The 72089-nt window shown below is 31.7% G+C and overlaps 5 protein-coding genes and 1 pseudogene across 7 annotated transcripts; 4 read left to right on the plus strand and 2 right to left on the minus strand.

The window, feature by feature from the left end:
• Positions 1–27209: 27209 nt before the first annotated feature.
• LOC107432063 (uncharacterized) lies at positions 27210–30391 on the minus strand. Its single transcript, XM_016043120.4, has 2 exons — positions 28224–30391; positions 27210–27411 (listed from the first exon to the last, which is right to left on the minus strand). The coding sequence occupies exons 1-2, from the start codon at positions 29776–29778 to the stop codon at positions 27236–27238; spliced, it is 1731 nt and encodes a 576-aa protein (XP_015898606.3). The 5' UTR covers positions 29779–30391; the 3' UTR covers positions 27210–27235.
• Positions 30392–38238: 7847 nt separating this feature from the next.
• Positions 38239–40862, plus strand: LOC107432004 (succinate dehydrogenase [ubiquinone] iron-sulfur subunit 3, mitochondrial). The gene is made up of 4 exons (XM_048479592.2): positions 38239–38578; positions 38684–38922; positions 40045–40254; positions 40519–40862. Exons 1-4 carry the CDS (start codon positions 38312–38314, stop codon positions 40703–40705), a joined length of 903 nt encoding a protein of 300 aa, XP_048335549.2. The 5' UTR covers positions 38239–38311; the 3' UTR covers positions 40706–40862.
• A 2144-nt stretch (positions 40863–43006) lies between these two features.
• On the plus strand, positions 43007–48424 carry LOC107432023 (protein SCO1 homolog 2, mitochondrial). Of its 3 annotated transcripts, none has more exons than XM_048479900.2 (8): positions 43007–43266; positions 43748–43792; positions 43872–44007; positions 44205–44283; positions 47325–47525; positions 47677–47700; positions 47856–47988; positions 48074–48424. In XM_048479900.2, exons 1-8 carry the CDS (start codon positions 43196–43198, stop codon positions 48183–48185), a joined length of 801 nt encoding a protein of 266 aa, XP_048335857.2. In that variant the 5' UTR covers positions 43007–43195; the 3' UTR covers positions 48186–48424. The 3 variants fall into 3 exon arrangements, with proteins under 3 accessions (XP_048335857.2, XP_048335856.2, XP_015898562.3); XM_048479899.2 differs by having other exon boundaries at positions 43009–43266; positions 47611–47700; XM_016043076.4 differs by lacking the exon at positions 43748–43792 and having other exon boundaries at positions 43012–43266; positions 47611–47700.
• Positions 48425–59797: 11373 nt separating this feature from the next.
• On the plus strand, positions 59798–61179 carry LOC107432005 (protein SCO1 homolog 2, mitochondrial-like; annotated as a pseudogene).
• A 1425-nt stretch (positions 61180–62604) lies between these two features.
• LOC107432012 (PLAT domain-containing protein 3) lies at positions 62605–63724 on the minus strand. Its single transcript, XM_016043064.4, has 2 exons — positions 63568–63724; positions 62605–63446 (listed from the first exon to the last, which is right to left on the minus strand). Exons 1-2 carry the CDS (start codon positions 63637–63639, stop codon positions 62955–62957), a joined length of 564 nt encoding a protein of 187 aa, XP_015898550.1. The 5' UTR covers positions 63640–63724; the 3' UTR covers positions 62605–62954.
• A 6149-nt stretch (positions 63725–69873) lies between these two features.
• LOC107432006 (NDR1/HIN1-like protein 13) lies at positions 69874–70759 on the plus strand. The gene has a single exon (XM_016043058.2). It carries the CDS (start codon positions 69944–69946, stop codon positions 70757–70759), a length of 816 nt encoding a protein of 271 aa, XP_015898544.2. The 5' UTR covers positions 69874–69943.
• The last annotated feature ends 1330 nt before the right edge of the window (positions 70760–72089 follow it).

A 72089-nucleotide genomic window follows, 5' to 3' on the forward strand; every position in this document is an offset into this window, starting at 1 on the left:
TCCCTTTTAAAACCTTTTCACAAAACCCGATATTCGTACTTCCCGAAAACCAAGGGACCAAATAATTTAACAAACAACAAATAAATAAATAAATAAATACCCCAAATATATAATTAGAATATAATAAATTATAGTAAATAATTTTTGAACACCTTTGGGGTTTAAAACATTATCTGCAGTTTACATCGACGCACCACACCATATACCGGTGATGCCCTCCGATACCCAGCGTCCTGAGCACCGACTGGCCGGGGGGGTTAAAGAGAGAAACCTGCAACGGTCACTTCGGCGTCCCAACAGTACCGCTGCTAAAACCATCAACCCGGCCAAGGAGGGGGGCGGCTGTGCACAACAAACTTGCCTGCCCACGGTCCAATGGCAACTCACGGGTGAAGTAAAAACCAAGCGCTAAACCACATAATAACCGCGCGCTACCACGTGTCCATACACCATACACCAGAACACCAATACTGTATGAGTGCGTCTAAATATAAACAATATTAACCAACCGTACCGTTTTCCAAAATTTACCGTGAGAAATACATTAAATTATCACACTTACCATCCCACACATTTTTATTTAACCAAACCGGTACGAAACAGCGATAACAACAAACCACAACTTTCTCGAAATACAAGATACAACCATAAAAATACCGCGGGCATAATTTATAAATTCAAACAAATATTTTCATAAAATATTTAACCCAATTATGCCCGAAAAATATTACTTAAAACCAGGTACAATTAATACCAAAATCCACTTTGCTTATGCATAATAATAAATTAAACTACAATAAAACCATAACCAATTTGTACCATATGAGCATAAATTAAATATCAATTTAAATACCAATTAAACATAATTAATTGCCCAAAAATGATAAAAAATCCAGACGCAATTAATTACTGAAAATACTTGCTCACGTGTAATAAATATCATTTACTCACAATAAAATAATAATCGGGAATTTTCTAGTGACCCCAAAATTTCATTTAGCACCATTGGGTAAATATATATATAAAATAATATTTTTCCCGATTATATTTAAAACATGCCACATGAACACAAATTACAGATATCAAATTAATACCACATAAATACAATTAATTACCCCAAAAATATTTTTAAAGGTGGGTCACTCACCTGGAGCACGCAATTTACTCATGATCCACGACGGGATCAATTCTACGACTCACCGATACTCCTAGAACAAAATTCACAGACAGTCAAATAAATTAATATTTTAATCGGGTAAATAATACCTGGTACCCGGGGGGTCAAACACAAACGTTAACCAAAATGGTCGAATAATATACCGAATCAAAGCTCGTGGGATGAGGATCACAAATCCGGTCTCCATCGACCCCAATTCCACCGGAGGTGGCCGGAATTTGGTCGGGAAGCTTCGGCAGGTTTTGATCTTGAGGGATCTTTCAAACGGTGGGGATTTTGGACAATCTAACCCCGAAAATGGACTCAGAGGGGTCGAAAATAGTGGAATAGGGGTATGGGACGGGCTGGGTTGGTCGGAAACGGCGAGAATCACCGGAAAAATTTCACCTCGCCGCCGCGACTTCGCCGGCCCGATCTGGGCGCGTCCGGCGGCGGCTGGCCGAGAAATTTGGTGGCTGAGGTCGCGAGGTGGTGGGCTTGGACGGTGGCCGGCACGTGTACAGTATGGGTGGCCGGAAAAAGTGCAGCAAGGAGAGAGAGAGGGACGGCCGGTGCGAGAAAAAAACTGTGTTTTTTTTTTGTGTTTTGGTGCTCGGGGAAGAAGAAGAAGGAAAAAAAAAAAGGAAAAAAAGAAAAGAAAAAGAAAAAAAGAAATGGTGTTTTCCCACGTGGGGAAAAGAAAAGAAAAAGAAAAAGAAAAAGAAAAAGAAAAGGGAAAATAAAACAAATAAATTCAATTTAATTAAATAAAAAATATTATTATTTAAAATAATAATAAAAATAATTTGATTTTACACATGGTTGACATGTGGCTTCTCAACATGGTGACATATGGTCACCTTCATTAAGTCACACGTGGCACATCGTTATGCGTTTAAAAATAATATTAAAATAATACAGTATTTGAAAAACTTTACAGGTCCATAACTTTCAAACCACATGTCCAAATCGGACGTGCCGCTAGTCTACGGACTCGTATCGACGAGCACTTCACAACCATGCATGAGTCAATGCTCAACCTTGCATGAATAAAAAGTCAACTCCGGTACCCCTTGGACAGTTTGGACCTCAACTTGTTTTGCTCATAACTTTCAAACCATAGCTCTGTTTTCAACGTGCTACCAGTCTACAAACTCGTGCCAATGTGTACTTTGTAACGGTACCTCAGTCAATCTAGAATTCCAACCGGGTCAAAAAGTCAACTTTTGACCCCTTCGGTCAACGATCAACGGTCAACCTCGGTCAACGTGCAAAAATTTCCGACATGGTTTGGGACGGGGTGTTATAATTTTTGACACGTACCTTTCTTCCAATTTCCTCCACATATTTGCTACTGTCATTTCCTTCAACAATTCTCGTAACACTTTGCCTTATTCAATAATTCTTTCTTCTTGGTTGGACCCATAGTCTCCAATATCTCATTCTCACCATCTAAAGCCACCTGTAAACCAATATTGCCTTCATCTTCCAAATGATAAAAATAGTTAAAACTCATGAATTTCTCCTCTTCAAAATTGTTAGACATGGTTAATTTACTAGGGTACATAAGATTCCAACTTAGTATCTATCAAGGAACAACAAATTCCAACCATAAGCAACCAATTCACCAACTACACAAAATCCCTACTTCCAAACCCGAGGTTCAATCCCAATTTAAACTCTAATACCAATTTGTTGATAAATACTATATGTAGTTCAAGAATAAGAGAGAGAAAGTAAGAAACAAACACACCAAATTTAGGTGGTTTGATTAAGTTGATCTATGTTCATGGGCAAGCGAGAAAGGAAATTGTCATTAATATTAAAGAAATACAAGCTTGATTTTCATCCCACCAATGGCTTCCCACGAAAATAAAGGAAAACTCTCTTTCTCATTCCAAAAAGGATTTCTCTCACTAGCTTATTCCCTGAGCTCAAGTCCTAAGAAAAATATCACAATAAATGGGGCCAATATTGACATTTCAATCCACCTAGAGTCGTAGCGCTCTCCACACAACTGAGAGGGGCATCAACTGTCCAACATGGGCCAAGGTGTGCCCAATGCGCTGCCAGAAGTGTGCCTGCACTAGGACCTTGATGCACACACAATGGGCTGCTGAAAATTGCTACTTGAGCACCCTGCACTCCTCGCTCGTGCCCGGGAGCTAATACCTAGAAATGGCAGCACATGGCTACTACTTGCTGTCAACACTTGCCTAGCACCCAAAAAATCTCATGCCATTGTATGCTAACCTCTATTCTTCCTCTCCAACACCTTTGAAAATCAAGCATACACCATCAAACTTGTGTCCACGAATTTAGAATCACAAACAACAAATCTAATATTTTAGCGATTACTTTATTAGTTTTACATGCTTTATTTTAATATTGTTCATGTTTATAAATAATTTGGTTTATACTATACTTAATAATTTTTCTTTTTTGATAAAATACGAAGCATGTATATATAGTACCTAATAATTAAAAGTGACAATATATATAAGAATTAAATGTGACAATATATATATATATATATATATATATATATTTATATATATGTATAAAAATTACCATGGTAGTCTAGAAGATATAAAAATATAGACATATGTTATGGATGACACTTTAATTAATAATTAAAAATAAAAAATTTTAACTTGGAAAATTCCATGTGAAAGCCATGTGAAATGACTTTTCATGTCATAAAATACAAATAAAACTCTTTCTATAGCTCCAAAATGGGAATCATTTAACATATATATTAACCATTCTACATACTTTATCAAAAAAAAATTTGGTTAAACATAAGCAGAAATCTCGATCAGTTTGAAAAGTTTTCAACTTACATAGAATTTCATTTTTTGGTTTATTTACTTTCTTCGCAATTAACGAATGTGTAAAGAAGCTCTTGTTATAAACATTGATTGTCAAAGGTAAATTAGGTTTACAAGTTAATATTCCTATCCTGGTTTTTGGCATAGAAGAAAAGAGATCAGGATCAACCATTTGTGAGAGAACCTTTTGGTTTTTGACGTGGAAAACTATTTCATGTTTTTCTTTTTATCATTAAAATTATTTGGACCCTAGATTTCACATATGAAGGACATTACCGTTAAGCTATCTTGTAGGGATCATGTTTTTTTATTTTTTTTTCTTTTTTTTTGAAAAAAAAAAAAACTTTTCATGTAGATGTAGCATAAAATAATATGCAAAGGACCAACCAGCTTAATAGTTGAAAAAAACTATATATATCTTTTTTTCCTTAGTTGGAGATTTAACATATTTGAAAGTTGAAACTACAGCGTTCAACATCTTCCTAAAACCCAGTCTATCATGGTTTTTTTAACTTATTCTTTAAGTTTACTTGATGGTAAAATTATTTTGTGAAAAAGACAACTTTATAAGTCTATAAATGATTGCTAAGTTTTAATCTTGTATTATAAATCATACAAATTTTTAGACACTTGGAGAGAGCTTTGAGAGAAATTTTTTTGTGTATTAATTTAAAAAAAAAAATAATACATATTTTTTCTTCTCAATATTTTAATATTTTTTTATTTTTTGTGTTTTTCGTTGTCAAAAAATCACAATAGAAACTTGCTGGATCAACACGGTTTTCTATCACAAATCCATATGAAATATATATTTATATTTTCGAATTATCTTCCAAATTAGTTTGTAAAGAAAAATATAATTTAACATCAATGAAATCCATACTGATATGACTTTATTAAAGGCTTATTTGCACCAATGCCCCCATAAATTGTTGAGGTTGTTGCATTTTCCAATATCTCTTGAACCTTCAAAATATGGACCATAACCACAGATGACGAACACCGTTTTTATTTCACTCTTAGGTGCAATGTTAAAAGGGATAGCATCGTCATTTTTGATCAAATACTTGCATCAATGCCCATTTAACTATGCCCAAGTTGCAAATTGTCCCTTAAAACCATAGAAAATTTCGAGGAATATTATTTTTAAAAAAAAAAAAAAAAAACATTTTGTAGCCGTAAACGGATACGGGAAATCTGGGGAAATTTTTTCAAAGCCCTAGAAAAATTAAAGATGTCCCAAAAAAAATATTTAGAAATTCCATAAAAATTCAAACAGTTCCTAAAAAATTTTTAAAAGCACCTAAAAAATTATAAAAGATTCAAAATAATTTAACAAGCCTGGAAAAAATTTTGAGCCTCAAAAATACTCTAGAGGCTTTAGAAAAATTTAAGAAGTATCTCATAATATTTTTCGAAACCACAAAAATATTGCGAAGGGTGAAAAAAAAAAAAATTTGATAATGTACAACAATATTTTTTGTAGCACTATAGCACACTTTAAATTTTTTCTAAGATTTTTTAAATTTTTTCAGATCTTTAAAAAATTTGTGTAGGACCTCCAAAATTTTTGTGAGGCTTCATAGCTTTTTTATTGGGGCCTTTAGCTTTTTCAAGGCTTTGAAAAATATTTATGGAGCTTCAAAATAATATTTCAAGGCTTATTGAATTATTTTGAAGACTCCATAATTTTTCAAGACTCAAATAAATTATCTAGAACCTTTTTGAAATTGTAAAGAGCTTCAAAAAATTGTTATGAGACTCCCTAATTTTTTTGAAGCTAATAAAAAAATTTCTAGGGATTTTAGACTTTTTATAGAGATTGAATTTTTTTCTTCCTTTTTTTTTTTTTTTTACATTTTTAATATTTTATTGTTTTGACTTGAGGCAATTTGCAACTTTTGACATAATTAAAGAAGCCTTGTCAAAAATAAAAATAAAAATAAAAATAAAAAAAGTACTTAGAGGAGCATTGGTGCAATTTTTTTTTTTTTTTAATGATAATATTATCCATTTTCCCACTACATATGTGAGGGACGCATGGTGCTTAACAATCAAAATAAACGTATTAACTATTTATGGTTATGGTGTATATTTTTAAAAATTCAAAGGGTATTATTGTTAATTTAAAAGCTTAATGGACAAAATGCAGCAATCTCAATCATTCAAGGGACATCGATCCAAATAAGCTTTATTAAATGACAGCTTTAAAGGATTTACTTTTCTACATATATTTTATGATTTAAGCACATCAATATAGATTTCATTAAAGATGATTACCATTAGACAAATAGAACTACTTCTTATTTGATAGAATAATAGCGATACTCTTTTAGAAATGAGAAAAAATATAACTTTTTGTTTTCCAGCCAATAAGAAATAGATAATTTTGGTTCAAAAAATAAAAAACACAAGTTAACTCTAAAATACTCCATGATTCATGTGTCAGTAGTGGGTATATATTTCAAATGGTAAATTTTATTTAGATCCAATAACTTTTGCCATAATTACGCTTATCCTATTTTAAAAAATTATCACTAACCTCCTTTTTGTTTTTTATATATATCAAAACAGACTCATTTTATGTTCTACTTAGTTAGTTTAAACAATTCAACACCAAAAATATGTTAAAAATTAATATTTTATAATTGAATAGAATTGTGAAAATACAAGTATGATTTTTCATAAAAAAATGAGTCTGTATTGATCAAGGATTAAAATATCCATAATTTCTATTATATTTATCTAAATTTTTCACTTTTTTTTAAGATTGTTAGCTTCTAAAAAGAAAACAGCAAAAATTGTTATGATTTCCATCCAAATTTCTTATATTTCTCCCAAGCTTTGGTTAATATATATTTATATCAATTTTTTTATATTTTACTTAAAATTTCCATAATATTTATTAATATTTTTGAAATTTTTAAATTTTAAAATATCTATTAAGTTTAATTTTTTCTCAAAAAATTTTAGAAATGTTATTGATATTTAGTTAAGTTTAAGAAATAAAATATAGTATTTCAAGCTAAATTAATTACCAAAATATATAGTAATTTGATCATTACTTTTCATATTACATAACTGGAAATGAGAATGGGAAGAGATTGGTAGTTTTCAACCTTCAAGGAACTCTATGTGGGATTAAGTTTACATCATTTTTTACAAATTTTTATTGATATTAGATAACTTTTAATATTTCACAGATATTTTCATATTTTAAATATTCAATATTTCTGTCGATATCAATGTTTAAAACCTTGGTTTTAATAGATATAGATAACCAAAGTGAGATTTGTGATGATTTTTTAAAAATGTGAAATTTAAGTTTAATTAGGACAAAATTGAAAGATATAAATAAAATTATTCTTATTTTAAAATTAACATTGAAATAGTCTAATATAATATATATGAGTTTTACTATCTGTCACAATTATCAGATTATATGGTCAATTTTAATTGGATCATTCAATTTTATTATTTGTTATATTAAAATTAATAAATTTTTTAATAATAATTATTTAAATTGTCAAATTGTATGTAGGTAGTGGTAATAAATAGTATCTTTCTCAAAATTATTGAGCATCTATTAAAGTTAAAAACCTTTCATTCAGCCAAAAGAAGAGAAAACAAAAACAAAAGTTTAAAACCAGTCACGGAAAAATATATTAAAGACCGAACAATATATTAAAGCCCACAGCTATGCATTGACTTTTTATGTTCGTTCTTTTGCTGCATTGACTTTTGATCTTTGATGTTGAATGACTACCAAAAGCGAATAGTTAGAGGCATATAAGCATAGGCAAAAATTCATTGACAAAGTGAGAACAGATTGATAGAAAAGGAGTCCATGAAGAGTAAGAAGGTTTATTTGCTGATCTTGCTGGTGTCTATGGTGTTCCTTACCGATTTAATTGCTCCTGTGTTCTTCAACTGCTGCTGCTGCTGCCGGAACTGCAATGAGCTTCCCTTCGATGCTCGCAAAGCAACCATTGATATAACTTCCCTTTTCTCAAACAGAGTGTTTCAAAAATTCGATCAGTAGCAGATGACGATGATGACGATGATGATATCCATGCCAATAGCCAGATTGCCCTGGTCAATTTAGTTATTGCTTCCTAAATATTTCAGGAACTAGATCTTGTGCAACACAGCCAACACTATAAATTATCTATGCGTGTTAAATCGCATGACTTTTTTTTTTTTTTTCCTTTCTTTTTTCTTTGGTCATTGGCTTCCTTATGGAATTTTATGCATGAATAAATCGAGTGTCTGCTTTATGTAATATTGGTGTGAATAAATTCCATTGTGAAAACATGTGTCTCTATTTTGTGAGTTAAAATATTGCAATTATTTCTTTGGAAGAAAACAAAAAATATTGCAGTCTGGTACTTTGATTATAAGTTTTCGCAAGCGATCACATATCTGACATCCCACCTTCTTATGAGTGCATCTTATATTTGTTGGTCTTCACAGGGTAGTCCAACTCATTACAAATATATTTGCGCAACTATATGTTAGATGGAGATATTGCAGTCGGCAGTGTATAAGACTTTTTTAATTACCACAATCAACCCCCCAGTTTGTTTTATTTATATAGACTCACTGCATAGTCCTAAGATTTACCGAAGTTGCATGCATATGTATATGTATACGCCTTTGCTTGTATATTATCAAATTGATTTACAATAATTATATTATAGTTAATTGTTATTAAATCGAGTAAAGAGGTTTTTTTTTTTTCCGAATTTTGTAATTATATATAGATGAGTAATTGCACTGTAGAATTTTATATTGCAATTTAGATCGAGTGTTGCTATTTACACAACCAAAATCCCTCTTCCCACTGCACATTTTGCAAAATGACTAAAAAATCCTTTGGCTTCATTTCAATTTTTATTTTTCTTTAGTTTTTCTAATTGAATTTCTTTTTTGCTTGGGTTTTATTTTCTCTACAGAGCATCTGCATAGTATGATAGCCATGCTCTGTAGCCTTCCTAGGTTTTATTTCTTTTTATCCTTTAAAATATCTTGTTATTATTATTATTATTTTTTTTTTTGGGGAGAATTTTATTTTCTCCCCAAAAAAAGTTGGTTTCTCAAATGTCACCGTCTTGGTGGTGGTTACAGGGACGGTGTTGGTTGCCAAATTTTGAGTTTGGACGCAGAAAATCCTAAGATAAAAAGGAAAAATTGACTGAAAAATTTAAATGAAAAAAATAATGAAAATAGAAGGGGGTTTTAGTAATTTTACATTAAATTGCATGGCAATTTTGGCTGTGCTAAAAGAACGACCCTTTAAATCCTCAACTTTTATAATCCATCGCATTAAGTCCTCTATGTTTAATTTGGTACACATTGAATTTTATATGAATTTAATAGTTATGATTCTTAACCTCTAACGTAATTATGAAATATGGGCTGCAATTTTTACGAATTAAACTAAATGTTTTGCACTTCTGTTGATGGGTCTGATGATAATTAGATCAATGTTAAACTAAATGTTTTACACTTCTGTTGATGGGTTTGATAATAATTAGATCAATATGCACTTTATAAAATATTAAGAGCACAATACGATGGGTTTTAAAACCAAGTGTCTAGATTACAATATTCTGAAACTAAAAGGTAGAGTGAATTAGTCAAATGCAAAATTTAAACCAAGTTTGGAGTATGTGACGCTTTTTCTGCTGTGCAAATATCACTTCCACCCCAAATGAAATGGGCATTTTTTGTTTTATCTTGTCGTGAAATTTACATTTTCCCCCTTTTTGGTGGAAAAAGCATTCCTATGTAATGCAGGTTATGATAGTTTTTTTGTCAATCCATTTTTTTTTTTTTGGGACAATACAGGGAGCATTAGTTTGAATCTTCAAATTAATGCTCATAGTAGCATATATATTTTGATAGGCTCCGGTTCAAATATTTGCAAATTAATTTAAGTGCACAGTATTAAAAGTATGTCCATGTGCCTGAAGTATGGACGATAAACTTATTTGGTGTGGAAACCCGAATGGTTGCTTCTCAGTCAAGTCAGCTTTTCACATGGAAGTTTGGAAAAATTATCCAATCTCTCCTTGGTGGAAACATCTGTGGGCCTCTAAAATTCATGAAAGAATAAAATTTTTGTTATGGAAATTGGCCAACAAGGGTCTGCCCACTGCCTCCAATCTTTTAGACAGAAATATGTTGATCGAAAATCAAACGTGTGTGCATGGTTGTGGTTGTAGAGAGTCAGATAGTCATCTTTTCTTCCACTGCCAGGTCGCCAAGGCAATATGGTTTGCCTTAGCTTGCAGCATAAAGTGGGACTCTCTTGAAGATCAACTGCTAAAGCAGAAATTATTGATTCTAACAAACCCATCCACAGTGTTGCCAGTTCATGCAGATGACCACGAGGTATTTTTTTCTTTATGCCACTCTTATCTTGGATCAAATATGGAAAATAAGGAACAGCACTTTATTCGAAAACAAGATTTTTCTCTTTGGAAGATGTTATGAGCAGGCTGAAAATCAGATTTCAAGAAGCTCAAAATGCAGCCAAGAGTTGCCTGGGAAGTTTCAGTTTGATCCACTGCAGGCAAGCAAGAAGCAAACTTCAATGCATCAAAATTAATACGAACGCAGCAAATCAGGGACGGTTCCAGTTTGGTAGGGGTAGTGGCAAGAGACCAGCAGGGCAAAATGTTACGAATTAAGGCAGCCAGATGCCCTTCAGACATTCCGGAGGTTGCTGAAGCTTTTGGAGTGTTGCAGGAATTGATGCTAGCCAAAGAAGAAGGTTGGAACCAGATTTAGTGCGAATCAGATGCAAGAAGCATACTTTCACACCTCAACAATCCGGACTTGTAAACTGGACATTGGACAGCTGCAGGATACATTTTTGATATTTTGCACTTAAAGAAAGATCTCCAGGAAATTCATTTCTTATGGATACCAAGAGAGGAAAATATATTAGTCCATTTTATTAGTAACTGGTGCATTAAAAACTGTATTTTGTGGCTTTGGGCCTCCAACTTCCCTCCCTAAAAGCTTTTTTGACTTTGTAACCCAGGAGGAGAATGGCAAGTAGCCATCTCCTTGTGCTCTGATGTGTTTTTTGGGTTCTTTTGGTTTTTGTAAACCTTCTTGTTTCAGCCAAAAAAAAAAAAAAAGCAAAACATTTTATCCTATTTTTTAGGGATCAGCACAAATCGGTATGAACCAACTAAGCTTATATAACCGAATTGGTTCGGTTTAATTTACAGTGATTTTGACAAATTTTAATCCAAATCAAACAAAATTGAACTTAGTGTGGGCATATACATATATATATATATATATATATATATATTAATACTTTTATCATGATTAATTATATTTTAATAGATTTTTATATTTTTAAATTATTAAGTTTTAGATATTAATACTATTAAATTCAAATTATTAAAAAATATATATTTTTTAAAAATTAAAATAATAACAAGATGATCATGTATTGGAGCAAAGCCGAATTCGAATCGAACCTAATAACTCGATTTGATTAAAAGTAATTAAAAAATGAACTCAACCGAACTGCGTCCACTTTTTATTTTTTTATTTATTTTTGCCAATCGGCCAATTGATGGCGTTAGGAATGGACAATTTAACCAGTTTTGGGCAGATATAATTTCAAAACAAAAAATAATTGGGCCAAACACTAATCAATGCCTCGGTGGGAATGTAATTGTCTAATAAGCTAATCATTATTTTTTAAAATGACCTCTTTTCATTTTCATTAAGTGTAAAAATTAAATAACTTAGCTTTCCCAATATGATCGCGGCTATCAAGTAAATACATAATAAAATAAATAGTGGAAAGAGGAAATGATGGCTACATAGACTGATGATCCTGTTAAAAGCCCAGCACTCAAGCTATTCACTGTTGTTCAATTGGGCCGACTCAAATAATCGTATCCAAATCCTCATCAGGGGGAGGGGGGGGCCCCGGGGGGGGGGGGGGGGGGGGGGGGGGGGGGGGGGTGGTTTGGGGTGCGGTGGCGGGTGTGAGAGGACAACCAGGTCATCACCCGCTGAACATATTCTTTATTTTGAACTCCAATTCAGAAAAATCAACATTTTCACTTCCAATTTTGAGGATTTTGTTAATCTCATCTTTAAAACTTAATTCTCTTGAAAAATATCAAATATGTGATGATTAAGTCTTCCTATTAACAAAATTTGTCTAATCTTTAACAAAAAATTGTCATTTATTTATCTCATTATTTGATAAATTTTATTTATTTATCTCATATAAATTGAAAAATCATATTATTTTATGATCTTTAATCGGACTTTCTCATTATATTTTCATTAAAATTAAAAAAAATTAATAATATGGTCTCAATGAATAAAAATTATTCTATGAATAATATACTGATCTTTCCCAAAAGCTCACATCGACAAAATATGAATTGTATACTGAATTTTAATATACTGTAGAACAATATATTTTTGTTACTACGAGATATATTGGTCACTGCAGATCATTTGATTGGAATAAAATTCAAAATGGATACACTTGATGATATAAATCATTTAAAAAATAAACATATTCATTCCATAATGAATCTCTTACAAGATCAATTCAAATTAGACTTGATTCGTTTAAAAATTATTGTTAGAAAAATTATATATGGATCGATTAGGCACAAATTGATATCGACTCCTGATAACTTCAACTTCATTAACAATTACTTATGAATCTTTTTTCGATTTATATCCATTATCTTAAATTTTGGATCGAACTAATCCACTGACGCAAATAATTCATGTGAGAAAATTGAGTTATCTGGACTGGACAAGGAGGATTGACAGGGCGAACTGCTAAAATTGCAAAAGAAAAGTGAATGTTATATTTATAAAAGTTGAAAGAAAAGTTTTCTTCACAATCCAATTAGGATTGAACACGTTTAAGTAAAGAGTTGTGGGACACGGTTGAGAGAAGAGGCGGCCATCATAAGAAAATGTCAGTTTCCATCACGTCCGTACGGAGGGGGGATGATGTACAATCCAAGGGTCAGGGCCACGCGGATGTGGACCCCCACACTCGCTTAGCACACCATCATGACACGTTTCCTTCCTTTCACCTGTCATGGGTCCCAGAGGCCTTTGTTTTTTTAGACGTGTATTTTCCTTTTACCTGATCTTCAGGTTCGGACCCACCTACCGCTTTAGTTACGGCTACTGATGTAATCCTTAGTCATAGTTGACATCATCAATCATTTTCCTCTTTTTTTTTTTTTTTTAAAAAAGTTTCTGAAAAGTAAAATTGTTAATTAATTATTTATTCTTTTTTATTTTTTTATTTTTTTTGGTAATAAAACCTCTTCTTAATTAATTGATTCATAAAAATATGACTCGTAAAATTATATATGAACATTAAAAAATAAAAGCGCATTGATTTTTTGAATCAAAACAGCATCAAAATTTTATTTATGTTTTACTCTCACCGTTGATGTATATTTCTTGTAATATAATTATTCATTTGACCTGAAATAAAAAATGTTAAATAAATAGAAATTTTTACAGTATTAAGCTTATTCATATTCTCAGTAACTGTCCAACACCACTCAGAAAAATTCTTTCATGCATTTTAAAAAATAGAAACAAAACAACGGTTTTCTTTTTCTTTTTTTTTTTTTTTTTGGGAAAAGAAAATGTTTCATTGATGTGGAAAAAAGCAAATATCAGACCTGATGGTAGAAAGGACTAAGAAGCCAATTAAGAGAAGAATGTTGCTAATATTAGACAAATATTCATTACTATGTTGCTATTAGGAAGTTATATTTATTTATAATATTCTTTGTAGCTTAATTTAAAGTTAAAAAACTATGAACATAAAAAAACAATGTAATTTAGATTGTATAAACCCAACAGAAAAGAGCAGTTGATCAAACTCAAGATGTAGAATTGAGGAAATAGAGACACAGACACAATACATAGAAAAATTTACACTCAATATTTATTTCGGATCTTGTCTCAATTTAATAATTTTTTCTTAAAGCAATTTTCTTTTTCTTTTTTTTAATGAAATTCAGTAAAATGTCCAATTTGAGTAAGCTAAAATGGCCACGACAAATCACATGGCCCCATAGTACAAAGTATTTAAACAAATCTATGTGGGACCCATATGACGTAGCAGATTTTGTAATTAGGGACCTTGTAATTTCGAAACCATGAAATTTTTACTCATGGCTGTTTTTCTTACCGAAAGCCTCTACTCTATCCACGTTAAATGGGTCTTAGCTTTTAACCTTAACAAAGTACTCTAGTAGGAAATTTCAACAGTTTGCATCATTTGTCCTAAAACTTCTTTGTAAATTTCCATGCAATCATTACTTAGATGAATTAAATAACTAGCCCCAGTAAGTTGCCAAATTCTATAGAAATTTGATTTTTGGAAAAGTAATGAAGTATTTCGCTTTATGTGTTTGTTTCTAAAATAAAAAAACCAAACACATGTTTCAACAGTTTGCATCATTTGTCCTAAAACTTCTTTGTAAATTTCCTAGCAATTATTACTTAAATGAATTAAATAAACAACCCCAGTAACTATAGAAATTTGATTATTGGAAAAGTAATGTAGTATTTTCCTTTATGTGTTTGTTTCTAAAATAAAAAACCAAACACATGTACATCAATTCTTTATATAAGACATTTGACACTATTTTAGAAATTTCTACACTAGTTTTAACTTTGTTTAGTGATAGATAAAATAATAATAATAATAATAATAATAACTCTATTATATCATAGAAAAGGTCAACGAACTCCTCCATTAAAAAAATGCAAGTTGGAAAAAATACTGAAATTTCAATCTAAAAAAGTCAACCAAAGTTTTTCTTCATTGAGGCAAAATTAAAAGCTTCTGTTTTCCTAGAAAGTCCCACACCCAATAGAGGCTTTACAGGCCGTGGGACCATGGCCCACAATTTTTTTTTTCTCCTTTTGGGTAACCCATCTCTTTTGATTTTCTTCACCAGTAAACAAAGCATTTTTTTGGGTTTTTGGGGGGCAAATGGATCAAACTAGAGTATTAGCCTTTCAATGTAGCTGTGAATTTAATATAGCTTAAGAGGGAAAGAAGACCAAAACGAAACAAAAGGACCGAGACATGAACTTAACAAAGAATCTTAAAAACTAGAGGTTATAGAGGAATGCAATTGGTAATATAGTATAAATTAGACATTAAATAACATAAATTGTAAGATTTACAATTCACGTGGTAATTAAAAGTTATAAAAGATAATATAGCATAACTACTGTTACATAAAATACTTTTTTTTTTTTTTGCATTAATTTAGAAAGTACTTTGTCCCACTGATCAAGAACTTTGATCAACTTTATTACCCCAAAAAAAAAGAACTTTGTTCAACTTTTAGGAATGCTATTTATGTATATCGATGGTTAATCTTATAAAACAAATATTAAAAATAAAAAAAAATTATTCTGGCGACAAAGGAAGCCCACTTAGATCTTTGCGCCCTACAAAAAGACGAAGGATCGATTGAACAGAAAAATCTCATTAAAATAAGAATAGTTTGGTAGACTTGTATAGATTAAGTAATATAAAGTCATACATGTGAAATTGAAAAGTTGATAGGCTAGCTACGGTTGTTCAACAACAACGGACGTACATATATAATTTATTGTCTAGAATGTTGTATTTGACTTTCACCATTTAATCTTTGCATTTTGGATCCAAAACAAAAAGATGCTCACTTTTTTATTTTTGTCACTTGGCATCACTATTGAATTACAAGTCGAAATATGTACAAATAGTAATCAATATGGGATACGAAAACAAAAAAGTTTGCCTGACAATAATAATTTTGTTCATCTCAATTTCTCTAACAAGTGCAACTCGAACTTTTACCAATGTTTGATTGCTACATGTATTTACATATAAATTGCATGCCAAAAATGCTTAATTGATCATAACGAATTAAACTCTTTACAAAAATAAATAAATAAATAAATAATAATCATTAGCAAGAGTAATTAACGGATTATGGAAGATCATAAGAATTAAAAGGAGGCATAACATCAATTATAGATTCAATTAATAATTTTTTTAAAATAATAATATATGTGCTTGCACTATGTATCTTCACTCACACCTTTTGTGAGAGGAATGTGGGTCCTATTATGAATGTTGAATCTTTCATCTATAAAGAAGGGTCCCACTATCAAATCTTGGTATATGATCTACAAATGGACGGTTAGTTGATATATGCTGATCATGAAGGAGATGGGATTATGAGGGAGAGGGAGACACTATGCATGACATCAGTTAAACTATGCATTGTAGGTTGAGAAATGATGCTTTGTGTTCTATTTATATGTATTGGGAAGTGACTCGCCGAAAGTGTTTGCTTCCCTTCCATCTAATCACATCCTACTCAATTGCCCTCTTACATTCCAATCTTACAACAGATCTGTATGTTTTTTTTTTTTTTTTTTTTTCAAAGAAATATTCTCCTTTCCTCAATCATATTTGATTATGGTGAATTATTTTTTATTTTATAACAGACTATACGATAATATGATAAAATATTAAAAACTTTTAAAATTGTCTTATTATTAATCAAATTTTTAATTTTAAATTATTAATTAAAATCTTATTTATATAATTATGTTAATAATTATAAAACTAGTAGATATTTTATATGTAAACTATCTATAATTATATAACTAATTAATAATGTTTATTTATGTCAATAATAAAACTGAATTGTTTATTGACTTTTACAATAAAATTTTTGAACAAACACTCGCTATAAATTTCAGTTGAGCAATTGAACTGAATAATTTATTTATTCTGAAAATACAATTAGTTTATTTTCAGTTTCATTATTATTGTTTATTAATTACTTTGTGTATATATATAAATTAAGGAATTAGTCATAAATTAGCATACGATGCATACGCTATTAACAAGAGACTAAGATTTGAGACATCTACAGTGTCTAATTAATGTAAACTTGAGAAAGACAGATTAGAGAAAAGCATGCCCATTAAGTACTGCTCTTGTGTGTTCCTTGGTTAATGTTTTGTAAGGTAAATAATTCAAAGAATCACATGAATCAATGACAGCTATGTTAAAGGTTAATAATATAGAATTATAATTGTGTGTAGATTCTGAATTTAATAGCACTACTGTATTATTGTTCATTAATCTGCATGATTAATTATTTAATTGATTTATTGTGTGGTAGCACTAAAGAAAATGACACTACAAAAATGAAATGAACATTAGTGATATGGAATTTTTAACTATGATGAATTTTTATGATCAAAACCAGCTTAAACTGCAACAAACAATTTTTAACCATTATAATTTATTTTAGCTGCAAAAATAGTTGTGATTAAAAGCGCTTTTAACCATATCATATTGTATATTGCTAAAAGCTTTTAATCATAGAGTTATTGGCGACAGTATAATAAAAATATTTGATCACAAAAAATTATATTTTTAGTCCAATATTTATCATGGTTAATACCCTATTTTTTAATAGTGCAGAAAAATAGTTATAAGAAGACCAATGCTCATTAATTGATACGTTTTGCAATTTATTTGTTTTTGTGTTTACTATGCTTTCTCAATAACAACTCGTTCCAAGAATTAAAGCAAGCAACACTTGGTATAAATTCCAACTCCCCAGTTAGTTGTAAGAATGTTTCCGAATATTCAAGATTAAAAATACATTCAAAATGTCACAACACCTTTTGTTTACAAATTATTGGGCTATTTAAGTAACTTTCGACTTTACAAAGAGTTTTAGCCATTTGTTATTTTAGAGAGTGGTTTAATTTAGGACACACAAATTTTTAAAAAAATAAAAAAGATTGTGATTTACTTAAAAATAAGATGTGAAAATTTTTTGCAGTTATCTGATAGAATTACCTAAATAATTCCTTTAGCTTTTTTTTTTTTTTTTTTTTTTTTTTTTGGTTTTTGTTTTTGTTTGGGGCTTCCTTAAACAATTCCTTTAGTTTGGCTACTTCAGGCATGCAAAGGCAAAGGGATATAAGAGGGGCCCAAGAAAGTTGAAGTGGGTCCAGAGCTGAGTCAGCCGCCATGATTTCATGAATATTGGTGTGAGAGAGTAGGCATCATCATGATAGCGAGCAAAAATGATGAGATAAGGGACGGTGGCACTTGGAGATGGGCCCACACAAACCCTCCTCTCTTTGTCTGTTATTGGTCACACATTCTCAATGTCAATGGGCTTCCTCTGTATCGCTCTGAGCCTTACAAGGGAGACAAATCCAATCACTCATCACACACCCACCATTGTGCTTTTCTAACTTCACATGCAGGCAATTTATAAAGCCGTTTCTTTATAAAATCTTTACCTTTTCATTTCCTAAAGAGTTAATTAGTCAAGCCCATTTGCTGCATAAATTCTCAAGCTTTTAGGTCTCTAGAGGATTATATCATTATATGCTAATAATTTATTATTATTATTATTTTTTTCTTGGTAAATGTTTTTGTATGCGGTTATTTGAGAAATATGCCACATCGATCCTTTACATCTAATATTTTGTTAAAAAATAAAAAAAAATTATTGCTCTTGAGTATTGATGGTTAAATACTATTAATGGGTAAATGATTGTATGGAGTTCAAATCCGCTATTCTGGCTTTTTCTCTATCTAATTAATCTCTACTTGTATGTATATGGTGAAGTTGTTTTGTAAAGTGGGACAAAAGTTGAGGGCTTGATTAGATCATCTTCGGGATATGATTACAAGTTACTTAACAATATTAATTATTTCAGCAAGGATACCACAAATTAAAATAAATATCTGTATTTGTCATCAGTAATAATAATTATTAATGGAAACATTTTTTAATATGATGTATATAAATTAGCAATATTTAATTATATATTAATTCTTTATTTTAAAATTTTAATTTAAAAAAAATAAATATTTTTAGACAACCATTTAAATTATGAAATGATATATGAATTTCATTCGATTGTGACAAATAGTTTAAACAGAATTTGTGAGGTTGTAAGTGAAAAAATCCATATAAAGCAAAACCTTAGAACTGATCAGGTGGGTTAATTTTTTGGGTTGGAATTTTGATTGATTGTGTGAATGAGAGATAGATGGATGATGAGGAGGGACATGATGATTTTGATAAATAAGAAGAGTGGCAGACAATGTGGGGTAGATGAAAATAACTTGTGACCCACTTGGTTTAGACAGAAGATAATGTGAAGATGTAGTTTAAAAAATTCAAATAATAAGAACTTACAACTTTTTCACTTTCATTTCTGAATCCAATTGCGGTTCGGTTATGTTTTTTGAAAGGACTCATAAACATAAAGTTCTACTTGAGACAAATAATTTATTGCACCTTGTGAATGTGAGCAGAGAAAGAGAGAGAGAAATGCCCGTGACATCAAAGACGATAATTGTATATAAGTAATTTTTGTTATGAACAAGAGAAAAAGTTGTTTTAGTTAATCCAAGGAAATAAATAAATCTAAGATTATATAATATAAAATTAAATACAAGATTCTGCTTTTCTTTAATTTCTACTGTTGGAGGTGATATCTATCCTATTCGTTTCCTTAGGTATGAATATGATATCCTAACTTCTGCACTGCTTTACTGGGACAAAATCATATTATTGCGATCTTCCAAAACTTGCAATCAGAATAAAATTGATAAGAGTGTGTTAGTGTTTGTTTTCAAATGATTTATTGAATTGAAAGATAACGTTACAATAACGTGTTATTTGCAAATTAAACAATTTAATACGATTTCTACAAGATGATATTTCAATATTTTAGAAGAATAATGAGAAAAGTACTATATACTTTAAAACAAGAAAGGAAAAATGAATTCAGCAATTAATTTAATGGAAATAAAAAATAAACTAATAAGAGAATATATTCTTTTGTGGTCAACATGAATATCCCTTAAGGAACCTGAAAAAAATAGTGAATAAATTTGATGAAATGAAAAATAACTACTATATCTTTTTTTATGATTTCGATATATATATATATATATTAAAAGCTGCTTATTAATTAGCTGACTCGTTTTAAAAATTAATAAATTGAAACTAAAGCTTACATAATCCTGTAGAAATTAATGGTTGATCCAAATATTTTGATTTAAAAATAATAAAAAAAGCACTAATCACCAACCAATGGAGAGGGTGCAGTGTAACGTTGCTGCATCAGCAAGGAAAACTTATCAGCTTGTCCAGACGAATACCATGAAATATTATCAATAATAATCAGCAGTCAGTTTTTTATTTTTTTTGGGTAATAAATCAGTATTTAGTTTTGATTTTTTAAAAATAGCAAAAATAATAAATAATGAAGAAAAATAATTGGTATTCTCTATTCAGTACAGTAGTTTTCAGTAGATCTAGGTGTCCTTGGAGACGACTAGCAAGGGTACACTATATGCTAGGTCGGCACCATGAATCTTTTAAGGTTAAGGCCCATTCTCTATCAATAAATGCAACATGTCATGCTAATTAAAACTGGACCATAGACTTTATGAAATGTCATCGGCTTTACAGAAGCAAAACAAGCAATTTGGGATTTACCCCAAAAAAAAAAAAAAAAAAATGTTTGGGTTGTACTCTTGTACTTCCAAGTTCCAAATTCCAATCCACAATTATGTGTATGTATTTTTTGTTTTATATTTGATCCCTTTTTATTTGCTAATTATAGCTTTCAATTAAAAGAGGATGATTATTAGACATCAAATAATTATTATTTTTTTCTAGTTTCCTTAGATAAATTATAAGCAATATCTAGAATAATGAGTAGGGGGAAAAGATTTGATAGAGTGATGCCATATGAGAAGATACATATAATTTAGGCAACTTATAAGAACACCTTCTTACTGATTATTTTTTTTCTTTTTAATATACTTTTAAAAATTTTATATTTCTTATATTAACACACTTAATCCAATTTCGTCGGTCAAGATATTGAATTAGTGTGTACTTAAAATTTTTCAATAAAAGATAATTACCCTTTTATATATGCAACCAAAGAAATATTTGTGATCTATTTACAAATTATTTTGTTTCAACTCAAAACGTCATACATCAATAATGCACAAGATTTTCAAACATTAATAGGATAAATCAGTAATTAACTCAAAAAAAAAAAAAAAAAAAACAAAGGGAGATAGCAAATTATTGTCCATTTGTAAAATTAATGTTTTCTCGAGCAAATTTCTGATTTCAAATCCCTTCCAATCCATCTTTTTAAAAATAATAATAATAATAATTATTGCAAAACATGTACCATATTCGGGTGTTAATTTTATCCTACTTATTCCATTCACACTATTGATGGATTTGTTGAGAATCAAGCAACTTGTTACAAATAGATCCTTGAAAAATTAATATACATATATAAACATATATATATATATATATATATGCACGCATATATCCATGTGTCATGCATATTGCTCAAGTCCTTGTTAATCAACCCTATTGTTAATCCTTCAAAACAGGAAAAAAATAGTAGCAAGATTGCAACATTTCTAAGGTATTTTCTTTTGTCTTCATGCCACTTTCCGTGCTGACAGGAAAACCTCTCAACAAATTATAGCTTAGGAAATTAACCATATCGTAGACTTTATCTTCCTATTCTTGCTTTGTCACAGAAAAGAGTCCGACACTTGATATTTTGTTTGGTGATACTACACTAGCATAGCTAGTGAGTAAAACAAAGGGGGTATTAAAAAATAAAAGAATAATAATAATTAAAAAAAAACATTTACAAACTTACAAATTAACTCTCTTATTCAAGAAAGATAAGAGTGCGAATACCAGAAAAAATTAATGTTAAGATCTTTGTACAACAAAAAAATTATAGCTTTTAAAAGTTTTTTTTTAAAGAAAATAAAAAGAAGATAAAGGAGAATCTTTTAAAATTGTTAATTATAAATACAATTTTAAGAGTATATTTATATTCCTATTCTTTTTTTTGGTATATATCCTAATCATATTTTACCAAATCAATAAAATAACGGCTCTTACGAGCCCGTTTATACTTCTTTCAATTTTTTTTTTTTTTTGGGTAAAACTGTAAGAAAAATTAGGAAAAAAATAAAATAAATTTTAATAATAATTTTAGAATTTGTATAAAACTGAGTGAGTGATCCGGATTGATCCCAGATCTGTATGATACTACAGTATTTTTAAAATGAATTTCATGCCACCATGTAAATGATTTTGTGAGGATTATCTCCCACGGATGATTAGATTTTGGACATAACACCATCAGAATCTTTCACTGGGAACTTCAATATACATGAACTTTACCATACTATATACACAATGCAAGCTAATTCCTAAAAAACTTCTCTGTATCCAAAATAGAACACAAAAAGGGTGTGGTCTTCGTGGTTCTAGATGCAATATTTTTTCAAAGCCCATGCAGCCTAATTTCTTTCAAAGCAAAACTTTTTCGTTAGCAGCTTTTTGCCGTCAATGCCCATTAAAACCCATAAACACTCATTCAAGTTAAGAACGTTAAATTATTCAATTCTAAAATATTACAAAACGTTACAAAAACTTCTATACATCTTCCTTAGTGGAAGATTAGAAGTCTACAAGTCTTTACTAATTAATGACTCTCTTGGTCAAGTTCTTTCAGTAATTTTTTACTTGGTCAAGCAAGATCGGCCTGTTATAATCCCATAATCAACTGCAAAAATACAAAATTAAGATGGTTCATCTGTAATTCTTTATGGGTTTAATTTGTTGACACCTATTGAATAACCTTGGGCAATTAATGTCTTTCGCTTATGTCTTTACTTGAGTTTTTATTTTTTCCGGAGTAGAATTGTTGAATTTTTAACTCAAAACCCTTACATCATTGATTCTAACATCAAGTTGAATGGCCACTTTTCACAAGAACAATTTTAAGTTCTTCATCTAATTGCAAGAGACCTTGAGAAGCAGGGACATCCCTTTCTTTTCTTTTTAAGTTGTATCTGGTTGTTTCAAGATATTTCTTCTGCATCCTAAAATCATCACTTGGTTTATCCTATAGTTGTTAGAGTAACTCATACCTCATGTCATTAATGGGTCTTAATGAGCTTAAGCTATCAGAGGGTGAATTATCATTTTTTTATTATTATTTTTGTTTATCATTCTTTTTCAAACTATTAGAAAGTGAATTATCATTTCTTTTATTATTTTTTTTTAACATTTTTCTTTACATATAGATCTGCCTTTGAGTTTATATATATATATATATATATTTTTTTTAAGTAGAGTAGTTGAGTTTTGAAGTCAGTATGCTCAACAATTTAATTAATAGTTAAATGAATTGGTATGTCCCATTACACCTACACTAATTAGATTATGGGTTTGAGAAATACTCCAATTTAACTATTAAGAAAATTAAATAAAGAAGTTTCATTTTTATTTTTGTGTTTATGTGGGTGTTAACATTGGGAGTGTATAAATTTGAGTTCAAATTCATTATAAAAAAAGATAATAACTTTATTACCAAACTGTTCTGAAAAGACAATGAAAATGAATAATCATGAATATTGTAATTTTAATAGAATATTGTTTATCTTCTTGTTGCAATTAAATTAGGAATGGCAAAACAATCTACATTAATTCAATCTTCGTGGAAACCCACCCTAAGGGGGATAGGGATAAAGGTGGCAATCCAGGTTATGATATGGCGACACGACTCGAAAACGACACGGAATAAATGGATTTAGGTTTATCATAAATGGATTTGGATCATAATCGGATCAACTCATTTAACACGATTATTAGTCGTGTTATTTTCGGATTAACCCGTTTACTAGAAATTGACCTGTTATGACCCATTTAAATTTAATTTTAAATTATAATTTTAGCCATAATATATATTATAAATGAAAAAAACTTTATAAAAGTAATTTTTTTATTATTAATTTTTTAAAGATAAATTTTTAAAAGTAATTTTTATTATTAATAGGTTAATTTTCAAGAAATAGGTTAATTTTTAGGTTAACAGATCAATATTCAGGTTAATTTTTAGGTTAACAGATCAATATTCAGGTTAATAGATTAACAGATCAACACGACCTATTAAAGTAATCGTGTTAAACGGGTTGTGTCAGATTGACCTATTTATAAACAGATCTGGTTAGTGTTTTAGATATCTGATACGATTAATAAATGGATCTGATTAAGATTGAGTATTTTTGACATGAATATTAAACGGATCGACACGAACCTGACACATAAACACAAATTGCCACCCCTAGAGAGGGATTCTTGATTAACCAAGTACCAAGGCAAGCCTCCATGCTTTCAGTTGAAGACTATGTGAGGATTGGAATTGTGCTTCTCGCCCAGCTTCGATCCCGTTTATATATATATATATATATATATTTTTATTTATTTATTTAAATATATGATTTGTTCTTTTAGTCAAATATATATTTAACTTTTATATAATATTAATTATATTATGGCTTATATCATTTTTATATGATATAATTGTATAAATATATATATTTTTTATGTGAAATAAATGACAAATATTTAAGATTTGAATTTAAAAAAAAAAAATTATATAAACGAGGAAACTCATCCTATCTCAATTTTTCAATAGGAACCTTCGTCCCGCCCTATTCTGTTGCAGTCCCCAACCCAAATATAGATTTGATTTAAATGGATATATCACTTTTCCTCTGGGAAGTAGTGATTCATAAAAAACTAACTGATTAATTAGTACATATATATATATATATATGATTTTTTTAAAAACAAAATCACTAGTTTTTTTTTTTTTTCCGTCAAACAGAATAAAAAAAATGCTTTTAACTTTATTACAGCTTTTTTAGAATTTTAATTAGGAGACAGTCCCGCAACACAACAAACTCACAGAAAAGAGAAAAAAAAAAAAAAAAAAAGGAAAAGAGAAGGCAGTACTATAGAATAGAATTTAGTTATTATAGAAATATTATTCTGAATGAGAAAAATGAGAAAGTTTGTCTTGTTCTAGTGTTATGGCACTTGAATATATGCCTTTTATTTTCCCAAAAAAAAAAAAAAAAAAAAAGGTCAAGTGAGGGAATGGTTTGTAAGTGAAAGAGGGAATGGTACCTAGCCTTTTGTTGGGGATGCCAAAAGTTCAGTATCCCTTTTAAGTATTTAGGCTCAAAATTGTAGGCTATTTTTTAAAGAAACTCAGATGCCCTTATTACTGTTTCATCAGCCTTTGACATTACCCAGCCATGGGCTGCTAAAAAAACTGTGTCTGTGTGTGTGAGAGAGAGAGAGAGAGAGAGAGAGAGAGAGAGAGAGAGAGACAGTGAAGAGAAAACAGCCATCATTGCTAAGAGAGCAAAAGGCTTATTCACTGGCATGGGCCACATCATGCTCAAAAGAATGTGTCACACCCTCCCTTCTCAAAACCCCTCAATCTCATCTTTTCTCTGGCCCTTAAATCTCCCACAATCCCATGCCATCATTTCATTTTTATTTGTCATTTTTACAAAGATTTCCAATTTTTATTTCATTTTTTTCTGAAAATCTTATAATATGGTTTTGATGATTATGATATTGGAATAATATTTGCTTTTTTATCTTCTTTTTTAAGAATTTCAACCTTTTCAGGAGAGTTATTTGAGAATCAATATTTCACCAATTTTGATTAGATTTTTTTTTTGAATACTTTAAGTTTTTTCAAAAAATTGTCCAAATTTTTTTAAATATTAAAAAAAATTAATTTTTCACATTTCAAAAATTATGCAAAACAAGGTTTAATGTGATACTTTAGTAAAAAGAAAAAAAAATCCCCACAAAATTTTTAAAAAGCTTTCCCTCTCATCATTCCAAAATTTAAAACCAAAGAAGGTGAAAAGATCGATTTATAATTGAAGTGAAAAAAGATCATGATCTATCAATCAATGAAATGAAAAAGATGATCAACTTTTAGAGATATATCCCACCGTTTCATGCAAAGAAAGATTACCCACTTTTATAATGATAAAGTTTCAGAGGAGTGCTTGGACATGTTTTTAACTTTTTTGTTTTTTTTCTTTTCCATCCCAGTTTCAAATCTGATTTTTGAAAATTGAAAAACATTATGCTGTGGCTTGCTGGCTGTTATATGTGAGCACCCTTCGGCGGGAAAGCTAAGGAAAAAAAAAAAAAATCTTTTGTCACAATAATGTTTGGCAAAAAGTGAAATTTTACATTTTTCTTTCTTTTTTATTATGCTTTTTAATATTGTAAGATGTCCTTGAGCTAGGAAAAGTTCTTGGACAAACCATACTTAACAATATACTTTCTTTTTAAACTTTGTTAAGGTGTTTTATCATGTTGATGCTTTTTGTGCTTTTTTAGTGCCTACAAAGGACTAAATGTGGCTCTTTGCTCGATGCCAGCAGATTTAGGGGCTTTGGCCGGATTTAGAAAGCAAAAAAGTTTAAAAAATATATTAAAGTTGCAACTTGAGTGGTTTTTTTGTATGTATCTGCCTCCATATTAATTATATATATAATGGTTGTTAGGGGAAGTACTTCTTATATATATGCATGGGAATAAATAAGAAAAAAAATTAAAAGAAAAGCCTAGTCTTTCTCGGGATTATCTGCATAAAAACTTTTGCTAAACTCAACATCAACAAAGCACTTAAAATAACCCAAAATTCATTAGGTTTCAGATACCAATTTGACAAAAAGTTCACTAACATATCCTTTAGTATGCATGGAGATATGGAAGTTAATTTAATTTTTAATTGATCTCCACAGGGACGCAAATTAATCCTTTTTTTTCTAAATTTAAATTCTGCAAAGTGTAAGGACATTGCATGCTATTTTAAACTTATTTCCCCTAAATTATAAAATCTTGTAACCATGTTGTTCAGTTTTTGTTATTACTATTTTATAAATGTAATTATCGTCCAACATTATGAACCAGCAAATAAGTGAAAATAGAGGATATAAAAATCTAGTGATTTAGATTTGTCTCCTCAGTCAACGATTGGCAAAATATCAACCCGATTCAACAACTAAAACTATACATACATTGATTAAAGACCACATCTTTAATTTTTCGAGGTTGTACCTTAAAAGAAGTTTCAAACATTTTAGTTTTCGTCCAAAAAGTACAAACAAAAACACATAAAGCATATGCATGAAAAATATATACGTGAAAAATGTGAGCTTTAAAAAAAATAATGTGTTGTAATGCATTGATAATGCACTAGTCGAAATTTATATTTGGACCTGGCGTGAAACTACTGGCGGTTCATAAGCATCATATTTTATAAACAAATAAAAACAAATAAATGAAAAAGAATGAAACACGGACACATGGGAAGAGATAATAGAATGGTGTAATAAGAGATTGCGGCGGCTAACGATACCCCAAATCTCGCCACCAATCACTCCTACACATCATACAAAATATTCAACCAAATTATTTTTAAAACTAAATAAATAAATAAATAACCATTATTATATTCGAAGACGAAATGCTACATGTAAAAGAAAATTGTTAAGAGGTAGAGAATGATAAAAGCATACGGACAAAAACCCCAAAAAAAAATAAAAATAAAAAACTCCTTCCGGACTACCCTTGTCTTCTTAAATTTCAGTAATTAATATATATATATATATATATATATATTACCCTTGTCTTCTTAAATTTCAGTAATTAATATATATATATATATATACACACATCAGAGCAGGCAGACGATAAAAATGTACGAGGAATTAAAAGTTAAAAGATATAAATTCTACTTACACACACAATCACCGAAAAAAAAACAAAAAAAACGCGGAGAGATAAGAGTTTATTTTATTTTTTTTTTTTCCTCAAGAAACTAACAGCATTTTCAAAGAACAAGATAGTTTGTATATTATATGAAATGTGTAAAATATTTATAATGTAATGAAGATGATGACGATGAACAATAAAAAAAATAAAAATAAAAAGAAGAAAAGAAAAGAAAAGAAGCTATTATTTACATATAATTAAAGGGTAGTTAAAGAAAAGAAAAGAAAAGAAAAGTGTATGAATATATTTGGTGGTCATGGGTTTAGATGGAGGAGACAAAAGATTCTCTCTCATGCATCATCATAATCACCGTCCTTGCCTTCATACTACTGTGTGGTGAATTTTTTTTTTTTTGGGTTTTTTTTTTTTTAATAATATGCCTAAATTAATCTGAAGAACAAATCCATGATTCCACCATACCTTCACTTCTAGCAGCTGCTGTAGTAACATTCTCTGTCCCTTTATCGCCGCCATGAAAATCCGATGAAGAAGAAGCCGAGAAGTTCAATTTACCATTCGTAACCACCGGCCGTTCAGGATTATTACCGTAACTGCCACCATTTAAAGACCTCAGAAGACTTTGATCTTCATTATTGTTGCCGTTGTTGTTTGAAGATCCAACTCTACCACCACCACCACCTATACTCCAGTTGCCCATCGTCGTCGTCGGATTACTCTCACTGCTCCTCGACAATGCTCCGTTGGAAGACGACGAGAGTATGTTGCGGAAGCCACCACCGGTAAGCTGATGAGAGTTAACATTCCCATGGCTCAAACCAAACTCTTCAAGAACACCACCACCACCACCACCACCACCACCACCACCAACCATTTTGGAAGAAGAATTATGATGATCAGTTGCAGGATTAATGGAGGAAGTGGACGATGATAACGAAGCATATTTTTGTTGTTGGGTTTGAAGAAGGGATTGGAAATTGAGAAGTGGGTTTTGCATGCCTCCTCCAATGTTAAGAAGATTATTATTGGTGCTATTATTGTGGGGTTGTTGTTGTTGTTGGTAGTTAATTGAAGAGGTTGAATTAGAACCAATATTGGTAGTACTGGTTGAATTAGAGACTAAACCATCAAGTACCATTGAAGAAGAAAATGATGATGATGATGATGAAAATGGTGGTGGGGGTTGATTGATCTTGTGAGCGAATGGTCTGAGAAGATAAGGAGGAGGAGGTGAAGGGTCTAAATGTCCTGATCTAACGGAAGTACCCGAACCGAATAGATCCAATCGGGTCCTCGGGAAAGGTGAAGATGTGAATGGAGGAGCTGGGATCCCAGTGAATTCTTGAACCATGGCTCGGAAATTCGTGGTGTCTGTGGTCAGCACCGTGGTCGGTGCACGCCTTGAAGCTCTTGATCGCTTCTTCGGGTTCCGAACGACGACGTTGCTATTGCTGTTGTTTGTGTTGTTGTTGATGCTCTGCTCGTTCGGAGCACCTGAAACCGAACCTCTTGAAACATTCTCCGGAGAGATCTGAACGGCCGGAAAAGAAGAGCCGCCGTCTCTTGCTGCGCCACCGACGGCGGCGGCGGCGGCAGTGGTGTGTCCTAATTGGTTGTTGTTGTTGGTGGTGGTGGTGAAAAAAGGTTGGGTTGAAGAAGATGAAGGGATTAAACCACCAAGATCGATGGAATTCGGGTCGGATCGTAAGGATTTGGACCAAGGCATATCCAGATTGAGGAGTGAATTTGGGTTTGCGAGTGGAATTTGCCGCGACGATAATGGATCGAAGAAGTGGGAAAGAGGATCGAACATGGAGTTCGAAGCAGACTGATGATGATGGTGGTGGTGGTGGTGGGTCTGTGGTTGTGTTGGGTTAGCACCCATGGACGACCCAATATGATGATGATGATGAGTGGCCGCGTTACTCAACAGAGCTGAAATCGATTCGGCGCGTGAATCGTACTCTTCGTCTCCACCACTTGAAGATTGCATACTCCCACTGTTTCCCGAATCCATTTCCTTTTTTTTTCTTTTTTTTTCCCGAGAAACAAACAAAGAAATTGAAAGAAAAAAAAGGAAACAGATAGATATGGAAGAAAGAAAGTTTCTGCGAGAGAGATTTTGTTTTACAGAGAGAGACTCATTTATGACTAAGTTAAGAAAGAGAAAGGGTGGGTTTCTGGAAGAAAAAAGAGAAAGAGAGAGAGAGAGATTCAGAAAGTACCAAAACCCATGGGGTCTTTAAAGGTTTCACTGATCTACAACAACGGGGACAGTAGTGTTTGGATTGCTTTTGGATTTGTCTTTGAGTATGAAAGAGATGAGAATAAAAAACCCACGGATCATGAACTTCTTTGATGGGGTTTTGCAGAGATAGATAATTTAAAAGAAATGAAAGCTAAAAACCAAAACCCTCTTACGGGAGGGTTTTCTTTTTCCTTCCTTTTCTTTTACTATATCTGTGTATTAGGGTTTGTTTTTGTGGAAGAGAAGGTAGAGAAGAAAGTAAGAAAAAATTGAGAGAAATAGAAAAAAAAAAAAATGAAAAGAAAAGGGCATGGGTTGGTCGCTCAGTCTCTCTCTTTCTCTCTCTCTCTCTAGCCTTTTCTTTTTTGTTTCTCTTTCTACTTGCCGTTCGCACTCAAAAAGATCAGTGTGGGGTAGCCATTAGAGATAGAGTGTGGGGTAGCCATTAGAGATAGAGAGAGTGAGAGAGAGAAACAGAAAAGGTTTTAAGCGGTCAAAGTATGTAAGAGTTGTGGTTTTGATTCGCCAATCTGAAAGCAAAGAAATAAATAATAATAATATTATTAAGTGTTTCAAAAAATAATAATTATTATTAAGATAATATGGTTTTTCTCCTAAAAAAAAAAGAAAGAAAATTGGTTTTTCTCATTAAATGTACTGATTTAATTATGAACTTTTTTTTTTTTTTTTTTTTGTAAATTTTTGGACTGACGAGGTTGGCAAGCAACCAAATTAGGGGAAGATGGTTGTTGAATTGTATAAAGGAAAAAAGAAAACCACCATACCGCCATTAACTTTTCAAACTCATTGAGAAAAAATAATAATAATAAATTAATAAAACATTAAAAATTTTATTTTCAAAAAATAAAATTACATTTTTGTTTGGGATTTTGTTTCTCTCGTTTTCAGGGTTAGGTTTTTAATTATGACCACAGTAACTATCTTGTAATTTTCTGATTATTTTATTAAAAAATATAAATAAAATTTAAAAAAAAAAAACACGCAGTTTACCTATCAGGTTTGACCAAGTCACAAAACCCAGCAAAAAAAATAAAAATTAAATTAAAAGTCTAAGAGTCTGGGTTTAATTATTGAGGGGGAACCTCAGAGAATCTTTCAGTCTTCCTCTCTTAGAAAATGTGGATAAAAAAATCATGATATTTTTCTCTTTGTTATACTATACATTACCTGATATTTTCCTATTCACTTTCTTTTCCTTTTTCTTTAATCCCAAACAACTTTTTTTTTGGAGCAAACAAGAACAAAGTACTTCCAATATTTGTTTAGATAGATCAGTTCAACAACATCTAAGTTCGCTCCAACCATCCAAACTACAATAAAGAAACCAAATATAATTTTCTTTATTTTTTCACTAAAACATTAATTATAGATCCCAATTCTTGATATAAATATATATATTTATATTCTTCTTTTTTATTTCATATAGTTTTTTTATTTTTGTTTTTATTTTTTTTCCTCCCCTTCATTAGCTATACGGTCCCTGTTTCACCCTACAAAAACCAAACCAGTTACTTATATCCAAATTCCCACGTCTTCTATGTCTCCAAGAAATGTACTATTAAGTTAATTAATAGTTACTCTGTGTGTGTGTATTTTACCTTTCATAAATTTTTACAGTTGGTGACAGTTACTTTGACAGTTAGTTCAATTTTGGTTTTTTTTTTTTTTTGGGTATATACACACGTGGCATTAATTAGAAGGAAATCAATGACCTAATGATGTGTGAATTAAGTTACTTGAGGCAGTAAAACAGGTTTTGATGTTGTTTAATTTTAATTTGTAGGGACGTTATCTGAGCCAACTACAAAGATTTGTAAATATCAATAAAATTTTGGGATTGATGTGACCTTAAACATCATTTTCAATGAAGCTGTACCAAGGGATTCACTACACACATACACACACAATATTATTTGATTTGGACCGTTGGATTGATGGGAGTTTCCGTTGATGGATAGCTTGCTTAATTGTTCCCATTATTAATTTTCTGTTCAGAAAATAATAAATAAATAAATAAAAAGCCTACCCTCAGGCCTCAGAAAAGTTAAAAAGAGTAGGGAAATTAAGAGGGCCCCCTCATAATCTGATAGTGAGCTCTCATTATTACACACATCTCCGAGATGATCTGCTTTCCCACTGCACCAGTTTTTTCTCCGTGCTAAAAAAAAATATATATATATATATATAGATCGTTTATAATAAGTTCACCTACTGAAATGTATAGATCAATCGAGAAAAACTCTTTTTTTTCTCTTTTTTTTTTTTTTTTTTGTCAATAACAATTGAAAAAACTTTATATATATAAAAGAGTTTTAGGGTGCGGACGATCCATTAATATCCAAAATTAAAATTTTTTAAATAAAAATATTAATTTTGATATGTATAATATATAATAAAATTAATTTTTTTATTAAAAAATATTAATTTTGAATGTATCTATATGCAGACCATTTTACTGTAGAAAAACTATATATATATATATATTAACTAGTCTTTTATCAACTTTATGTTTTTAACACAATGCTCCATCAAATTTAATATTTTGTATTTTATCCTCTACAATATCGAATTAACATTAATATATACTGTGATTGTTTAGTTGTTAAAATGCAATGCACTATGAATAAGAAAATTTTCCTCCTTGAACGCAAATATAACCGGATTTACATTTTGTTTATAGTTAATATAATTTAGCAGTTAAAAACTTATAATATAACCATTTTGGATTGATGATGTATTACTTATAAATTTAAAAGGTTGTTGATGCTGAGTTGATATTACAGTCTAAAGAGAAATAAAGTATATTAATATTAAAAATGCACAAAGCATTGATGCCAAAAATCTTATACTTTTAATCATAGCGATTGAATATGCCTCGGTTTATTTAATTGAACTTGATAACCTTATCGTTAAAATTAAATTTAAAAGATTGATAAGATAAATACAATCAAGTTGACACTAATAGCAAACGACTGTATATATAAAATCTTGTCTTTTATCACCGATCAATATATGGGTATGTTGTTTTCACCCAAAAAAATTTATGGGTTTGTTTGATAAATTTAAATTGATTCAAAATAATCTGACTCATTTTGAATATGTAATTTCTTAATTGTTCAGTCAAAGACATATTTTTGCAGAAATAGAAATTGAATGGCATTGATTGGGAATATAATATGTTCAACATGGTCTATTTAAAAAAAAAAAAAATTAAAAGGCAACGTTTATTTTAAGGAATTTTATATGTGGACTTTTTACAAATGAGATTCACGTGTAGTTATATGGATCTCACAATTCTGTACCTTCCATATCCATAAATGTGTATTTTGAATTGGCCCAATAGCCAACACTTGCACCACCAAAGTCGCAACTTCTGAATAAAACGACTTCATTGCTCCATGCTCAGCAATTAAGCAACTACTAATTTAAGTACAATTTCATCAATATTGGCACTCATATATATATATATATATATATATATTCTTAGAAAAAAGATTATAAACTATATTTCTTGTATTTGAACTCATTTTCTTCCATTCCAAACAGAGGATTTGAGTGGGTATGTAATGTTGGAGCTTGCAATGTTGGACCAAAAATCCCTTTGGAATAATTAAGCCACCTAATTTTGAGGCTGTAATTAAAAGATCCTAATTCCTAAGACTATCTACAAGGTCTTCCCAAAAAACTTACTATGTTAACAGATCAACCAAACTTAGTCATAAAAGTAGGTTGGGGTGAAGTATTGGACCCCATATACCATGGTTGGGCTTTAGGGCAACCACAACTAGACCCTCCATTGGTCCCACTTTTCATCACAAACTTCAATCAATTTTGGTCCAAATTGTATTATACAATTATTAAATATGGTTATATTTGTTTTTACTCAAATAATGGGATTTAGATCACGGTGGTCTACACCTCATCATCATGCGTAGTGTAACATGGGAAAAAAAAAGAAAAAGAAAAATGAACGAAATAATAATTAAAAAATTGCATATAATCTTAGTTGACTCTTTTAAAGTAAATAGTATTATATAATTACTACTCTCTATTAATTAATAGTTGTTATCTAGAACGTGAGGTACTAGATGGTTAATGAAGAATTTTAGTTCTTTTTATACCAATTATTCCTCCATGAATATTAATTTAACATTTCAAATAAAAAAAAATGCATATATATATATATATGTATGTATATACTAATGTTACTTATGAATATAATTAAGAACTATAAGAATTTATTGATAATTCTGCATTATAAATACATAAAAAAAACCAAAGTCTTGCGCAATTTGGACATGAACAATGACTTGGAGGAGAAGGCCATATCTAATAACTAATAATTAATTAACTTCTTAATTAGAAACTATTTTCTAGAGTAGAAAAGTATATGAAAGCAAATAAACAGGGGTTTAAAAGCTATGTACAATGAGCCGCTATCTAAAAGAAGGGTTACTTCATATGAAGACCAGCACTCTTCTGTTGACCAAAAAATAAAATAAAATAGAATAACAAATATAATAAATGAAGATTACTCCTATGTGACTGAGACTATTCATGAACACCCAAATCATGAAGGGCCTAAAATGGCATCAATATTAATCTCATCCCATGGGCATAATTTTAATTATGTACCGGATTTGGTTCTGTACCCCACCTTATGATTTACCAGTTATGCTCTCGAATGATTTATCAGTTGATATGATCAATTTACTTTTTTAAAACAGCACATACATGTATGTATATAATTTTTGATAGGATGAGAATTCTATAAATATTAATTTTATACTTACAATAAATTTTCATTATTCGATATTTCTAAAAGTTGATTGGAATTTTTCTTTTTATGTGGCAGTTGATAAATTCATTCTGTAAGGTGTACATCGAATCTAGATTAGGAAGATATATGTTTTTTAAAATTAGGACTTTTATCATGGTTTCTAAATTCACTATATAATATTTTAAATAAAAGTATAACTTTTTTTTAAAAAAAAATTGCAAGCCTATATATATATGTATATATATAAAGTATTGTCTAAGATTCTCTTTTGTTATTTTGTTATTTTTTTAATTTATATAAAACCATATATATATATATATATATATGCAATATGTGTATAAATCAGGATGTCAATATAACATATAAGAAACAAAAAGTTAGGTTTTCTATAGGGCGAGGAGGCATGCTAGAGCTAATAAGAAACATACATATCATGCCTAACTTAATTATTTGTTTAACAAAAAAAAAAAGGTTAATATTTGTTAATCTAGGGAGCTAAATTATTGTCTTCTCTTTATTATATCAAACTATTTGAGGGTCCCAGCGATTATGACATTTTCCAATTGATGCATTTTTAGAAGTTGCCTGACTGGTATGATCACTTAACCTGATGAATATTACAGCTTATCTTTTTTAATAATTTTTTAAGAAGGAAAAAAAGAACAATTTTAGTTCATATTACATTTAATTATCCTAAAACTAAAAAAATAAAATTCTAATTTACCTTCTCCAAAAATATTCTCCAAATCAGAATTTCTTCAACACTACTCCAAAGAATATTTTCTTTTGTATTTTTCTTTTGTTTCCCTTCTTTATTTGGTGGTTTCCTCTCTGGTGTTATTCCATGCCACTCATCTAGAATCTAAACAACTAGAAAGAAAGATTATACGAATACAAGTTCAGCTATGTATGCCTGTATATCATGTTCCAACAAAAAATATAAATTTATAATTAAAAAAAAGAGGGGAAAAAAAAACAAGAAGGAAGAAAGAGAAGGAGATTGAACCAAGAAAATTTTATTTAGGAAGAAATTTTGGTCAAAGAAGTTATCATTAATTTTAATTTTATTTCTTTCCCCGAATGAAGTACGAACAAAATATATATAATTTTTCCTCAGTGATAGCTAAGCTTAATTTTGACATGGACCTAGCCCCACAAAACGTACAGAGGCCAAGTGATTGGCCAATTGCAACAATAATAATAATCTTATTATTGTTTTATTTATTTTAAGAATCTTCTCATAAATATTTAATTTCTTGTGGTAAAAACTTTATATATATGGTCTCTTTAGGAACATTAATATACATGTTTGGACGATTTGTGCCAAATTTTGGATACATCAAGTTGAATTTTCATTATCAAAGCTTTACCTAACGTCCCCCATCAGGAAATTTTAGTTTTCAATATAAATGTGCTTAGTACTTAACTGATTAGACACCACTAACTTCTCTCTGCTTTCTTATTTATTTATTTTTTTTCCCTTCCTCCTTTTGATTTGGACACAAAATTAACACCTATAATACCCTGAGTAGAGCGATTAGAGATTCAGGGTTTAGTTTATTAGCAAATTATTCACACCCATATATTCCATAGTTATCAATATCGATGCTGCTTTAAAACCAATCCATACATAGCTGCCATGGTGTTTAGGACCTGTTGGATAAGGATGGATGATCAAAAGACTTACATATATATATATAAAGGATAGAATCAATTCACAAAAAAATAAGACAAAAAAGAAAAGAAAAAGCTATTAACTTTTAGTTAATTCAAAACCAAATAAGGGTTTTACTTTTTTTGGGTCCGTAAGACTGATATACCAATTTTTGAGAGTTCTTTATTTGATAAAAAATGTTGAATATTGATTTTGGAAATATTAATTACATTTGCTACCTTAAAACAACTAATTTATCTACTATATGATATAGGTAAATGATTTTGATGTAATTCAATTGTAAGATTTGTTTTTCCCATCAAATTAATAGATTCATCTAAATAGTAGGCTAGCTACCAACTATATTATTTAGCAGCAAGAAGAGAGAGCAAAATACTACCAACAATACTTAGCGAACAACCCAAAAAAAAAAAAGAAAAAAAGAAAAGGGAAAAAGTTCTACGAGCTAAAAGCTACGAAATAGGCCAATTATATAGGTTAGACAAGCACATGCGCAAAGAATTCAATATAAAATCATATTGATGCGTCCTTATAAGTTCAGAAAAATAATATATATATATATATATATTTTTTCCAAGGAATAGACCTAGTTAAGGCGTACAATTGCCTACCCTTTTCCTTGGTTTGAGAGTCAAACTACCAGTGAATGCGACATGAGAGTGATGCATACATAGTGATAAACATAGTTTTCAAGATGTAAGATGAAAAAAATCTGCAAGTAGATGTTGATGTTAATCTACCATTTGGAATTGTTTTAATCCCACCTCAAAGTCTCAACATTCTTGAACTTTGAGATTATATATGTATATATATGTATGTATGTCTCTTATTGAATCCCACTCCACTCAGCCAGAGTGTTTATATATAAACTATGGCCAAGATATTGGTGCAAAAAACAACACAATTTCGTGTAGAAATCTTGGAGGAGAGTCTCAAAAAGGGATGAGATGTCTTTGGATTTGGGTCAAACCCATTAAAGAATAAAAAGGAAGAAAAAAGAAAAATAAAAAAAAGAAAAGTGTGAATCTAAGGAGAGGGAGAGAGGTGTGGTCCAGATGGTCCTAAAATTGTTGCAGAAGAAGATGTTTTGTGGGACATAAAAGCTTTCATAAGAACAAGTAGGAAGAATATGACGATTGACTTGTCTTGGGGATCTTCAAACATATATGATATCCAAACTTCTGACCATCCAGCAAAGTTTTGACAAACTGTGTGGGCATCACAAGACAGACTGCTACTTTGTCACCCACTCATTTTGGAAAAAAAATGTTTTCAGAGTATCCTTTTTTAGACCCAAAACAAAACCTTTTTTTATTTTATTTTTTCAAATTTTTTTAAATTATAATATATTCATCCCCCTTACTTCTATATGGAATTTGTTTCACATTCAACCTATTAGCTTCTCCATAGTACACATCTAGAGGAATTTCAGGTTTGACCCTTCTACATATGAATTTTATTCTTACACGACCAAACGATACTCAGTGCTAAAGCTACTAATTTTTTGGTAATGACATGGTCCGCAATTCAAATTTCCATTATAATGTTCCAATATTAATTTTTTTTTTTTTTTTTAAAAAAAACCCCTCTAATCGACGATTTAATTGTCCTACCCTTAAGTTAGATCCAAACCTCAAGCCCAGGCCCAAGCCCAAGAGTCATCATAATTCTATAATTCACCGTCACATAATTTTATGCAGTCGTTGCCACCTTAACAGGTGTCACATATATGCAAATACGTGTCTTGATACATGCAAAAGAACTCAAAAACGAGTAATGGGTATTTCAGAGACACAGCAAAACAGAGCAAAGACAGAGAAAGAGAGATGTCAAAGAGCTGGGTTCGCCATGGATATGAGAAGGTAGCTCGTATTCTGAAGAAAGGAAACCCAAAAAGGCATAATTTTCCCATTCTAAAAGGCCACCCTGCGGCCCAAGAACATGCAGAGGAAGCTGTTGAGACCCATGACACCATCAGAAATAAAAGCAAGGTGTTGAAGGAGTTCAAGATATATAGATGGAATCCTAACCATCCCAACAACAAACCTTACCTTCAATCCTATTTTCTAGACCTATCCAATTGTGGTCCTATGGTAATTAATTGATTTTTTTTTCGTTTTGATTTTTGTTTATTAGTCAATTAGTTAGATATATATATATATATATATATATTTATTTATTTTTTTTCTTGGTTGGAGGTTTTGGATGCACTACAGAAGATAAAGGCAGAGGAGGATTCAAGCTTGAGTTATAGGAGGTCATGCAGAGAAGGGATATGTGGGTCATGCTCTATGAATATTGATGGGACTAACACTGTGGCCTGTCTCAGGCCAATTGGGAAAGACACTTCCAAGCCCACTGTCATAACCCCTCTTCCTCACATGTTTGTCATCAAAGATTTGGTGGTTGACCTTACTAATTTCTACCAGCAGTATAAGTATGTTTCATCTCTCTTTTTTTTCACTCTTTTTTTCTCCATTGGAAAACTCAATTTTGGTTGTATAGTAAACTCCACTCTTCCACTTACTTAGTGATATATGGGACGAATTACTTGTTTTCTTTTTTGGTATTAAATATTCCACATGCCAATAGCTAATTAGAATATGTCACCATGTGGCAATGTACCTATTATGTACTATACTTTACTAGCCCTGATTGGACTTAGGGAGTTAACATTTTTTTTTTCAATTAATTTTGACTAAATTGCACATTGAATTTTTGAATTTAAAATGTTCTTTATTGAACCTTCAATTTACAATCTGTTTTTCATTAATTTAACTTCCAAATTAATTTCTAAATGAACTAATGAAAAGTTTAAATCTTAAGAAATCGATTAGTTTTCTAATTAATCAATTTCAATTCTTTTCTCATCTTATTTGTAAATTGAGAAAAATGGTTAATTTTTTCAATTTTTAAACTTTTTGTTAAATCAATCTCAATTTGATTAATGCGTAACAAATTGTAAAATAAGGATCTAATGCAAAATATTTTAAATCAAAGGATTCAATGTGCAATTTGATCAAAGTATATGGTACTAAGATGTAATAACTCTAACAATTTCCACCGTATAATTTTAATGCGTGTTTTGATTCCAAATTTACGATACCCCCAGTTTGTTATAATGGGATCTTTAAATTATGGGTTTCTTAGGTAATGATTAAAAAAACCCTATATGAATGATATTGCTTTGAAAATTATATGAATAAAGGGGGAAAAAAAGAAAAGAAGAAAAAAAAAAATAGTAATAGCTTAACGAAATTATAGTTTACCAAACTTTGGACACCAGATTAGTTCACCAACAGATTTTGAACCCACATGTAGTCTACCACATTTTTGGATACCAACCGAAGGCTATTTAGAAAAAAAAAAAAATAATAATAATAATAAAAAAAAAGAAAAAAGAAAAAAAACAGAATCCGATGCAAGTCAAAGGTAAAGATATGAGACTTTAAGCCAATAAAAACGTAACATTATTTTGATTCCCAAATTCAAAATCTACTAGATATAATGTAGCTGGGTAAGGTTTTCAATAGTGGGTTTATTAATACTTAATATACAGGTCGATAGAGCCGTGGCTGAAGACAAAAAAGCACCCAGAGGATGGGAGAGAGTACAGGCAATCACCAGAAGATAGGAAAAAGCTAGATGGTCTATATGAGTGTATACTCTGTGCTTGTTGCTCTACTTCATGCCCTTCCTACTGGTGGAATCCTGAAGAGTTCCCAGGACCAGCTGCACTACTTCATGCTTATAGATGGATCTCTGATAGGTATATAAATTAACATCCATAAACATATACATACAGTCTGATTAATTATACATGTAACTCACCGGCAATGTGGGTTACACGATCTCTCAATCCGATTACATGTAATTATACAATTGGTAGATCATATGCAATTGATTGGGCACACCTACCTTAATTTGGACGTGCACATGTATTGTAGCAAGATTATGTATATACCTTTTTTTTTAAATTTTTTTTAATCAAATTAATATTCTCAATTTGATGATGGTTTTGCACATTTTGTAGCCGGGATGAGTTTACAGAGGAGAGATTGCAGGCAGTGACAGAGGACCAGAGGAGACTATACAGATGCAGGACCATTCAGAATTGTACTGCTGCTTGTCCCAAAAGCCTTGACCCTGCCGGTGCCATTCATAAGATGAAGACCAAGCATTTGCTTTCTCAACCAATGGAATTGGCTGGAAGCCTCTGATTAACCGTGTTATCACTTTGATCACCTATCCTTTCATTCCCTCTATGTTCAAATTGCAGACCATACATATGTTTTGAGTCCATTACCATGTTCTATTAAGTTGTAGTTGCTGTTAAATCTATTTCAATTAATGACATATACTGTGATAAATTCTATACATGCGAACCAAAACACTATGTTGCTACTAGAAAACATGTTTCTTTATCAAAGAAAAAATAAATTAGGGCTGTGAGATTCTTGTTTATATGCAAATTTGGAATAAACAAAATTTTCCAAACGTTGATGTTATTACAATCACAAATATATAAATATTTAGTTTAACTATTTAGTAATGGATAATTTCATTGTTTTATTTTTTGGGTCACTCATACTATTTGTTAGGCCATCAAAACTATTTATTTGATAATACTAAGCGTTTGTGGTTAAATTTTAAGACTAAGTTGATACAAGTTTTCCTATTTAAGAAAGCTAAATAAATATAAAATATGAGCCTTATTATGATATAAAAGTATAGATTATTAATTTGATTTTTAAAAGGTTGGATTTTCTCAAAAAATTTATTAGGAGATTGAATTCCCTTAAAAATCTAATTCTATCTTTTATCACTTTTTTATTCTTATGTTTTTTAATTTATAAACATATGAGTTTCTAACAATTGAGGGTATTAAACTACTACAAATATCATTGTCCTTAAAAGCTTGTACAGGTTTGCAAAATCTTTTCGAACTTGTGATATGTGTACCATAATTGTGATATATATATATATATATATATATTTATTTTAACAGAGGGAACAAAAACGATGTTAGTGCGTTTGGAATTTAGAAGTTGAAAGGAAAATATACAATGCGGTTTGGCACCGAGACAGTGAACGAGGCGGCGTACGTATTATATTCATACTACTTTATACTTTGGCCCCACAAAGAAAAAAAATAAATAAATAAAAAATCATTATACGTGTAATAGAAACCGAATAAATAAACATAAACATACCTCTTGCCTTTAATGGAAATTGGATATTTAATTTTAAAGGTTGATTTAATTTGTATCCCTCAGAAATATTATTATTACTTTTAAAGACAATATCGTTAATAACCTTTATCTAGAAGCCTCTTGAAACTTTTAGTCATAGGATTTGTGGTGCATATAACTTTATTTTCTAGCCCCGTTAGCACAGGCCGTCTTAACCCTTATTGAGATTTTAGGCAAAACTAATAATAAATTTTTAAAATTATTTTTAATTTTTTTTGTCTAGCTATTTTTATTTTTTTTCATTTTAAAATGCAAAATTTTCAATTTAATTGTTTCATTCAATTTTTTATGATAACATTTTTTATAACTCATAAACAATTATGTAAGAATGCTAAAAAAGATTGATTAGTTGTATACCATGAACTTCCATTAAAGACAATAAGTTCTATACAATAAGTTATAACAAAATCTTGAGAATAAATAAACATGAATTCATACAAAAAAAAAATAATAATAATAAATAATAATAATAAAATAAAATAAGAATGAATAATGAATATAAAATAATTAGATAAATAAAAACAAATAAGATCATATTCCTTTGTGGTTTTTTAAATCAAAGTGTGTAAACTATATTACAAAATTTAACAATTTTTAGATGTGAAATATGATTAAAAGAAAACAAAAAAATTAAAAGGAGATGGAAAAACTTACTAAAATGGGGGTTCTTAACCTTTTTATTTTATTTTATTATTATTCTTTTATAGTTAAAGCTTGACACAAATATAATAAAATAGAGGATTTGATTTTTCTTCTTATAATAAAAATTTAGTAGTTGATTGGTGCTCTTTTTCAAAAATAAAAAATATTATAAAATAAAAATAATGAATTAAAATTAATGTTGAATTTGAAAAAATCAAAATTTTATGTTTACAACAATAAAAATAAAAAATTATTTCATTTAAGTTACGAAATGAGAAGTTCTAATATATATATATATATATATATATGAATGTATGTATGAAGTCATATATAGCAATTAGCCAACTTTTCATTAGAACAATTCAAATGGCAGTGACTATTTATGATAATCAAACAATAGCAACTGATATAGTTAAAGGTTGGATTTGGAAGAAATATCATTTGGGAATTATATATTTCATTTAACGAGATATAAAATAAATAAATAAATAAAAAGCTGAGAGTTGAAACATTAGAATGGACCATTAAAGAAGTAGGGCCTGTTTAGTAGAATGAAACTCAAACATCTTCTGGGCTTTTAGGTTTCTGGGCTCGCGTGGCTTGTTAAGTGGACGAAGGAGAGGGGCGTTGTTGATATATTGAGAAAGAAAGGAAGGTGGAGCAACTGAGCTTGGGCAGCAAGGCAATTTTCATTGTTGAGTGGGGAATCAAGCGCGTGCTTTTGGTCTCTGGAGACTTTGGTACCAAATTCGACATGGAATTTTGGTTGAAAGGAGCTATTTAGGAGAAACCCATGAAAGTATTTTCGTAGAAACCATGCCCATTTCTCGGTTTCTTCTCTCATGTTCTAGACGCCACTCAACTGAGGCTCTAAATTTACTTCGAAGGTAAGCTCCAAAATCCCTACACTCTCTTTAATTTCTTTACAGTTTCTTGTTTATTTAAGGTTTTTTAGATTGCTCTATCACTCTTTAGTTTTTATTTCGTGTATATTTTAACTTAATGGATATATGTTTGAAGATGAGGTTCTGTATGACTCGCTTACTATTTACTCTCTCTTTCTCTTGATTTTTTTTTGGTTATTTATCGTTTACTTTTTTATCTGGGTTCTTAAAATAATATTTAAAGGTGTAAAATATAAGTTGGATCTGTTTAGAAGATTTATATTGTTGGATGGAGTAGAGAAAGCACTGGCTTGTTACTCATTCTGACACATTGAAATTTGGCCTGATTTTGGTACTCATTCTGTATTGTAAATGGAAACATGAGCAAGATTTCTGAATTTGCTCTTTTGGGATTTTAAATTTATATACTGTATGATTGGTTTTTTGATACTGAGTGATCATGTTTTCGTTGTATGTGAAGCAGTGGCATTTGTCGGTTCTACCCTATTGGCAGGCCTAAAGAAATGCAGTTAAATGCTGCAGAGCTTTCTCTTTTTCTGGCTCTTGTAACATCTGAATGGATACTGAATAACTTATGTCTCCTGTAGGTCTGTTCCATCTAAGAGAATCCAGTTTCATAACTATTGCAAATCATCAAAAAAACCTAATGGGAGGTTAGGTAATGATCCAGTGATGGCTATAGAAACACAGACCACCCCTCGCTCATGGGGTACTTATGCCATTGTATGCTGCATTCCTCCTTTCGATCTAAGTTTCTTTTAATAATATTACTATCTGTGGCATCTTCTTTTCATACGAGCATTTTAGAATGTTATGAACCATGAACTTTTATTTTCATGTTTTGCTTGCATAGAGTTCTATTCTTTTAATAATAAATGTTTGGCTGGTTTATTGTTTTTATTTCTACAAATTTTCTGCAGCCAGCTGGTGCTATACTAGGTTTTGTTGGTCTAGCAACTTTCATTCATTATAACGATGAGAGAAGGGTAACTTTAAAAGGTATGTTTATCTAAACCATGTTATCATTCAGTAACATTTTCTCCCATGTCAGAAATTAGCTTATTAAACATTTTCATCATGAAGAGTTGTACCAATTTGGTTGGTACTTTGTCAGTTCAGTTTCTTCCTCTTGTTTTACTTCTTTATTCCTTAAATGTAGAAAAATTTGAGGATCAGTTTTTCCATTTTCATGTCAAATGTGAAACAGTTAACAAGATAATCTGTTTGTCCTATAGATCAGCATTCAAGTTGAGTTAATTCTTTGTCCATTGATTAGTTGACAAAACTGATCCTTACTACATATTTTGTAAATGCTCTTTAACTTGTAACTTTGTAGAGCTGTCCTTTTGGATATTTCGTAGATGAGATGAGCATTCCATTCTTCAAAATTAATATCCAAAGTCTCAAATTCCTAGAAAGTAAAGTTATTGAGCTGTATAAGTATGCTAATGGTTTATAATTTATGGCTTCCAATGCTAGAAATGGATGAAGTTTAAATCACAATATGGGAATTGATGGCAAGGTACCACTAAATTTTGACATGGTATGCTGTTTTTGAATATTAAAATTGATGGTTTTCCTTTTGGAGTTCAGCAACTACTTCATAAGTACTGTATGGCCACCCATAGGTTATGAATTTAGATCCCCTTTATATGTTTAAGAACTTTTCTATTACATGGTTCACACAGTTCAAAGAGTGTAATTTACATTGGTTGCGTAGGATGAGCTGGTGATGCTACCTTTTATTAGGGTTTGATCAGAAGAACTCGAGTGTTAGGAGTTCTATGCTGTTTTTGAATATTCAATTTGATGGTTTTCCTTTTGGAGTTCAGCAACTACTTCATAAGTACTGTATGGCCACCCATAGGTTATGAATTTAGATCCCCTTTATATGTTTAAGAACTTTTCTATTACATGGTTCACACAGTTCAAAGAGTGTAATTTACATTGGTTGCGTAGGATGAGCTGGTGATGCTACCTTTTATTAGGGTTTGATCAGAAGAACTCGAGTGTTAGGAGTTCTATGTTGTCGGAAAGAGGAGGGTGGGGGGGAACAAAGGAACAAAAATTCTTTCTTAAATGTACTTTAGGCGAAGAAAGAGAAGATAATATTGAAACCATCTGTGATTAAGTACTACAAATATATGCAAAACAATGTACTTTGTTTGGCCCTATAGAGTGTAGTTGATCCTTCGTAGATATAAAGATCAGAAAGCCATATTACGAAGAAAGACAATGTGAGAAGGTATTTTTGTTGTGGATATATAAAGATCAGAAAGCCATATTACGAAGAAAGACAATGTGAGAAGGTATTTTTGTTGTGGATATATAAAGATCAGAAAGCCATATTACGAAGAAAGACAATGTGAGAAGGTATTTTTGTTGTGGATATCAGTACCTTGAGAGCACAAATTTCAAAATGTATGAAATTTGGAAGAATAAGAGCATCAAGACTTAGCTTCTTTTGTCCATCCTCATAAGTCATAAGTACTGTATTCTGCATGAATAAACTTTAAAATTTCAAGTTGGCAGATGGAATAATAGCTGCAGAAAATACAATTTCCTAACTATATGGGCTTTCTAGATTTTAAGTTCTGAACTTCTTTGTCCTCTGATTATTATTATTTAGACTTTGCCATATGAATTTCCGTATGTTCTGCCTTGTAACATTGTTGGTAAAACATTACGGCTTTACAATATTAATCAACATAAAGTAAAGCTGAGATTCTACAGTAGAGGAGTGTGGTGTGTTTTATTTTTCTATGGGTTCATTTTAGAATGCCGTAAGAGAGTTCTTAGTTTCTTACACATTTGGAATGAAATTGAAGTTTTAACTAGTACTTCAGATTAATTCTTCCTTGCTTCTTACAACTGGAAGATGATACTCAAGGCAGCACAAAATCCAAAGGTCTTGATGACATAGAATCAAAACAGTACATTAAAATTGCAGGTTTAACTACTAAATATGGTTTAACATAGCAGTTTAATAAATAGTTGATGATTTTGACCAATTAAAGGCCATTTGGATGTGAAAAATGGAGAGAGGATATATATTTATATTTATATGTATAGAGTCAGTCCCAAATTAGCACGACATGATAGTTTTATATATCAGGTCTTCCTTTATTGGCCTTTGGATCACATTAGCAGTTAGGATTTAAAATTTAAAAATAATAAAATATGGATTTACTGACATACTAAAACCCTATTTAGGGCAAGTGAATCTTGTCGAAACCCAGTGATTAATAAATGTAATTTTAAATCTTAACCTTTAATGTGATTCAAGAGTTGAAAAGGGAAGTCCTGATGTTAATTATGATATTAAGAACCTGATTTGAGCTTGACTGTATATATATATATATATTAATACGTAGTGCTACTACTAGAGTTTTTGACCTCAATGTACGGAATAAGACATTAACAAAAATAAAAGCACATCTTTGTTATATATATAGTTGCCATTAATAGTGGGATATGCATATCTAGAATCTATCTGTAATCATGTATTGTAAACTCTCTGTGGTTTTATCTTTCTGAATAGTGATTACGTGGAATTGCATGTTACATGGATAAAATTACTAGTCATTTCTGATAGCTTTTGGGCCCTTTAGTATATTGTCTGAAAACAATTAAAATATTAAGCATTAAGCATTGCTCTCCTGTTGCCCAACACAACATGTATTAAATGAATTCAACCAAAATCTAAAAATACAAAATTACAAATAAAAACAAGTATTGCTATTTGCTAGATTATTATACCATTGGGCTTTGCAATCTAAATAAGGATTAAATAGGTAGATTGCAATGGTATTTATGAACGCACTTGCTTGAAGTGATTTATTAAATTAATTGCTGGATTAGTTTCTTACTAAACTCTTTATCTGCTGCGTGGGACATTTGAACTATGAGAACTGGCTTCAAGTACTAATGCAACGCCATGGTAATTTTATATGTTTCCAAGTTAGTTGATGAACAGAGGACCCTGTATTGTATAAGACCAAATGATTTGCCAATCTTACAGTCTCTCTTTACTGGATCAGGCCAGGGTACTAGCTCTAGTGGAAATATTGTCATGGGGCCAATAATTGGTGGTCCATTCACTTTAGTAGACACAGAGAATTGGGTAGTTACCGAAAAGAACCTTCTGGGAAACTGGGTTCTCCTTTGCTTTGGATATACTTCTTCTCCTGATGTTGGGCCAGAGCAACTTCAAATTATGGCCAAAGCTCTAGAAAAATTAGGTTTGAAACTTGATTTTGACATCATATTTCATGATTTACTTTTTGTTAATTTGCTTGCTTACTTTGTATTCTTAATTGGTACAAGACTCAAAATACAATGCTAGGGTTCTACCGGTTTTTGTTACAATTGATCCACAACGTGATACACCAGCTCAACTCCGTGCTTACCTTAAAGGTCAGGCTTTTCCCAAATGCTGAATTCGTGTATGCATGCTTTCTCTATAATTTTGCATGCATGTAATTCTTTATTCATCTATATGCGAAACACTTTGATTCAAATGGTGTGGCTCATACTTATTTTTTTGGTGTCGTCAACCTTTATGAATGCAGAATTCGACCCCAGGATTTTAGGGTTAACAGGAGCTGTTTCAGCTGTAAGGCAGATGGCGCAGGAATACCGAGTTTATTTTAAGAAGGTTGAAGAGGAAGGGGATGATTATCTTGTTGAATCTTCCCATATGATGTACGAAGAAGCCAAACCCTTTTACATTTTTGAAATCTTTTTTGGTTGAGCTGAATGTGGATGTAATCCATTTTAAAACAAGCAGGTATTTGATGAACCCAAACATGGAATTGGCGAGATGCTTTGGTGTGGAGTACAATGCCGATGAGCTATCAGAGGCAATACTAAAGGAACTCAAGCGAAACCCAATCCAGTGACCAGAAAGGTTTTGATACTTGTACCAATTTTTTTTTTTTTTTCCATCGCTTAACACAAATTTTGTGAACTTTATTCTAACAATCTCCTCATTCTTTTCTCGGTTCTATTCAAAGAAATTTAGTAGCAGTATGATCCTTAAAAGACTGTAAATATTTTTCAGTTTCTGATTGAAATTGTTAACTGGTAACCTATATAGGGTTTTGAATTTCAGAGTCAGATTCGGCCTATTGAAACGGTATATGCTTTTATTCTGAGATTATGCTTATTTGATCATTATGTTTTATGTATTTATATATGAACGATAATTGTTTTATATATTTTTTATCCCAAAAAAAAAAAAAAATTTGTTCTAAATAATAACCTTTTTTTTTTCTTTTTTTTTTTCCCCCTTGAAATAGCAACTTTCTTTGTGTTTGTCGCCAAATGCTGGTCATATATATTATAACCATATAGCACAATTCTAAATTTCATTAATCTTCTCATTCGGGACGAATAATCCACCCAACCCATGTTTTATTGTGAATTCTGTGTGAAGCACGTGGACGCCTGAAAAGTCCATGTGAAATATTAATATTTCCTTGATTTTTGTTTTTTCTTGGTAATATGTTAATTTAATTTTCTAGATTGGTTTCAATTTCACATGATTATTTGGACGAGTTGTTCATCAAACCCATTCCCTGATTATCCCCCCAACCAGTGGCACTGATTTTAAGATTTGATTTTAAAGTTTTATCCCTCATTTTAAATATAAAAGTAAGTCTTTGTTAGAATGTACGAATAGTGTAAACAAACAGTTTATTTAATTTGTGCATGCATTTTTCCCTCTTCCCTTTTAAATTCCTTATGATATGCATGTATACTAATCCTTTTTGCAAAATGCGTGAAATAAAATCTGAATAATTGAAGGAAAAAAAAAAAAAAAAGAAGAAGAATACACTCTGAATAAACTCAATGAAGATTGTAGAAGGCTAGGAGTCTGGAAAAAACTTCAAATACCTGGGATGCATACAACATGTCTCTCTTGCATCAGGTGTGGATTCTACACTTTATATAAGAAAGAATGTGTAAATATTAAATGGAGAGGATGTAAATACAGTACTGAAGAATCCTTCCAGGAGTCCCACCTTATTTTTCTCTTTCTCGAAAATGAATAAATTAATAAATAAATAAAATAATGGTAAAGGTAGGGGGACACTGGGGCCCAATAAATAAATAAATAAAATAATGGTGGTAGGAGGACACTGAGGCCCAGGCCCAAATGCATTCATTATGGTGAAGAAAAAGAAAATAAATGGTAAATTGAAAGCCGAAACCCTACAACGTTTAGGGTCTAAATCTTCACGTGGCGAGGATGCCCCTCCCAAATTGTAATGATAAAAGAAAGCATGTATAGATATGGTTAGTCGTTATCAGACACACGTCTTCATATAGTATCACCGAACATTTTTTTTTTAATTTTTTTTTATTTTAAAGATTTGACATTTGTGTAAAAAAAAAAAAAAAAAAAAAGATTCGACAAATTCTAGCATATAATAAGATAAACCGTCCGAGGAGCATGACCATCTAACTCCCATTGGTGGATATCAATTATTTCCAATTAATGCACCCATTCAAGTCTGCCACAACAAATTTTTCAGATATTATCTAAAATAATTTTTCAAATCTTGCCTGGGCTTATGCAAAATCATATTCACATGTAGTAAAATGTATATTGCCACATCAAACAAATAAAAATAGGCAATTTCGTTGCGCACTACAATAACCACGGCTTACAATAAACCCTATTTAGACTCGCACTCTCTTAACGTTAATAACTTACTATATTTCATGTGCTCTTACTCTGGATTGGAATTAAGCTAACTCAACATCGAAACACCACCCAAAACACCTATCATCATCATCATCGTTCTCAAATAGCAGATCTCAATTTCAAATGATGAGGCAAAGAAGAAGACGAAGAAGAAGACTTGATCTGGAGATTCTTATTGGCAAAATCGTAGGCACAGTTGTTCTTGATGCCGGTGAGCCGGTTCTGCGATGTATCAGTGGTGAGCCACTGCTCGACTGTGAAGAGCTACTGATTGCACTAGATGTGGGGCCCGGTGGTGGTAACGTCGACGTAGTTGTAGTACCAGCCGTGGTTGTCATTGCGAAAATATAATTGAATATATATGTAAATACATGTAGAAAAATTAATGCAAAATAAATAAAATTACATAAAATAATCAAATAAATTTTAGAACCTGTAGATCCTTGTTAATGGTCGTAAAATTGACCGAGACGTGTGTGATACCACAGTGTCCTTAAAACGTTTTCGTTCACCGGTGTCGGAGTTTTGTGACGAACATCTCCTAGATACAATGGTTGCAAAAGCTTTCAGATCTAACACCTCCAAAGCTCTCCTCTTCGAACTATCAATGTACCTTTATTTTACTATCGTCACTGTTTTTCTCTCTGTATTTTTTCACGTATTTTTTCAAAAGTTTTTTCTCTGTATTTTCTGAAAAAAATTGTAAAAACCGAAAAGAACTTTAAAAACAACGTGTTGCTTAAACCTCTCAACTCAGAGTTTTTATTTCCTTGAAACTCTCAACACACCTTTTTCAAAATAATATTTATTTATTTTATTTTAAACAAATCCCACGAAATACAAGTATTAGAAAAATACATCACAGGCCTAAAACTTTTAAAGACCCAAAATCATTCACAATTGGTTTTGGCCCAAAACTATAACAATCCCCCACATGAATGATTTGATTTCTAAATAGAACATGACTCTGATGGTAAAGCTCTGCAGTTGAAACCTGCATAGGGTAGGTAGATGTTACATATCTACTCTTTGTGTGAAGTCCCATATAGGTTGGAAAGGGAAACAAAGCATACCTTATAAGGGGCTGTGGATACCTTTCCCTCAAGACACGTTTTGACAAAACTGTACCGGCTGGGCCCAAAGCGGAAAATATCTCATGCGGGTGGTCTGGGCTGTTACAGTTGGTATCAGAGCCAGTACTCAGATCGGTGTGCCAGCGAGAAAGTTGGGCCCCAAAGGGGGCGGATTGTGAAGTCCCACATCGGTTGGAAAGGGGAACGAAGCATGCCTTATAATAGGGTGTGGATACTTTTCCTTTGAGACGCGTTCCCACGAAGGAAAGTAAAACCGTGTGGGCTGGGCCCAAAGCAGACAATATCTCATGCAGATGGTCTGTGAATTGTGAAGTCCCACATCGGTTGGAAAGGGGGAACAAAGCATGCCTTATAAGAGGATGTGGATACTCTTCCCTTGAGACACGTTCCCACGAGGGAAAGTAAAATCGTGCGTGTTGGGCCCAAAGTAGACAATATCTCATGCGGGTGGTCTGGGCTGTTACAGTTGGTATCAGAGCCAGTACCTGGATCAATATGCCAGCGAGGATACTGGGCCCCAAAGGGGGAGAATTGTGAAGTCCCACATCGGTTGGAAAGGAAAACAAAACACTCCTTATAAGTGGGTGTGAATACATTTTCCTTGCGCACGTTCCCATGGAGGAAAGTAAAACCGTGAGGGGTAGGATTGGACTCACCACTTAGCTTCCAAAGCGGACAATATCATGATTGGGCCTAGGAGGCCTGGGTTAGTGGGACTAGTAGGTGAAGGGGTGGGACCCCTAACCACTGCGACGGGTTTTGACAAAACCTTGAAGGTTGGATTGTAAGAGGATTCCCTAGGACCAAAGAGGACAATATCGCATGCGGGTGGTCTGGACTGTCACAGATGGTATCAGAGCCAGACCCAGATCGATGTACTAGCGAGGATGCTGTGCTCCAAAGGGGGTGGATTGTGAAGTCCCACATCGGTTGGAAATGGGAACGAAGCATGCCTTATAAGGGGCTGTGGATACCTTTCCCTTGAGGCGCGTTCCCTGAGGGAAAGTAAAACTGTTTGGGCTGGACCCAAAGCAGACAATATCTCATGCAGATAGTCTGGGCTGTTACACTTTGAACCTTCCCTTATGAGACTACATCTTCTTTACTGATTTATGGTAGAAGCGATATCTTTGAACCATTTCGTCGTTTGTGTAAATGTCAACATAATTCACACATGATTCTTTCCTGGTACACTTTAGTTCTCATTGTTGTGTTTATTTTGGCTCTGAACACCTCCCTGATTCTACGAGAGTTTCTAAAGAATGCGCCATTTACAATTCTCCTTTGAAGCGGCCACTCTTCTCTCTCACATAGGTGATTCCTATTCCCAAAGTAATCAACATAACTATGCTTATTAAAAGCATACTTTATGCTTAACATTTTCTATCACTGTTTTATCATAGGAATGGGCAGAGGATTAACCTCCACAGTGATCCATACCAATCTTTACAATTGCGTTGTCCCATTGAATCTAGATCTTGGGATCTCCAGTCAGCTAGGTTGGGTTTCCATTGTATTAACTTTATTCACGGGCTTCAATCTCATTCTCTTTGATGACTTCTCAACTAATTCTCTATTTAACCCTTTGGTTAGCGGATTCGCAATGTTATCTTTTGACTTTACATAGTCTATTGAGATAACTCAAGTTGAGATTAAGTGTCTAATGGAATTGTGTCTACGATAAATATGTCTAGACTTTCCATTATACATAATATTATGTGCCCTACCAATCGCAGATTGACTATCACAATGTAAACTTATTGTTGGCACAGGTTTAGGCCACCTAGGAATGTCCTCTAAAAATTGGCATAGCCATTCTGCCTCTTCACCACATTTATCTAATGCGATAAACTCAAATTCCATCGTGGATCGAGCTACTACAGTTTGTTTTGAGGATTCCCATGTCACGGCTGCACTCGCTAATGTAAATATATAACCACTAATGAATTTTGAATCCTTGATATTTGATATCCAATTATCATCACTGTATCCTTCTAATACAGTAGGATATCTTGTATAGTGCAGTCCATATTCACGAGTATATCGTAAGTACCTTAGTACTCAAACGATCTCTTTTCAATGATCTTCATTTGGATTACTCGTGTATCTACATAGTCTACTTATTAAGTAGGTTAAGTCTGGTCTGGTGCAACTCATCAAGTACATCAGACTTCCAATCACCCTAGCGTATTCCACTTTAGATACACTTTCCTTTTTATTTTTAGATAAGTGTAAACTCAAATTTATGGGTGTTCTGGCTATACTAGTATCATTATTACTAAATTTAGCCAGTATTTTATCTATATAATGAGTCTGATTAAAAATGATTCCATTCGAAGTCCTCGTGATTTTCATACCTAAAATCATATCAGCAAGCCTCATATCTTTCATGTCAAATTTGAAATTTAACATGAATTTTGTAGTTCGGACCATATTGTCGTCACTACCTACTATGAGTATGTCATCTACATACAAACATAGAATGACATATCCATTCACTGTATCTTTTACATAGATACATTTGTCACATTTATTTATTTTAAATCCATCTTTTAGCATGGCATTATCAAATTTTTGATGCCATTGCTTTGGAGCTTGTTTAAGTCCATATATGGACTTTACCAATCTACAGACTTTCTTTTCTTGTCCTGGAGTGGTGAAACCCTCAGCTTGTTCCATGTAAATCTCTTCATCTAGATTTTCATTCAGAAATGTTGTTCTCACATCCATTTGATATACTTTACAGATCCCGCAATGCAACGATCGCCAGTACCATTCTTATGGAATTTATCCTCGTTATTGGAGAATAAGTGTCAAAATAATCAAGGCCTTATTTTTGCTTGTATCCCTTAATTACAAGCCTTGCCTTGTATTTATCTATTGTTCTATCTGCTTTCATCTTCTTTTTAAAGATCCATTTGTAACCTAAAGATTTACAACCTGGAGGAAGGTCTACTAATTCCCAAGTGTGATTCTGCAAGATGGAATCAATCTTACTTTTTACAGCTTCTTTCCATAAATTCTTTTTAGGAGAATTTATAGCTTCTTGGAAGTTTTGAGGTTTACTTTTTAGCATATAAGTAAGAAAATCCGGACCGTAGAACTTTTCGGTTCTTACTCTTTTGCTACGTCTAATCTCACCTTCAGTCTCATTTTCATTCTCTTGTTCTCGATCACTATCATTATTATCATCACTGATAGTATCATAAGTTCATTTAGAGGAATTCGATCCTTCTCCCACTTTATACGGAAATTTATTCGAAAAATGATGCATTTCTCGATTCTATTATTGTGTTCTTGTGTATAGATCAGAAGGAATTTCTGACCTATACACAAGGAACCGATACGTACTACTATTCTGTACATATTCTATAAAGATGTAATCAATAGTTCTGGGACCTATCTTCACTTTCTTTGGTGTAGGTACCACTACTTTGGCTAGACACCCCCACACTCGTAAATATTTGTAGGAAGGTTGTCTTACCTTCCACAACTCATAGGATGTCTTTACTTGATCTTTCCGGGACATCTTATTTAAAAGGTCGTTTGCCGACAAAATGGCTTCCCCCCATAAGTTCTGAGGTAATTACATTCATCAATGCTTTCAAAGTTCTATTTTTCTGTTCAGCCACACCATTAGATTGTGGCGAATATGGTGGAGTAACTTCATTTATTATGCCATATTGAGCACAATACTCTCCAAATGGAGTCACATACTCCCTGCCACGATCACTTCTGATCACTTTAATTTTTCTGTTGAGTTGATTTTCAACTTCCGTTTATAGAGAATAAATTTCTCTATAGTCTCATCCTTGCTCCTAAGCAAGTATACATAGTAATATTTTGTGCTATCATCAATAAAGGTAATAAAATACTTATTACCACCTTTAGTTGGTGCGAATTTTAAATCACATACATCACTATGTATTAAATCCAAAGGTTCATTATTTCTATCAATTGTTTTATATGATGACCTCGGTGATTTTGTTTTTACACAAGTTTCACACTTACGATTGGAATCAATTTCAAATATAGGAATACGATTTAAGTTAATTAACCTGCGCAAAGAATTAAAATTAACATGTCCTTGTCTACCATGCCACAAAATGGAAGACTCAAGCAAGTAAACAGAAGAAGTACTAGCTTTATTCGTTTCTTTTAGCTTTACAATCATTACATTGAATTTAAATAAACCATTGACTACATAGCCCTTTCCCATGAACATCCCAAATTTGGACAAAATAACCTTATCTGACTTAAATATTAAGTGAAAATCATGTTTTCTCAGCAGCGATCCAGATACCAGATTCTTGCTAATGTCTAGAACATACAGTACATTATTCAGAGTCAGCTCTTTTTCTAATATCATCTTCAGGATTACTTTGCGCTCACCTTAGATTTCTGAGGTAGCGAAGTTACCCATGAACAACTTCTCCCGATTCTTCTTTGATTCGAAGGAAGTAAACATGCTCCTATCCAAACACACGTGGCGGGTCGCACCAATATCTACCCACCACTCTCTAGGATTAGATCCCATCAAGTTCACCTTAGATATCACAGCACTAAAGTCAATGTCATCTACATCACTCGAGTGATGTCCTTATCACCTGTGCCTAGTTCCTCTTTCTCTTTGGCAGCCTGCATCCCGTAGCTCTGTGACCTATCTTGTCACAGTTGAAGCACTCGCTTTGAAACTTGGCCTTCTTGGAGATTCCTCTTTTAGTCCCCAGCTTGGAAGCTTTTCCAGTTTTCTTCTTGTTCTTGGAGCTCTGACCATGCTTCACAACATGAGCTTTCAATATGGCCTTCGAAGCTCTCTTATCAGACTTTCTATTGTCATCTTCAATGTGAATCTTGCTAATAAGAGCTTCCATATCCATCTCCTTTCTTTTGTGCTTCAGATAATTTTTGAAGTCACTCCAACATGGAGGTAGCTTCTCAATCATACAAGCCACTTGTAAGGCTTCATTCATGATCATCCCTTCAGGAAGCATTTCTTAAATTAGCACTTGCAACTCATGTACTTGATTCATTAATGGCTTCGCATCCACCATCATGTAGTCTAAGAATAGGCCTGTAATAAACTTTCCTGAACCCGTATTCTCAGTCTTGTACTTCCGGTTCAGTGTTTCCTACGGCTCCTTAGCTGACTTCGTATCACAGTATACACTATATAGGGCATTAAACATACCATTTAGGATATAATTCTGACATAAGTAATCAGAATTATTTCATGCATCCATTACCATGAGTGTCTCCTTATCAATCTCTTCGTTACTGGGTGGTGTATCTTCAGTCAAGTACCGCACAAGTCCTAATGTGGTTAAGTAAAACAGCATCTTCTGCTGCCACCTCTTGAAGTTTGCTCCATTGAACTTCTCAGGTTTCTCTGCGTGACTAGTAGAAGGAGGCATCTGAATCCCAGAAGTTTGAATTGGCATAGTTCTATTGTCTCCACTTGCCATTTCTGTATAATCACAAAAACAGAAATCAATTTGTTATTATTATCTATCTCAACAAACTAATTAAAACCAATTTCCAAAAGGAAAACATACAAAAATGTGATTTTTAGTATTTCTATATATACCACAAAATTTTTATATACACCCACAAATTTACTGTTCATGCATAATTGTTTACCGACATGTGTCACTGTTCACTTCAACGTGGCACACTACCACATCATTATCATGCTGATGTGGCACCGCCACATGGCAAGCTCTAGCTGACGTGGCCCATGCCATGTCATCGCTCGTTGATGTGGCAGCCGTTGCTGACGTGGCAAGCAACATGTCCACGATTGATAGACACGTGTCACATGCATTAGGTCGACATGTGGCGTACCCAAAAGATGACACGTGGCTGACGTAGAAGATGGACACGTGTCACCATTCGCTGGGTGACATGTGGCTTCACGCCTAATCGGCATGTGGCCTCGCCACGTGTCGATTTCTCATCGCGACTCGTGGTGAGCCCATTTTCAATCGGGTCGTTTGTCTTGGGCCGGGGTCTTGGATTAAACAGTAGTATGTTCTAACCACGGGCTGGGCTTTGAATCTGGGCTAGACCCAACAGACTGTTCATGCATAATTGTTTACCGACATGTGTCACTGTTCACTTCAACGTGGCACACTACCACATCATTATCATGCTGATGTGGCACTGCCACATGGCAAGCTCTAGCTGACGTGGCCCATGCCATGTCATCGCTCGTTGATGTGGCAGTCGTTGCTGACGTGGCAAGCAACATGTCCACTATTGATAGACACGTGTCACCCATAGAAACCGACACGTGTCACATGCATTAGGTCGACATGTGGTGTACCCAAAAGATGACACGTGGCTGACGCAGAAGATGGACACGTGTCACCATTCGCTGGGTGACATGTGGCTTCACGCCACGTGTCGATTTCTCATCGCGACATGTGGTGAGCCCATTTTCAATCGGGTCGTTTCTCTTGGGCCAGGGTCTTGGATTAAACAGTAGTATGTTCTAACCATGGGCTGGGCTTTGAATCTGGGCTACCCCCCAACAGAATTTTAAAATTCAGGCCCACTGACTCAGAATCCTACCCAAACATGTTTTCCAACTTGTTAACCTGAATTTCAACCCATGTTCAACTTCTAGTTGGGTTTTCTTGACCTGTTTTCCTAGAAAATGGGTTTTTCCAATCCGGTTCGAATTGCTAGCCAAATTCCACTGTTATGGCAACCAAAAAATGCCGGAAATACACCAAAAAGTTTAGAAATTAATGGGCAATTCAGTTTTTGGAAAAAATTTTGATTTAAAACAAAATATAATAATTGCCCAAAAATTTTTAAACTTCACGGGTTTGATGCAATTTTTTTTCCCTTTTATTTCCACATTCAAATCAAACAAAACAATTATAAAATCACAGATCTAAAAGGAAATAATACAATCATGGACAAATAAAGTTTGAATTAACTAAAATTAACAAAATGCCCAAAGAAACATTCCCCTCACACTCACAGGTGAAAAGAAAAAAAATTTTTTTTTTTCCTTTCTTCATCAAAACTCGTAGCACACAGTTCACATAACCAAATATATATGTATATATATAAACATATATATGCATTATATACAACAACCAATCATAATAAATAAATAAAATCTTCACATATATATACATGTATAAAAATCAAGAAAACGTCTTAAGATTGTTGCGAAAATATAATTGAATATATATGTAAATACATATGGAAAAATTAATGCAAAATAAATAAAATTACATAAAATAATCAAATAAATTTTAGAACTTGTAGATCCTTGCTAATGGTCTGTTCTTCGTAGAATTAACCTAGGCCTGTGTGGTATCACAATGTCTTTAAGATGTTTTCGTCCACCGGTGCAGGAGTTTTGTGACAAACGTCTCCCAAGATACAATAGCTTCAAAAGCTTTCAGATCTAGCACCTCTGAAACTTTTCTCTTTGAACTATCAGCACATCTTTACTTTACCAATATCACTATTTTTCTCTCTGTGTTTTTTTCACGTATTTTTTTCAAAAGTTTTTTCTTTGTATTTTTTGAAAAAAATTATAAAAACTGAAAAGAACATTGAAAACAACGTGTGTGCTTAAACCTCTCAACTCATAGTTTTTGTTTCCTTGAAACTTTCAACACTCCTTTTTCAAAATAATATTTATTTATTTTATTTTAAACAAATCCCACGAAATACAACTGTTAGGAAAATACATCACAGGCCCAAAACTTTTAAAGGCCCAAAATCATTCACAATTGGTTTTGGCCCAAAACTATAACAGTTGTCACCAAAACCATCGATGGTGAGGTTGAGAACGCAGATGGGACCGTCGAGGCAAAGCCCGCACCTGCTGAAAATGTCGAGATTGCCCCTCTCGAAGTAGCTGTAGCCGGGCTCCATTATCCCTCCCCACGTCTTGAGATTTTTGAATTTGATGCCGTGGCCGTACTCATCATAGAGCATGACGTTGACGATGGAGTCCGTGCCTCCCTTGAAGATCGATCCCGTCCTCACGTAGATCGTGTACACACATTCATAAAGCTGCATTTTCCATTTCTAATTAACAAAAAAAATATATATAAATATATATACATACTAATTAATTTTCAGATTAATAAAAAAAATGAAAATAGAGATGAATATTCAGAAAAAATATTACAGAAGATTGAGTGAAGGCTAAGAAAGTGAGAGACAAAGCGAGAGAGAACAAGAGAATGTTGCTGAGGAGCCAATTAAGAACAATCAAAATATTCCCATCGATGAAAGGTTGCTTTTGGGCCCTTTAGTACATTGTCTGAAAGCAATCAAAATATTGAGCATTAAGCATTGCTCTCCTGTGGCCCAACACAACATGTATAATGAATTGAATCAAGATCCAAAAAATACAAATTTACAAATAAAAACAAGTATTGCTATTTGCTTGATTGTTATACCATTGGGCTTTGCAATCTGGATACGAATGAAATTTTGTAGATTGTAATAGTATTTACGAATGCACTTGCTTGAAGTGATTTATTAATTAATTGCTAGATTAGTTTCTTACTAAACTCTTTATCTGCTGCTTGCAACATTTGAACTATGAGAACTGGCTCAAGTACTAATGTAACTCCATGGCAATTTTAGATGTTTCCAAGTTAGTTGATGAACAGAGGACCTTGTATTGTGAAAGACCAAATGATTTGCCAATCTTACTCTTTCTCTCTTTTCTGGATCAGGCCAGGGAAGTAGCTCTAGTAGAAATATTGTCAAGGGGCCAATAATTGGTGGTCCATACCTTCTGGGAAACTGGGTTCTCCTTTACTTTGGATATACTTCTTCTCCTGATGTTGGGCCAGAGCAACTTCAAATTATGGACGAAGCTCTGGAAAAATTAGGTTTGACACTTGATTTTGACATCATATTTCATGATCTACTTTTTGTTAATTTGCTTGCTTACTTTGTATTCTTAATTGGTACAAGAGTCAAAATACAATGCTAAGGTTCTACCGGTTTTTGTTACAATTGATCCACAACGTGATACACCAGCTCAACTCCATGCTTACCTTGAAGGTCAGGCTTTTCCCAAAAGCTGAATTTGTGTATGCGTGCTTTCTCTATAATTTTGCATGCATGTGTTATTCATCTATATGCCAAACACTTGGATTCAAATGGTGTGGCTCATACTTCTATTTTTTGGTGCCCTCAACCTTTATGAATGCAGAATTCGATCCAAGGGTTTTAGGGTTAACAGGAGCTGTTTCAGCTGTAAGGCAGATGGCGCAGGAATACCAAGTTTAATTTAAGAAGGTTAAAGAGGAAGGGGATGATTATCTTGCTGAATCTTCGCACAACATGTATGAACAAGCCGAACCCTTATACATTTTCGAAATCCTTTCTGGTTGAGCTGAATGTGGATGTAATCCATCTTAAAACGAGCAGGTATTTGAGGAACCCTAACATGGAAGTTGAGAGATGCTTTGGTGTGGAGTACGATGCTGATGAACTATCCGAGGCAATACTAAAGGAACTCAAGAGTCAAGAGAAACCCAATCCAGTGACCAGAAAGGTTATGATACTTGTACCCATTTTTTTTTTTTTTAAATGGCTTAACACAAATTTTGTGAGCTTTATCCTAACGATCTCCTCAATTAATTATTTTTTCTGTGCTATTCAAAGAAATTTAGTGGCAGTATGATCCTTGAAAGACTGTAAATATATTTTAGTTTCTGATTGAAAATGTTAACTCGTAACCTATAGGGTTTTGAATTTCTGAGTCATATTCGGCCTACTGAAACGGTATATACTTTTTTTTTATTCTTGAGACTATGCTTATTTGATCAGTATGTTTTATGTATTTATATATGAACCATAATTGCTTTAAATAGTTTTTATCCCAAAAAGAAGATAATTGTTTTAAATAATTGTTTGAAATAATAACATTTTGTTTTATAGCAACTTTCTTTGGGTTTGTCGCCAAATGCTGGTCATATATATTATAAACATATATATGGCAGAATTCTAAGTTTCATTAACCTTCTCATTTGGGACGAATAATCCACCTAACCCATGTTTTATTGTGAATTCTGTGTGTAGCACGTGGACGCCTGAAAGGTCCATGTGAAATATTAATTTTCTTGATTTTTTTTTTTCAAGGTAATCTATTAATTTAATTTTCTAGATTGGTTTCAGTTTCATATGATTATTTAGAAGTTGTTCAGCGAACCCATTACCTTATTATCCCCCAACCAGTGGCACTGATTTTAAGCTTTTATACTTAGTTTTATCCCTCATTTTAAATATAAAAGTAGATCTTTGTTAGACTGTACGAATAGCGTAACCAAACAGTTTAAGTAATGTGCATGCATTTTTTCCTATTCCCTTTCAAATTCCTTATAATATGTATATATATTAATCCTTTTTGCAAAATGAGTGAAATACAATCTGAATAATTGAAGGATAAAAAAAAAAAAAAATCTGAATAAGCTCAATAAAGATGGAAAGAGGATAGGAGTCTGGAAAAAACCTCAATATTCCAGAAGCATACACCCTCTCTCTCACATCACATCGGTGTGAATTCTACACTTTATATGAGAAAGAGCATGTGAAAACATTGCATAGATAGGAATGTAAATACAGTGCAGAAGAATTTCTTCTCTTTCTCGAAAATGAATAGATAAATAAAAAAATAATGGTGGTATGGGGACCGTGGGGCCCAAATGCATTCATTATAGTGATGAAAAGTGTAAAAAAAAAGTGGTAAATTGAAAGCCAAAACCCTACAACTTTCTTCGTTCGTATACATCATGTAGTGGTGGTGTGGCATAGTACAAAAGGTTGAGTTAATTATTTATTTTCCCCCTGAATACTGTATATCTTTATATCACACCAAGACACTGTTCTTGTCGCTTAAAATTTTCACCCTTTTTCTGGCCCTTCTTCATAACATCAGCATTTATTAGAAATTGAAAATAAATAAAAACTAAAAAAGAAAGACTCAAATTAGCATGTCTAGCGCAATCAAAATTAGAATTTAAAAAATGCATATAATCATATTCATAGGTTTGATCTTGGTGATAATAAAAAGTATTGAGAATACAAACATATATAATGTTCAGGGTTTAAATCTTCACTTGACAAGGATGCTCCTCCCAAATTGTAATGATAAAAAATTAAAAATAAAAGCATATATGGATATGCTTAGTCATTATCAGACACACGTCTTTACATAATATCACCGAACTTTTCTTTAAAAAATAAAAAATAAAAAATAAAATTGACAAATTCTAGCATAGAATAAGATAAACCATCCGTGGATCATGACCACCTAACTCCCATTGGTGGATATCAGTTATTTCCAATTAATGCACCCATTCAAGACTGCCACGACAAAATTTTCAGATGTATATAAAAAAAATAAATTTTCAAATCTTGACTTGGTTTAAACAAAATCATATTCACATGTCGTAAAATGTATATTGCCACATCTTAGAAACCCCAATTAATATTTATTATTTAAAATAAAAGAGTCCGATGAATCCGAAAAGTGCCCTCCATTATTTTAAACTTTTTTTTTTTTTGAAGACCCAAATTAAGCAACTTTTACTTGGGCTTTTATACAAACACCACCCTCTAAAATTTTCTTTTCGGGTCTCCGAGGACACATCGCAATGCCTGATTTGGATAACCAAACCACCAAACAAAGAAAAACAGGCAATTTCACTGCTCAAAACAATAACCACGGATTACAATAAACCCTACTTAGACTCACACTCTCTTAACATTAATAACTTACTACATTTCATTTACTCTTACACTGGACAGGAATTAAACTAACCCAACATCCAAACACCACCCCAAAACACCTATCATCATCATCATCGCTCTCAAACAACAGATTTCAATTTTAAAGGACGAGACGAAGAAGCAGATGAAGAAGAAGACTTGATCTGGAGTTTCTTATCGGCGAAATCATAAGGACAGTCGTTCCTGATGGCGGTGAGCTCGTACGGCGACGTATCGGTGGCGAGCCACTGCTCGATTGTGAAGAGCTGCTGCTTGCACTGGATGTGGGGCCCGGTGGTGGTGACCTCCACGTAGTTGCAGTACCAGCCGTGGTGGTCACCGGAACCGTCGGAGGTGAGGTTGAGCGCGCAGACGGGAGCATCAAGGCAAGGTCCGCGGCCGCTGAAAATGTCGAGATTGCCCCTCTCGAAGTAGTTGTGGCCGGCCTCCATTATCCCTCCCCACGCCTCGAGATCTGTGATCTCGACACCGTAGCCGTTTTCGTCGTAGAGCCGGACGTTGATGATGGAGTCCGTACCTCCCTTGAAGATCGATCCCGTCCTCACGTAGATCGTGTAGACGCATTCATAATCCTGCATTTTCCATTTCCAATTAACAAAAAATATGAATACATATATATATATATATATATATATATATATATACTAATTAATTTCCAGATTAATAAAAAAAAAATAGAGATGAATATATTACAGAAGATTGAGCGACGGCCAAGAAAGTGAGAGACAAAGCGAGAGAGAGCATGACAGTGTTGCGGAGCTCCATTTTTGGAAGAGATAGTGATGAGTGAAGCTTCCTTTGGGTAATATTTATATATCTATTTTTTAGAAATTTCTATAAATATTCATACTTTCACACCGGAACAAAAAATTGGGGTAAAAAAAAAAAAAAAAAAAACAAAAAAACACGTTTGTTTTTTATTTTTTTATTTTTTAGGCCCACTGGTGGGGGAATTTCTAGTGCGTCTTGAATGACATAGATTGCCACGTTGCGGTCATCGGATGGTTGACAAATTCATATGGATGCAGATATGGTTGTCTTCTAGTCAATAAATAGTTTTACATGTATGGATTTATTTGCCACTGTTACAGATTCAATTTGCCTATCATCTTCTTTTTTTTTATTTTTTTATTTTTTTTATTTTTATTTTATATTTTTTTTATTTTTATTTTTAATTTTTGTTTTTTTAGAGATTTAATGATGCTGACATTTATCTTATTGACTAATGTCAAAATTTAATCGACATAATATATTTAATATTTCATAATATGTTCAAAAATAAAAAAGTATATATATATATAAATTATATTATTTTTTATATTAGTGGTCAATTTTATGATGAAGTAGATAATATAGTTGTAGAAATTTTTTATTTATGTTGAATCATGAGAAAGAAAGAGATTTTGGATAATTTATAAATTAAATAAATTACTAAAAAAATAATTAATTTTATAAAACTCTTTAAAATAACAAATAAATTGGGAAAAAATGGTTTTATATAAAAACAAATATTTTTACAAGAATATATATTATTAGAAAGTAATTTTATGAGGCTAGCCATATTTTGGTATGTACAGTGTGAAACAATCCAACAATATAAGTGAATTTTTAGTTAATACATAAATTTTAAATTATCTCCTTGCCTGACGATTAAATAAATTCAAATAGGAAAGCAAATAATTGAAACTAATTTGAAAACATATATATATATATATAAGTAATTGACTCAATTGCACTGTAAACTTTATAAAATTTTCTCATTTTGGTCCTTAAAACGTACTAATACTTTCAATCCCTATAACTTAAGTAAATTTTGCAGCTAAAGGACAATTAAATACAGTTATTAAAAAATTCAATGTAAATTCTAGTATTTGTTTAATATAAAAATCGCATTTAATTTAATTCAGAGACTAAAATGCCAAATTACCAAAAGAAAAAGGCCAAAAAAGCTAATGGATATAAGTGTCAATATTAGTATTCTCAATTTGTGCCACGTGTCTTATCGACGGTATTGCAGTTGTTCTCTCTCTCTCTCTCTCTCTTTTAATAATTAGTCGCAATATAACTTTTTTTTTTTCTTTTTAAGAAATGATTGCAATATAACTTTTTTGAGAAAATTAATTGTCACAATTTTTTTTTTTTTTTTTTGGGTTTAAAAAGGTAGCCAATGGCCCCAAGAAATGTCACAATTTATTTTACTCATGTCATGTTGATTAATACAGGGCGCCAAATTACCTTTCAAAAGAAAAATAAAAATAAAGCCGATCATGGCCATTTGATTATTTTCCCAGTTAGTGTTGCCACTCATAAAATTTGGAAAAACTAAACCAATTTCTAATTATGTTTTGTAAATTACATAGGTATTTTGCATTCCACAAAAACTATAAAACTTTAAATTATTTATTATATTATACTATACTCCATTATGTATATTTTCTATAAACTTAAAGGTAATTTAAAAAAAAAAAAGCGCAAAACTGAAAACATTACAGTAAAACAAGTTTTATTCAAACTATATATATATAAAAACTATAAAAATTTGGTAAACAAATAATATGAAAGAAATGTTGGCTAAAAATTTATGAAAGAAATGTGTGTCACGTTTGTAGGCTAAATAAATAATTGCAACGGTGCATCGGTGCGTCATTGATGTATTATAAAAAATGAGAGTACGTACCCAAAAGTCACGGTCAGATTACAGAATTAGCCCAGCTATCACGGTCTATCGCATAGCCACATGGCATGTGGGGTCCACTTTAACCTGTACAAATTGCAGCGAAAGGACGGTGAAGTGGTGAAGAGCAGTTTCGTTGTTTTGGCAATTACTCAAAACGTTTTCTTTTTTGGGGTTATATTGGAGAGAGAGATAGGTTTGGTTTGGGGGATAAGTTCGTCAATCTCTCAACGGAAAGCTCTGGAACTTTGTATTGCCCAAATTCGCATATTCTAATGGCATATATGATATATCCTACCTGCCACGTCATGCTCAGAAATTGGTGGCACAAAACTCGGATTTACATATTTATCCTCCAATCTTAGACCCTGGTCTGGGGACGTAATCGTCACAATACAAACAAATCAGCCTTGCTTTGTCTTGGCATTGGACCATCTTTTTTTTTTTTTTTTTTAAAATTGTTTTCAAATAGTCAGATGCCAATATTCAATTGCATATTGAATTTAGTCTTAAAGAGACAAAATGCTGTCAGAATCCATCATTTTTGAAAGTTAGATTTTAGATTTGGATCAAATGCAATCGCTTATTATTATTATTATTTTTTTAATAACCTAACAAAATTTTTTTGCATAGGTTTTAGATTTGGATCAAATGCAATCGCTTATTATTATTTTTTTTTCTAATAACCTATCAAAAAATTTTTGCATATCCAACAAAAACAGTTTTTTGGCACCCAAAAAAAAAAAAAAAAAGAATGAAAGAAAGAAAGTGGAAAAAATGACACCAGTTTATCTTTTGTCAATTTTGTTCATGCCTTGGTAGTTTTTTTTTTTTAATTTATTTTTAGTGTAATTTTTATTTAATAAACTCTGTTTTCTAAATAGGTAATTTATAACCTGCATTAACGATGAAAATCAAACATACCCTTCATAATTAAATTGAAAATCATTGGTTGCTCAGCTCATGAGTTACCCCTTTTACTACTCTCCCTATGAAGCAAACGACCAAGCTACACTCTACAGGTCTTGAACAAGCTTTAATATGTTTTATTATGTTTTCTGTTCATCTGATAAGTAGAGCTAGTTCTTTTCGAATAATCTGGATATCAATAACTTTTTATTATAACTTCTAGAGTATGTTTGGTATACAATAATGAACTGTAGTGATTTTGTTACATTCAATCGATATTTTACATTGTTTTGTGAAGGATGATGTTATATTATAATTTTTTTTTTATAAAAAATTAATTTGACAAAATAAAATTGATTTTTATTATATTCATATAAGTTTTTTAAATAATTATATTACTAAAAATATAAAAATTGGTCTTTTATCATTATTTACCTAATTTTTTAAAAAAATAATTATATTGTTCAAAATAGATTAAATTGATTCTTTTAATCCTTGTGGTTAATTTTTCAAAAAAATTACATAAGTTATAATATATTCAATTACGTTATTTTATTTTCATTTATGATAGTTTTTACATTTCTGAAGTCAAATTATATTAATTATTAGAATTATTGAAAAGTTTAACATTAAAAATAAAAAATATTTTGAATAAAGTTTTTATAGTTATTGCATGGATTTTATATTATATAAAGAAAGAAAAAGTAAAGATAAAAAAGAAAACAAAAACAAAAAAAAAAGTAGCATTTTTCTAAATAAAAAAAGGAAAAAAATTTGCATGCAAAAACCAACCCACTACTACCAACCCCCCCCCCCCCCCCCCCCCCCCCCCCCAAAAAAAAAAAAAAAAGAAGAAGCTTTTTGGCCCCAAAAAAACAGAAAAAAAAAAAAAGAAAAAAAAAAAGAGGAAAAATGGAACAAGAGAGACCCCACGACCCTTGGGTCAGATTGTGCGCCTGGTAAGGTATTAAAGGATGCCTCAAAAAGAGTTTCGCACACGTTGTGCACCACGTTTTGCTTGTCAAGTGCCAACCAAATGTACTACATGGTATTATTAGTGTAAGAAGTTTTTATGAATAGAAATTATAAATATTAATTATTTATTTGGTTATCAAAATTATTTAAAATATTTTTTAAAAAATAAAAAATTGATATTTTAGTGAAAAATATGATTTTAGAGTGGAAAGATTTTTATTAATGGAAAATAAATGACGTTTAATACTTTATATTTTTTGAAGTGTTGAATTTCTTTATAATAAGTGTCAACCTTTTTATAAATAATATTGATTTCTATAATTCAAAAATATAATATTATCTCTTTTCGTTTTATTCATTCATACATCCCACATTAACATAGAGAATGTTCACAAAAAATTATTCATTCATCCCACATTAACTTAGAAAATATTCATAAAAAATTCGTTATTTTTAAAAGATTTAAAATACTACTATTTTTAAAAAATAGTCATTGTAATTAGGGGGATATTCACCATCTGCTCTATCGTTTACCATGGGAGGGCGAAAATTGTCTTTAAGACCAAAGACTAAAAATTCTTTATCTTAACTAAATATCAACAGATTTTTCTATAATTCTCTTCTTATATATGTATTTGATGTTTATGTATCAAACAATTTTTTCTAAAATTTTCTTCTTATACGTGTATTTGATGTTTATATGTCTTTGCAGTATAATTTTCTATTATATGTATATTTGGCATTTATGTGTCTTTGCAGTAGAATTTTCTATTTATAACAATTATTGCAGTGAGGAGCTATTGTGCATCCTGCCAAACGAACCTAGATTCCAGGCTCTAGTACTGGAATTTCCCTTTTCAATTTACAAAATATAGGAATCACACTCTGATTCATATAGAAATAAATCTGTAAAACTACTCTATGTACTCCCACACTCTATCTAGGAGCAAAGTATTATTGCTTCTGGAAACACTGCTCTAACTTCCAACAAAAGGGTGGGATCTAGATGTAGCATCCATGTTTAGGAATATCCCACATATGCTTGCGACTATACGAATATCTATTGCCGAAAAGACTGTAGATTTTCTCCTAATTCACATACAAACCTTCTCAGGTTAATTAATTGCTATTTAATGCAAATCCGATGATGAGAGTTACAGGTAATTGAGGAAAAGGATCACAGCATGAAACGCTTGTCTAACCAAAATCAATCAGTGGTTAAGATTCTTGTAATTAATCTGATCAACGAAAAAGTCATCAAATTTATTCACCCAATTTTCAATAACAAAAGTAAGAATATATGTCACATTGTGTTATTGGGTTCACTTATATCTTTAGGCTATATTACCTGTGGACTACTAACATATGGTCCATTATTTGGTATCAAAATTTTTGATGGATGTAGAACTACTCTTATTTAGTTGCTAAGATTTTTAGCTTTTGTGTGACCAATCCAATGGTCATCGACCAAGCGATAATGTTGCGTTTCACCAACAATTTAGCTAATCAAATCATCGTCCAGAGAAGCATGTAGAACAAACACAAGAAAGGTGGGGGAAACCTGCAGCTCCTAAGGTTGACATTATATACACCATTTATATTGAAATAGAGAATATTCAAAACTTTATGTATTCTCTCTGTCTATATGGGTTTTTAAATCTTGAAAAATATCATTCTTATGAGGCTATGTTCGAGTTTATATTAGTGGATGGCATGGTAACATATATAATAAGCTTATAAAGCTAAAATCGTGGGTCGGAATGCGATAATTTTATATATTTATCATGTCATCATATCTTCCATTATAAATTGAAAAATAATTTACAGAAAATCAAATTTGTATATATATTTTATAATATTAAGACAATACTTAAAAACTTCTTGGATCTGGCTTTTCCTTGTGTAGCGCTGTAGACCAAACAAGGAAAGTAAGAAGCATGATCATTACAGGTTGTATTAATCAAAGAAAAGATATTGTTACATAGTAACAACATCCAGGAGAAATCTAACATATATGGTTGAAAACGAATCTCAGCATTACAAAATAAAAAGCACATTTAGACAATAAAGATTAAACAAAAACTTATTTTGATTTGAACCAAACGAACAGTTTTTGTTGATGAAAAAAACAGAAAAAAAAAAGTTTTATAACAAAGAAGAATAAACAGGTTGAAATTCAAGCTAGGATGATGCTATTCTGGGTTTTGTATTGACCTAGTAAATCATCCCAATTTAGTATAAACAATGTGGTTAGAAAAACCAGGCTAACTAACCTAAAGAGCTGCCCTAGCTAGCTAATTCTCATTAATCCTTCACTATTAAAAAAAAAAAAAAAAAAAAGAAAAACAAACAAACATAACAACAAACAAAACAAAAATTACCAAATTTTAAATCCTCTCCTACTCTACCTCTCTAACCCTAATTTTTCAATCTCCATGCAATTATCTTCTCCATTACTAATTAACTATCCCCATTACACTTTCTTTGTAAACCACCGCACTCCATTTTCCAATGGAGGGGCGGGTCCGCCCTGACATTGGCGAAGAACCTTCAGGTGACGATCCTCCCTTACTATCATCGCCGCCAGAGCCACCTACACTGCCGCTGCCACTACCACCACACTCCGACGGTGCCAGACGTTCAAGTGAGACCTACGTCATCCAAATACCCAAAGACCAAGTTTACAGGGTCCCACCGCCGGAGAACGCCCAAATCGCCGAACGCTTTCGCAACAACCTGCCGGAGACTAAAGGGAAGAAATCCCGTCTGTCTCGGCCGATGACGGTTGTGATAATCGTCGTCATTGTCTGCCTTGTACTTGGAATGACCGGCTTGATAACATACCTTATTTTAAGACCCGAAGGGCCTTCATTTTCTGTCTTCAAGGTCTCCCTTGTCAGCAACACCGCGAAAAAGAAACACCCGGAATATGAGATTTCTTTGAAAGCAAGCAACCCGAATAAAAGACTCGGCATTGACTACCAAACCAACGAGAATGTTACACTTTTGTTTGGAGGAAAATACATTGCTGGTGGAAGATTTCCACAACTATACCAAGAGAAAAACCACTCCATAACGGTGAAACTTGTGTTGGTTGGGAAAGAAGGAGTTTTGCCTCGTGAGATCGAGAAGAGCTTGAAGGAAACTACAGATGAGTCCAAAGAACCTATAACATTGTGTTTGGAAATGAATGTGAATATGAAGATGGATTTGGGGTTTTCTAAGATTTGGAGAATGGACTCCAAAGCAAGTTGCCGTTTCAAGGTGCGTTCGTTAGGTGCAGGTTCAAAAGTACTTTCGCAACAATGTCAAATTTCAAGCCTTTAATAAGGCGATTTGTAATTTGTGATGAAATATGAAGATATTAATATTATTATTTTTTAAAAAAATTCATCACAACGGCCAATTTTAATTAAATGTTCCAATTGCATGTGGTACGTGTTGTGTGTGATTATTAGAATTAATTTTCTGTTTTCGTTTTAGTAAGCAGTAGAAAGAAAAATTCCCTAGAAATTTACTACAGATCATGGTTTGTTTAATTTGTAGATCTTAATTTTATTGCATGTTAACAATATGTTAGTGATCTCTCTTGGTTCCTTTCCCACTTTAACAATACATATATGTATATATATATGTTAGACAACATTAATTTTATTTTTCTTTTCAATTTTACCTCTTCTCTTTATTGTTGTGTTTTACTTCATATATCCCTCCAATAACATATTGTAACTTGTAAGGTAATATCTGATTGTTCTATAACTCCATTCTGTGTTGAAAATTCTTCACACCAAAAACTGTTTCCCAGTAATGACAAGAAGGATGGATTATTTCTCTGTTTTGACTAAACAAAACGATTCAATTCAAATAGATAGCTAAGGTGTCATATAAGGAACTGGATTTTTTATTTTTTATTTTTCCATGTATAATAAGGTTTGCTTTAGAAAAAAATACATTTAGCATTGGGCTGTCCCTCATAAGCAAACATAGCAAAGTTCAATTTGATTACAACACTGGGTGTCTCACTCTGATTACAACCCTTATTTTTTTCAATAGATTACTACCCATTGTTCAAATTAAAATAACCAATTTCAATTTGATTCTACTTTATCGGATTTTGAGTATAGTGTAGGTAATCTAGATTAGCTTACGTTTGTTAGAAAATAACATAATTAAATTGATCGATATTAATTTTAATTTTTAGAGTAAAACTATAAGCACCTACTAATCTACCAATTTATTTATCAAGTATACAAATGTCATTATTATTTAATCATACTTACATCAATGTTAATTTATTCATATTTAGATTATATTAATATATTAACCAATCAAATATTGACACATATATACTTAATAAATAGCTCGGTAAACTAGTTAATGTCTATACCTTTACTCTAATTTTTATATTACGAAATACAAATATTATTTTGTGCGTTAGAATATTATTAATTTCAGATCTCCTGCCTTTCTTATGTCCAAAAAAGAATAATCCTAATTTCATCATCGAGTCTTATTGGGCTTTTGGAATTGTGAAGAAATTGTGCATGGACCGTTGAGAAATGTCGAATGGGCTGAAAACTAATCTGCCAGGACTCAGAAGGGATCTTGTATGAGAACTTTTAAAGTAAGACCCATAAATGGAAAATTGGCCCATATA

Source organism: Ziziphus jujuba, chromosome 7, assembly GCF_031755915.1.
Source record: "Ziziphus jujuba cultivar Dongzao chromosome 7, ASM3175591v1".
Taxonomy (NCBI): domain Eukaryota; kingdom Viridiplantae; phylum Streptophyta; class Magnoliopsida; order Rosales; family Rhamnaceae; genus Ziziphus; species Ziziphus jujuba.

Bases quoted from the DNA above. Each gene is read 5' to 3' on its own strand.
- LOC107432023 (XM_048479899.2), top strand. From the start codon at position 43,196: ATGCCCATTTCTCGGTTTCTTCTCTCATGTTCTAGACGCCACTCAACT. The intron at 47,526-47,610 runs GTTTGAAACTTG...AATTGGTACAAG, and splicing joins CAAAGCTCTAGAAAAATTAG to ACTCAAAATACAATGCTAGG. The intron at 47,989-48,073 runs GTACGAAGAAGC...TAAAACAAGCAG, and splicing joins GTTGAATCTTCCCATATGAT to GTATTTGATGAACCCAAACA.
- LOC107432012 (XM_016043064.4), bottom strand. From the start codon at position 63,639: ATGGAGCTCCGCAACACTGTCATGCTCTCTCTCGCTTTGTCTCTCACT. The intron at 63,447-63,567 runs GTAATATATTCA...TGGAAAATGCAG, and splicing joins TGGCCGTCGCTCAATCTTCT to GATTATGAATGCGTCTACAC.
- LOC107432063 (XM_016043120.4), bottom strand. From the start codon at position 29,778: ATGGATTCGGGAAACAGTGGGAGTATGCAATCTTCAAGTGGTGGAGAC. The intron at 27,412-28,223 runs GTATGGTGGAAT...TATGATGTGTAG, and splicing joins AGCAGCTGCTAGAAGTGAAG to GAGTGATTGGTGGCGAGATT.
- LOC107432004 (XM_048479592.2), top strand. From the start codon at position 38,312: ATGTCAAAGAGCTGGGTTCGCCATGGATATGAGAAGGTAGCTCGTATT. The intron at 38,923-40,044 runs GTATGTTTCATC...CTTAATATACAG, and splicing joins AATTTCTACCAGCAGTATAA to GTCGATAGAGCCGTGGCTGA. The intron at 40,255-40,518 runs GTATATAAATTA...CACATTTTGTAG, and splicing joins TATAGATGGATCTCTGATAG to CCGGGATGAGTTTACAGAGG.
- LOC107432006 (XM_016043058.2), top strand. From the start codon at position 69,944: ATGGAGGGGCGGGTCCGCCCTGACATTGGCGAAGAACCTTCAGGTGAC.